The 72,089-nt window shown below is 32.2% G+C and overlaps 2 protein-coding genes across 4 annotated transcripts; one reads left to right on the top strand and one right to left on the bottom strand.

Moving 5' to 3' along the window:
* Positions 1 to 15,397: 15,397 nt before the first annotated feature.
* LOC134727857 (uncharacterized) lies at positions 15,398 to 19,362 on the top strand. Its single transcript, XM_063592286.1, has 2 exons — positions 15,398 to 15,919; positions 16,030 to 19,362. Exons 1-2 carry the CDS (start codon positions 15,398 to 15,400, stop codon positions 19,360 to 19,362), a joined length of 3,855 nt encoding a protein of 1,284 aa, XP_063448356.1.
* A 3,580-nt stretch (positions 19,363 to 22,942) lies between these two features.
* On the bottom strand, positions 22,943 to 65,180 carry LOC134727594 (serine/threonine-protein kinase B-raf-like). 3 transcript variants are annotated; one of them, XM_063591977.1, is made up of 16 exons: positions 65,031 to 65,180; positions 55,011 to 55,112; positions 53,350 to 53,568; positions 52,616 to 52,719; positions 51,601 to 51,721; positions 50,575 to 50,738; positions 49,890 to 50,061; positions 46,796 to 46,835; positions 41,328 to 41,482; positions 40,075 to 40,271; positions 38,778 to 38,954; positions 37,894 to 37,940; positions 35,891 to 36,009; positions 31,880 to 32,011; positions 30,553 to 30,687; positions 22,943 to 29,553 (listed from the first exon to the last, which is right to left on the bottom strand). In XM_063591977.1, the coding sequence occupies exons 1-16, from the start codon at positions 65,133 to 65,135 to the stop codon at positions 29,368 to 29,370; spliced, it is 2,175 nt and encodes a 724-aa protein (XP_063448047.1). In that variant the 5' UTR covers positions 65,136 to 65,180; the 3' UTR covers positions 22,943 to 29,367. The 3 variants fall into 3 exon arrangements, with proteins under 3 accessions (XP_063448047.1, XP_063448055.1, XP_063448062.1); XM_063591985.1 differs by having other exon boundaries at positions 49,890 to 50,016; XM_063591992.1 differs by lacking the exon at positions 49,890 to 50,061 and adding an exon at positions 49,377 to 49,482.
* Between the last annotated feature and the right edge of the window lie 6,909 nt (positions 65,181 to 72,089).

The raw sequence follows: 72,089 nt of genomic DNA, 5'->3' as shown, positions 1-72,089 counted from the left end.
GAAATTCTGAAAAATAGCCCCAAACAACTCACGATTGTCGTACGACTGTCCCACGACCGACTTGCGGCTTACCTACGACAGTACAGTTACAATTCTTTTTTTCTCTGTCGTGGACATGTCGTAGCTGATGTGAACACTCGGTATATTTTTTTGACATTTTGCACGACAGCGCCACGGCAACTATTTAATAGATCTTCCACGACAAAAAAAAATCGTACAATCTGTTGCGATCGGGGCTTTATACACAGCTTGATTATCATTGAATAGAAGGAGTATTTGATAACATAAATAATAATTTGAAGTAAAAGTTAAGAAAAGAGAAGATAGTACTGTAACAAAATCGGCGTTCCTCAATTAAAGTTTGTATGATTTTGCTAATTTTCAGATAGGCGTCAACAGGTGGATATATGAAACACCTTTTAGGAATTTGCAGGTCAACTGCGATTATCGATTCCCTGAAATGGAACTTGTTTTCACTAAAATTGTGTGATGACGTTGTTTTAATCGCGTAGATATATAAAAAAAATTAGATGTAATAAGATTGCCAATGAAACAACTCTCCACAAGAGACCAAAATGACACAGAAATTAACAATTATAGGTCACCGTACGGCCTTCGACAATGAGCAAAGCCCATACCGCAAAGTCAGCTATAAAAGCCCCCAAAATGACAATGTAAAACAATTCAAACGAGAAAACTAACTGTCTTATCTATAAAAAAAAATTAACGAAAAATAAATATGTAACACATAAACAAACGAAAACCACTGAATTACAGGCTCCTGACTCGGGACAGCACATACATACATAATGTTGCAGGATTAAACATGGAAGCGGATTCCCAACCCTCACCTAACCTGGGACAGTGGTATAACAGTACAACATAAGAACAAACTATACGAATCAGTTGAAAATGTCTTAACTCATCAGATGGACAAAAATAAAAGTCGATGTGGTCGGGTACTTGTACATTCCAACAACAATAATATACACTAGGAAGAGATCTGTAAGCAAGTTTTTGAGTGTTTGGATTTTATATATCTTTTAATGTACGAATGCAGTTTGCAATTATTATGTTTTCGTCCGGTCAGTATTTCAAGCATTTGCATAGTTATATATGATGTCATAATCTGTTAAAAGTGTCGGACTCACGGGGTGTCGGACCAATGGGGTGTCGGACTAACGGGGTGTCGGAATATCGGGGCGACCTCCAAAGTTGAAGAGCATAAACAGGATATAAAATCTCTGTCATTTAATAACGTTATATTTACATTTTTATTGCTAGCAATAATTGTAACGGAGCATGGTCTATGTTAGGTTCCAGAGTAGTAGAATTTACAGATACATATACCATTTGTACATATAACCGTACTGGAAATTTCGCTTTATTGATGAACCCTGGAAAAGTTTTTAGTATTTTGAAAAGCGTTGTTTGATTTTTTTACAACCTTTATTGGATTATCGTATTTTTTTCAAATGTTTCGTAAGTAGGATCAGAAAAAAACATCGTGGAAAATTATTTAATTTCACGTTCAGCTGGATAACAAGCTCATTTATTCATCTCATTTATCCAAGTCCTATTATTACCTTTATCAGTTCAGAGTTCTCAACGAAAAACACATCGGCTGCACAGTGTTCTCATCATGCCAATTGAAGAGCTTGAGAACAGAACAGAAGACCGAGAGGAACAATTTCTAATCAATGCAAATGGAAACCCCCAAAATGAGGAAAGTTCAATATGCAACTTCAACCGCGTGACAAGAACTGTATATTATGATTCCGAATACGACGACAGAGGATATTCTCCGTTCGCTGTTCTGAAATAAGTATGTGGCTCTCTGGAAGTCATCTATGGACGAGCTGACTAACAATATGTCATCCTCACTAGTTTTTATTCATTTTTTATTGGTGATTTTAATTATAACATGCTTAACTGTGATAAGAGTGCAATGATAAGAGAAATCTGTGATATTTTTAATTTAAAGAACATTATTAGGAAAGCTACATGTTTTACAAAAATTGCTAAAGCAACCCTTTTAGATTTGATTTTAATGAATCATGACTGTGATTTTAAAAACATATGTAATTTTGCCACTGGAATTAGTGATGTGCACAATAGATATAGGAAGATGTGGTGTGAGTGCCAATGAGACAACTCTCCATCCAAATAACAATTTAAAAATTAAACCATTATAGGTTAAAGTACGGCCTTCAACACGGAGCCTTGGCTCACACCGAACAACAAGCTATAAAGGGCCCCAAAATTACTAGTGTAAAACCATTCAAACGGGAAAACCAACGGTCTAATCTATATAAACAAAACGAGAAACGAGAAACACGTATATATTACATAAACAAACGACAACTACTGTACATCAGATTCCTGACTTAGGACAGGTGCAAACATTTGCAGCACAGGCACTTGTCTCAGAATTTTTTTTTCCATAATAAGGTATATAGGAATTTTTTTTCTGAGACAAGTGCCTGTGATTTGCAGCGGGATTAAACGTTTTAATGGGCCCAAACCTTCTCCCTTTTTCTGAAACAATAGCATAACATCACAACATATAAAAACATACGATAAAATATCAATTAGCAGACTTAACTCAATCAAAAAACGTATGATTACACAAAGAACGAATAAATTTGATCTGCGATATCTGAATACAAATGCACAGTTAATTAAATATTAGAGACAAACAGTCATGACCAAAAGGCTATCAAACAAATCACAACTTTATATCTGTGCAGTTAAATTGTGATTTACCTAAAATTTTACCAAAAAAGAAGATATCAGCATTTTGATATATCTGAATTTGATAATGCAATTAAAATACAGCATATGATAATTTTAGCAAAAGTTTCATTGAGGTAGCTGACAAACATGCACCTTATAAGGAAAGGAAATTTTTTCCTTATCAAGTACTATATACGAAATTCAATGCAGAGCTTAAAATAGTCCGAGATTACTCTGACGTCCGACGGCTGTTTAGCCAGACAAGCTGGGGCCGTGGGACGTCAGAGCTTGTCCCATATCAAAAAGTGGGTATTTGCCCACCCAAAATAGATGCGCTACTTCCTCGCTTTTGGAGCCGACTGAGGGCCTTGGAATTATATAAATCGGGCATCAATCTCTTCAGTTTTCATTTATCTCTTCATTTATGTAAGTTTCACCTACCTGCCAAACCTTTCATTTTCTATATTTTAACATTTTTCACAGAGACCGATGATTTCTCCATGTTGCCTTTCATTTTCAAAGATTATCACGTGACCACGAGAAAACAGTGCAAATGACCATAATGTAACACCTCGTTCATTTACGATGTAAGTTACCTAAATGTCCGAGAGCTACCGATTGTTATTGTGGTTGGAACTAAATGCTAGTTACTGATCTCCTGTAAAAGGAGGTGAAAAAAACGTGGTTGCTTCTAAATGTTATTCATCGATCTCCTATAAAGGAGGTAACAAAATATAAATATTTGCATATTTGAGTCTCGGGGCCACGAAATCTCTCGTAACTTGACATCTATTTCAAAGTGAAAGTCAAAAATGGAGAAATCATGAGTCTCTGTGAAAAATGTTAAAATATCGAAAATGAAAGGTTTGGCAGGTAGGTGAAACTTACATAAATGAAGAGATAAATGAAAACTGAAGAGATTGATGCCCGATTTATATAATTCCAAGGCCCTCAGTCGGCTCCAAAAGCGAGGAAGTAGCGCATCTATTTTGGGTGGGCAAATATCCACTTTTTGATATGGGACAAGCTCTGACGTCCCACGGCCCCAGCTTGTCTGGCTAAACAGCCGTCGGACGTCAGAGTAATCTCGGACTAAGCTTAAAAGTGCCATTTATAAGAAAAAAATGTTGTATAATAAATTTCAAAAAATCAGTGGTAATAAGAACTGGGAGACATATAGGCGGCAACGCAACTATGTTACAAAACTAAAAAATAAATCCATTAACCAATATTTTGTAGAGAGGTGTGCTGGAGGCCCGAAGTCGAAAGATTTCTGGCCAACAGTGAAACCTTTTCTTACAAATAAGGGAAATGTACACCAAAAGGAAACTGTCCTCTCTGAAAATAATGTTTTAATTACAAAACAGGAGGAGGTGTGTGAGATATTTAATGATTATTTGTAAATGTTGCAAAGAATATAGGAAACAGTCAAATAAAGGTTGATGATGATCACCCGAGTATGTTGGCCATTAAAGATAATATTCCTGATCTTGATCAAAACAATTTTACCTTTTCCCCTATTGATCAAGTCTTTGTTGAGAAACGTATACGTAAAATTAATGTTAAAAAAGCCACTGGTATAGATGGCATCTCACCTAAATTACTGCATTTTGCTAAACCAGCTATTGTAAAACCCCTTACTGATATTGTTAAATTGTCATTATCATCATCGACCTTCCCTGACCGTCTGAAGGAAGCTCAAGTTGCACCTATTCACAAAAAGAATAGTGTTTTAGAAAAAGAAAATTATAGATAAAAGAATAGTGTTTTAGAAAAAGGAAATTATAGACCGGTAAGTGTATTACCGGCTATTTCTAAAAATTTTGAAAATGCCATAGAAGTACAATTAGTACAGTTCTTTGATAAAATCTTCAGTCCTTTTTTGGCAGCTTTTAGATCTGGTTTTGGATGTCAGTCAACTTTATTAAGAGTGATTGAAGATTGAAAATTAGCCTTAGATCAAAATAAATACCTTGCAGCTATCCTTATGGACTTGTCAAAAGCATTTGACTGTCTCCACCATGACTTACTGCTACTGAAACTAAAAGCTTATGGTCTATCCAAATCCTCACTTGATATGTTATATAGTTATTTAACAAAAAGAAAACAATGTGTGAAAGTAAACCAAAATTTAAGTGGTATGCTTGACATATTTAAAGGGGTACCACAAGGTTCTATCCTTGGACCCATCCTATTTAATATTTTTATTAACGATTTGTTCTTTTTTGTAAAAAAAAATTGTTCTTTATATAATTATGCTGATGACAATACTCTGTCAAAGTCTGGAAATTCCTTACAAGAGGTAATTTCTGCTCTTGAGGAAGACAGCAATTATTTAATACAGTGGTTTTCTTCCAATAAAATGCAGGCCAACCCAGAGAAATTTCAAGCTATCTCTCTTGGCAAAAAAACACATGATAAAAAGATTGTGTTTGATTTGAATGGTATTTCTATATCATGTGAGGATGAGGTGAAACTACTTGGAGTTACGATTAAACTTTAATTTACACATTTCAAATATTTGTAAAAAGGCTGCAAGGCAATTAAATGTTTGGAAAAGAATTGGGAAACATCTAAACAAACTGAGTAAGCTTACAATTTACTACTCTTTTATTATGTCTAACTTTAGCTACTGCCCTTTGACTTGGCATTTCTGTGGGGAACAAAATACCAGAAAAATTGAAAAAAATACAAGAACGAGCGCTTCGATTTATTTATGAAGACCATCAGAGCTCATACGAAACACTCCTGCAGATTTCGAACCTTCCATCATTAAAAACTCATAGAATGCGCTCAATTGCCTTGGAGACCTTTGAAATAATTAATAAAAAAATGTCCTTTATTTATTTTAGATTTAGTTGTAATAAAGATAAAAGATCCTTCAGATTTGAGGCAGCACAAGTATGGAACTCACTTCCTAATGAGGCTAGACTCATGACTTCTTTTGACCAGTTTAGGAATTATATAAATTCCTAGTGTGGGGGTCAAAAATGCTTCTGCAGTTCATGTCGTTTCCACCCAGTGCTGTCTCAAAGCTGAAATTTCTTTCTTTCTTTTTATAATGGCCTTTTGCTCTGCTTTTTATGCATTTTTTTTAATATATCTGCCATTAATTGCTAGTGCTTATTTTATTTATTTATTGTTTTTATGCTTTTAGTTTGTTATATTTTATGATCTTCAAGTGATTTGCTGATTCCCCTGTTTCAATGCACATAGAGGCGCTTGCCACATGAGCTTTGACTCTGGAGGCTCACAAATCAAATAGAGTTGCTTTCATTATATTGCATGTTTTATCAGTTTTATTTGGTAGTATTTGCATGATGCTGCATGATTTTTTTATGTGATAGTCGGTTAAAGAGCTCACCAGAGCTCATGTTTTCTTAGTTATTATGTATATATATGCCGACTCTAAATAAAAAATTTACTTACTTACTTACTATTAACATTTTGTACTACAATCGACACTAAACTTGTGCATGTGAATGGTCAACATTAATGAGACGTATTTTACTTTGTCTAAAAAGTATTTTATTCCTCTCCTATGTTAGCATACTCATCTGTAGTGTTATATTCCTCTGCTGTAATACTAGTATATAGTTTCCTGTATCTTTATCTAAACACATAAAGTTTAACTCACTTTGATTATGTATTTGCTGTAGAGTAAAATCACCGCAAAATATTTGAGTGAATCTTTCTAAATTAGAAATGCATCCTTTTTTGGTTGAAAATACTTCTTAATATAACTGAAAAGAAATGTCAGGAAAAGTCACTGAGTCAGCTACTCAGTGGCACATTTAATCAAACATATATAAATATATATGAAAATCAACATGTTTTTCAACAATACTAATACAATTTTAAAGAAAAAAGTAAAAACACAAAAATACTGAACTCCGAGGAAAATTCAAAAAGGAAAGTCCAAAATCAAAAGTCCAAACAAATGGATAACAACTGTCATATTCATGACTTGGTACAGGCATTTTCTAATGTAGAAAATGGTGGATTGAACCTGGTTTCAACCTAGATATATAAAACTTATACTGTTACACAATATTAAAAACTTAACATAATTTTATTATTCATTTGTTTTCATTCCTGCCAAAACAGATTTAGTTGGGATATAGATTTAAGAATCTCACCTTAAATAATAAATATTGTGAGTTGCATTGATTTAAACAGACATAGCCAGACATAAGACATCTGCAAACAATACCTAACAATGATGCAATACACTAGTTATAGTTTATTTATTGCTTATAGTTTCTAAGAAACTAACTTAACCAAACTAAGCATTGACCTATGAACCATGAAAATAAGGTCAAGGTCCGACGAACCATACCAGGCAGACACGTACAACTTACAATTCTTCCATACAACAAATGAACAAATAAAGTTGACTTATTGCTTATAGTTTAAGAAAAACAAACCAAAGTCATCACGTAAAAACGATGAATCAAAGAATTCAACTTTATATATAACTAATATAGTACAATTGTGTTGATTAAAAATTACACCACTCCAGGCCCATTTGCTTTACACGTAATTAATATTGCCAATAATTAAGAAGTTCCGGGTCGAGTCCGACACCGATACCAATAGTATATTCAACTGTTACCTATTCCTACATTTTTATTTATATGGATCTTGTCTGTATACCAGCTTGGATTATTTGTAATATCTTCAATTTTTCACTTATTCTTACAACATTTGTATAAACTTCAAGATTATAAAAAAACGATTTTTTCTAAAGTGAACATTGATTGGTTAAATATTTCTCAGTGTGTTTGAATTTGTTTGTTAGCCTTTTGGTCATGAATGTTTGTCTCTAATATTTAATTAACTGTGCATTTGTATTCAGATATCGCAGATCAAATTTATTCGTTCATTGTGTAATCATACGTTTTTTGATTGAGTTAAGTCTGCCAATTGATATTTTATCGTATGTTTTTCTATGTTGTGATGTTATGCTATTGTTTCAGAAAAAGGGAGAAGGTTTGGGCCCATTAAAACGTTTAATCCCGCTGCAAATGTTTGCACCTGTCCTAAGTCAGGAATCTGATGTACAGTAGTTGTCGTTTGTTTATGTAATATATACGTGTTTCTCGTTTCTCGTTTTGTTTATATAGATTAGACCGTTGGTTTTCCCGTTTGAATGGTTTTACACTAGTAATTTTGGGGCCCTTTATAGCTTGTTGTTCGGTGTGAGCCAAGGCTCCGTGTTGAAGGCCGTACTTTAACCTATAATGGTTTAATTTTTAAATTGTTATTTGGATGGAGAGTTGTCTCATTGGCACTCACACCACATCTTCCTATATATATGATCTGTGTATGTTCCGCATTTGACGGGCGCACCACCAAACATTGTATTTAGAATTTTGCTGTATACTGTTGAGTAAAAAGTACTCCATTCCAGGCCTTTTTGTTTTGAAAATTAATAATATTACCAATAATTGATCCAGGTCGACGGGTTCAAACAGAAAGATTTTGAAAGCAGAGAAAACTGTGCACCAAAAAAAACCTCAAAAACTTAACTCTGACCACAGAACCATGAAAATGAAGTCATGGTCAGATGACACCTACCAGCTAGTTATGTACACCTTACAATCATTCCACACACCAAATAAACTAGACCTATTGCAAGCAGTATTAGAAAAAAACAGATCAAAACACAAAAACTTAACTATAACCACTCAACCATGAAAATGAGATCAAGGTCATATGACACCTGCCGGTTGGACATGAACCCCTTAAAGTCCTTCCATACACCAAATATATTAGACCTATTGATTATAGTATTTGAGTTATGGACTTGACCACGAACTCTTAACCTTGTTCAGATCCATGAAATATGTTGAGGTCAGTTAAAAACTGTCTGACGGGTATAACGTACGCACATACCGAATATAGTTATCCAATTACTCCAGGGATCTCCATAGATGGCACTTGAACGATGGAGGAACTTTCACCATCACAAACCGTGTGTACGCCGTACAGTGTTGCGCGATCGAAAGTATAACATCCCTCCACATAAGGAAGGATTGGTGAACATGCTAATTCATTGCTTATTTAAATTATATTTATTTGAATTTCATTGTAAATAGAAATATAAATATTTTCAATAACTGCCGGTTGTAACCTTCAAATGCCAAGCCATCGTGCCCCCTCCTTTTAATGGAACGGACCAAAATGTGTCATGAAGGTCCCTATGTAGTTTTCTTTCTATTTTTTGTAATTGTTATGGGAGTTAAAAATCATGTAGAGATTATTTTTCACGGACACTTATCAAATTCAGAAGTCATGAACCAATTACCGGTATGGCTGATTTGCAGCCACAAGAAAACGATTCGTACGGGTTATGTAAATGGTTAAAGAGATTTGTAAAGCAAACGTTGACAAATGAAAAGGTTTTTAATAATTTTTTATTTGCAAAAATACACCCATATGGGTCAAGCAAACACAAATACAACATTTAATACAGACAGTGAAGAATTACAAATATAAACATAAAAAAAAACATAGTTATAAATGGTAATTAATGTAGCCTTTGATGGACATGGATCTCATTTTCGCAATTCTAATGATTGCTTTATAAAGTCACCAATTTCTGTCAAAAGCTCAGATTTAGGAATTAAAAGTTGTTTTAGCTTTAAAAGTGGTTGATAATTTGTAAAATCAGGATTTAAATTATTAATCTTTAAAAATAAGCAATCTCTTAAAGTTGAGTTTAGTTTGCAGTATAGTAAAAAATGGTATTCATCATCAATTTTATTACAAAGTTTACATAACCGTTGATCTCTGGGTACATTTTTATATCTTCCCATTTCAACTTCTAGGTTATGGTTTAATGACTTTATCTAGAAAATTGATGCTATGCAACATGCATCTTTCGAGTCTGATTAGAAACCGGAAACGCGGATGTATCAATTTGATTGTAATAAAATTAACGGTACCAATTTTCTTGCACATGTCTCTTCAGTGATGCTCGTGGCCAAAATATTTGAAATCCAACGCTTATATAAAAGATGAAGAGCTATACTGAACGACTTTAAAAACGCAACACTAGATTATTTTTTGTTATTTTTGAATGAATGTGTCACCGTCAAAAGCAATAACTGCCTGTAACAAACGCCAAAATGATTGCCAGAAAGTTTGGAACTTGAAGGCTTTAAAGGTTTTCCTTCAGTCGATTTCTTGGCAATTCAGTTGATGGGAAACATTTATGGCATAAATCTGTACGCAATGGCACACGGCAATTTGATTAGCAGTTGACGTTGCTGCCGTAAACACGTCTGGCAAATGAAGTTGCGTAATCAAATTCTGTTGACGTTTCATTGTCACTACACGTTGATCTGTTCATTGATGGCCAGCAACAAATCTTGTCTACTTGAATTGTTGTCGGAAGGACAATAAGACGAGTTTCTGAAGTCATACATTATGGTTGCAGCACGTTTATGTTTTCATGTTTGCAGTATTCGTAAGGGCTAATTCAGTTTTTATTTCTCAGTCTTTGCATTATGGCGATGCAATATTTTTTAACTGGTTTAAGTGAGGCAAAGGATTGAAAGAACTGTTTTACAAAGCAAAACAAACTGAAACAATCATTTATGGGTCCAAAATTTCGCTTTAAGAAATTCGTGCGACTTCAAAAATTCGGTATGTTCAATAACCACAGGTAAGTTAGATTTTTATTTTTTGTAAAGAGAAAGAAGTATGATAAGCATGAAAAGTAGTTGTAAGAGAATCAAACAAGATTTGGTAAAAAAAAAAATCAATAATATGAGTTTTGCGTTTTTAAAGTCGTTCAGTATATAATCCTAAAATCCAAAAAAGTATAGCCAAATTCGTGAAAGGAATCAGAGATTTGCATGAGGGAGATACATTCCTTAATTTATAATAATTTCTAATATTTTGTAACAGCAAATTTTAAAAACACAAAAAATCCGTATTTTCATGCCAGTACCGAAGTCCTGGTTACTGGGCTGGTGATACCCTCGGGGACTAATAGTCCACCAGCAGAGGTATCGACCCAGTGGTAGTAATAAAATTAACGGTACCAATTTTCTTGCACCAGATGCGCATTTCGACAATTCATGTCTCTTCAGTGATGCTCGTGGCCAAAATATTTGAAATCCAAAGCTTATATTGAAGACGAAGAGCTATAATCCAAAAGGTCCAAAAAGTATAGCCCAATTCATGAAAGGAATCATAAGGAAGATACATTCCTCAATTTATAATCATTTTTAATATTTTGTAACAGCAATATTTAATAACACAAAAATCCGTATTTTCATGCCAGTAAACTGGCAAAATTTTAATGGTAAACTACGAAATGAATTCGGAATAACGATACGATATTTCTTTACAGGAAATAAAAGTTTTCACTTTTTAACTTTTAAAGTTATTCTAAATTTTACTCATAATAAAAGAGCAATTAACATTACCAAAAATCTTAACTTTTTTTTCAAGTAGTCACTGAACCATGAAAATGAGGTCAAGGACAATAGACATGTGACAGACGGAAACTTCGTAACATGATGCATCTATATACAAAGTATGAAGCATCCAGGTCTTTCACCTTTTAAAACATAAAGCTTTTAAGAAGTTAGCTAATGCCGCCGCCAGTCGAGATTTCTGCAATAAAAGTCAAAGGCTCGACAAAAAAATAATCATAATAAAACAAGAATGTGTCCAAAGGACACGGATGCCCCACTCGCACTATCCTTTTTCATGTTCCATGGACCGTGAAATTGGGTAATAATCTAATTTGGCATTAAAATTAGAAAGATTATACTACGTGTATAGGGAACATATGAAGTAAGTTTCAAGTTGATTGGACTTCAATTTCATCAAAAACTACCTTGACCAAAAACTTTAACCTGAAACTCCCACTTTCATTTGCTATGTGCAGTGGACCGTGAAATTGAAGTCAAAAGTCTAATTTGGCTTTAAAATTAGAAAGATCATATCATAAACAACAAGTGTACTAAGTTTACAGTTGATTGGACTTCAGCTTCATCAAAAACTACCTTGACCAAAAACTTTAACCTGAACGAACGGACGCACAGACGAACGAACGGAGCCACAGACCAGAAAACATAATGCCACTCTACTATCGTAGGTGGGGCATAAAAACACGAGTGCACACACTGAAATGTCTCGCCTGCTTTAGTGACCATTGATTTTATGTTGAAAGTTGAAGTATCTGCATATAAGATATGAAAGTCCAGGTATCTCTACCTTCTTATATATAAATCTTAAAACAATTAGTTTACACCAACCCTGGATAGTAATACCTATGTATTGCATACTGCTACTTTCATTGCAGTGAGGCAAACAAATCAAAATCAGCTGGCAATCCCCTTCTAAAATCTTAATCTTTATACACTTAACGAAAAGCCTGCAGTGCAACATAAAACTTAAATTTCAGCAAATTCTGGAAAAAGACGAGGTGTAAAAGAGCAATATACTGACAATACTGTGTTCATGGATTAATGGTGTGGATTATATAACTAACTGAGAAATTTATTGTAAATTTAGAATCAAACAAAATGAGAAACTTTAAAATATAAAAACCAGATCCTCCGCAGGGCACAGCTTTATACGACCGCAGAGGTCTAACCCTGAATGGTTGGGGCAAGCATCGATGCTACATTCAAGCTAGATACAGCTCTGAATTTGGATTGTGATTGAATAGTTGGCACAGCATAGGTTACTGACAAAGAATGAATGTGGTCTAATGAACTTAAAATTATTTGTTTGCTTTTGAGCAACTCACTTTGCTGTTGAATATTAATCTTCTCAAAAACAAATTATTTGAAGAAATTTTCTTTTTTATTTCTGAAATCTGAAATGAGAAAAATTCCCCCCCTATTTTTTTCACCTCCCCCTTTCCCTTATTCCAAAAATGATCTCAATTCAAATTTCTAATGGAGTTTGCAACAATATCTACTCAATAAAATATAAAATGTCATACCATCATGGTTATAATTAATATTAATTAATAGTAACTTCTAAAACCAGATGCTCCGCAGGGCGCAGCTTTATACGACCGCAGAGGTTGAACCCTGAACGGTTGGGACAAGTATGGACACAACATTCAAACTGGATTCAGCTCGAATTTGGATTGTGATTAAATAGTTGACTCAGCATAGGTTTCTGACACAGAATGAGTGTGTTCTAATGAACTTAAAATTTTTGTTTTGTCTTTGAGCAATTCACTATGCTGTTGAATATAAATCCTCTTAAAAAATGTTTGAAGAAATTTTCTTATTAAAAACTTTTTTTCACATCCCCCTTTCCCTTATTCCAAAGCTGATCTCAATTCAAATTTCTAATGGAGTTTGCAAAAATAACTACTCATTTAAATACATCATAAAATATTAAGATGTAAAAAAAAAGTGCTTGTTATCACTGAATGGTAAAGATTGTTTCAATTTATCAGTTGGTAGTAAAAGTGAATATACATTGTATATTGTATAAAACAATGATTTAAGTTGATTCAACTACTATTTTGGACAAAGAAAGATAATTCCAATTAAAAAATTTCTTGCTATTGGACAATATTGTGTAATTAGATATTTCTTGCTATTGCGCAATACTGTGCAATTGAAGATTTCTTGCTATTGCGCAATACTGTGCAATGGAAAATTTCTTGCTATTGCACAATACTGTGCAATTGAAGATTTCTTGCTATTGCTGAATACTGTGCAATTGAAAATTTCTTGCTATTGCACAATTCTTTATATAATGATTCTGGATCCTGATTTGGACCAACTTGAAAACTGGGCCCATAATCAAAAATCTAAGTACATGTTTAGATTCAGCATATCAAAGAAGTCCAAGAATTCAATTTTTGTTAAAATCAAACTTAGTTTAATTTTGAACCCTTTGGACTTTAATGTAGACCAATTTGAAAACCGGACCTAAATTAAGAAACTACATACACATTTAGATTTTGCATATCAAAGAACCCCAATCATTTTTTTATGAAATCAAACAAAGTTTAATTTTGGACCCCGATTTGGACCAACTTGAAACTGGGCCAATAATAGAAAATCTAAGTACATTTTTAGATTCAGCATAAGGGACGAAATCAAAAGATTGATGTAGGATAAAAAACTTAAATCAAATAGTTTGGGGTGGAGGGGTTAAAATTCTGCAAGTTTTGTATATCTAAAATCGATTTTTACATATATCCTTATTGGTAAATCAATGTTTCCCCAATTAAGTTAAGAGGGGGGGTGTGGGGGTCAGTGAAAAAAATATGTGAATTAATTTTTTTATCCTACATTGAACTTTTGATGTCGTCCCTAACAAAGAACCCCAAGGATTCAATTTTTGTTAAAATCAAACAAAGTTTAATTTTGGACCCTTTGGACCTTAATGTAGACCAATTTGAAAACGGTACCAAAAAATTAAGTATCTACATACACAGTTAGATTCGGCATATCAGAGAACCCCAATTATTCAATTTTTTATGAAATCAAACAAAGTTTAATGTTGGACCCTTTGGGCCCCTTATTCCTAAACTGTTGGGACCAAAACTCCTCAAATCAATCCCAACCTTCCTTTTTTGGTTATAAACCTTGTGTTAATATTTCATAGATTTCTATTTACTTATACTAAAGTTATGGTGCGAAAACCAAGAAAAATGCTTATTTCGGCCGCCACTTTTTGGCCCCTAATCCATAAACTGTTCGGACCTCAACTCCCAAAATCAATCCCAATCTTCCTTTTGTGGTTATAGATCTTGTGTTTAAATTTCATTGATTTCTATTTACTTATACTAAAATTATTGTTCGAAAACCAAGAATAATGCTTATTTGGGCCCTTTTTTGGCACCTAATTCCTAAACTGTTGGGACCAAAACTCCCAAAATCAATCCCAACCTTCCTTTTGTGGTCATAAACCTTGTGTCAAAATTTCATAGATTTCTATTCACTTTTACTAAAAGTAAAGTGCGAAAACTAAAAGTATTCAGACGACGCAGACGACGACGCCAACGTGATACCAATAAACGAACAATTTTTTTTTAATTTTTGCGGTCGTATAAAAATCAATGGGGAATGTGTCCAAAGGGACACAGATGATGCCCCCTAGCATATAACATATACACATGTCATTAAATTTAGTTAAGACAAATGTGCTGTCCCGGATTTAATTTTTGCTATGGTTAAATGTTTACCAACACCGTTTTTTGGTTATTAGTCATATGACACCGGATACGTTTGATGTTCACATTACGCTTTGTCACAAAACATAGAATTTAGGTGTTGGCCCCTCATGAATTTTGTACCCTCTCCGGGGGTTTGAATAGCAATAAAGCATAGAACATTGCACAGTACAAAATTCATACAAGGAACCAGCTTCACATAGGAACATGTCAGCTTCAGAGTGGACATCTGACAAATCCCTTAGACGTCAAAGGAACCTTACAGAAAGGGCTCAAAAGGCATACCAAGTAATCGTTCAGAAATATTGAACTACACTTACCGAAGTAAAACAGGACATTCATTTGTTGATTCAAGCTATTCGTGAAAGGACCTGCACAGTATCAGATGTTGATGCGCATGCACGCCAAAAACTTGAACTTTATCGTAGAAACTCAGAAGGTTTTCATAGATACTTATCATCAATTCGCACAAGATTTAGTGACATTGAAATGGAAAATAATGATCAGGAACTTAAAAACATTGAAAAAGAAGTTCAGTTTTATCTTAACAGAGTTGATGAACATCAAGGAACCTCAAAACAGAATTCAATGTCAGAACAAAACATTACTGTGATTCAGAAGGAACAAGATTCAGAAGATTTACTAACAGCTGTCCAGCTTAAGTCAGAGCTTAAAAGTGAGCCACCCATGAAAATAACATTAAAGTCAAAAGCCAAAAGCATTCGGTCAAAACTATCTGGAAAGTCTAAAATTTCCGACAAATCAAATGTTAATTCATTATACATTAAACAGAAATTAAAAGTAGAAGAGTTGCGTGTTCGTGTGGAGTATGCACAACAGGAAGCAGAACTTTTAAAACAAAAGGCCAACGTTGAAGCAAGTATTAAAGTTTTGAATACTCAGCGAGAATTTGCAGAAAGCCAAAAAGTGTTTGAAGTATTAGACGACTGTATGGAAAGTAGTGAAGAAGAATTTGAAGATAAACACTTGTCAGAGACTAGAGAAAAAAGAGTAAGACAGTTTGTCCTAGATCAAAATAAAATTTTGGATCCAATATCAAATGGTGATATCCTAGTTCCCAAAACTGATTTTGTTGAAAAACTGATACAAAACCGAAACAGAATATTTATTACGATAACAACAATCAAGAAAATGATTTATCACCAGTGACTCAGATTACTACACAACCAGATCCAAAGGTTGTGCAAACTTTAGATACTAAGTCGTGTACGTTGGACACAAAGGCTGCACCATATTATCCTACAACTATTAATAACTCTAGCGAGGAATTGGCAACATTTATTGTTAAAAAAGATCTTCTGATATCTAGAATACAAAAGTTTGATGATAAGGCAGAATATTTTGGATCGTGGAAAAAATCATTCTGTGACACCGTGAAGGAGCTGAGCCTCTCAGCATCAGAGGAAGTGGATCTGTTGGTTAAGTATCTGGGACCAGAGTCGACAAAGTCTGCTGTTAGTATACGTTCAGCAAACTATTTGGACTTGTCCAAAGCACGTGACCGTATATGGGAACGACTACATGACCGTTATGCTAGACCGGAAATGGTTGAAACTTCAATTAAGCAAAAACTTATGTATTTTCCTAAGATTACATACAAAGATCCAAAACAATTATATGATCTATTAGACATTGTTTCAGAAATTGCAGCCATTAAAACTTATGAGCAGTACCGTCCATTATTTTCATACTTCGACTCGTCTGCAGGAGTTAACCCTATTGTCGCAAAGTTACCCTACCAGTTGCAAGAGAAATGGTCGACAGAAGCAAACAAGTACAAGGAATATCATTCTTCTTCATATCCACCATTTGAAGTGTTTGAAATATTCTTACGAAAAATTGCACGCATGAAAAATGATCCGTCATTTATTTATGAGGATACAGGAATAAACTCAGCTAATGTGCACAACATGACAAAACCAAAACAAAGGCAGCAGCAAAATGTTTCAGTGCTAAAGACTGATTTTCCTGTTACGAAAAATCAACAGTATACACGGAACACTAGTGACACTGTCTGTCCGTTGCATAATACAAATCACACGTTAAACAAATGTCGACAGTTCAGATTAAAGCCGATAAGGGAACATCAGGATTTTTTTAAGAGTAAAGGACTTTGTTTTAGATGTTGTGGTCAAAAGGGTCATCTAGCCAGAGATTGTACGGCAGCCGTGACATGTGAAGTTTGTAAGTCAACTACACACCCAACAGCTTTACATATTGAGAAATTTACACACCAACAGCCAACCACAAAATTTCAAGAACAGAAAACAGAACCAAAGTTGGAACAGGACACTCAAAAGGTGGTAACTGCATGCACACAAATATGCAAGAACCGAGGAACTAGTAAATCATGCTCAAAGACGATATTGGTCCGAGTGTATCCGAATGGACAACCAGAAAACAGTTTACTATTGTACGCCATTATAGATGAACAATCAAACAGATCTTTAGCAAAATCTTCATTCTTTGAACATTTTAATATTCATGGACCTGAGGTACCGTTCACATTATCATCTTGTTCCGGTAGCTTCTCTGAGTATGGAAGACGAGCAAGCGATTTTGCAGTAGAGTCCTTTGATGCTAGTTGTAAATTAAACTTACCTACTCTCATAGAGTGTGATCAGGTTCCTGATATACGTACTGAAATTCCGTCACCGGATGTAGCTCATGCGTACAATCATTTGAGAGACATTGCTGATTTCATTCCTGACATTAATGATAATGCAGATATAATGTTGCTAATAGGTAGAGACTTATTGAAAGCTCATCATGTTATTGACCAACGATTAGGTACAGAGCATTGCCCATTTGCACAAAAACTCTTCTTAGGATGGGCAATAATTGGTGAGAGTTGTTTGTCCGCTACACATGTACAACAGGATTCAGTATCAGTACTGAAAACTTTTACATTGAAGGATGGCCGTACAACTACATTAGAACCATGTAATAATAACTTTAATACCAAAGATGGTTATATATTTCAGACAACTCCTGATGATAATATTCCTGGACTCTCAATTGAGGACAAAGAATTTCTTGCATTGATGGAACATGAAAGTGACAAAGATGAGGAAGGTTGTTGGACAGCTCCACTACCTTTTAGGCGGGACCGAATAAGACTTCCCAACAATAGAGTACAGGCTCTCCGACGAGCAAAGTCACTGGACTATAATCTACAAAAGCACCCGGAAAAACATTCCCATGTTTATGAATTTATGGGTAAATTACTTACAAATGGTCATGCTGAAGTTGCTCCTCAAATCACAGAACAGACTGAGTGTTGGTACTTACCACTTTTCGCTATTTATCATTCAAAGAAACCAGGGAACATAAGGTGCGTTTTTGACTCTTCAGCCAAATTCAATGATATAAGTCTCAATGATGTTCTACTGAGTGGACCGGATCTAGTGAATAGCCTTCTTGGGATACTACTAAGATTTCGACAACGTCCAGTTGTTATCACAGCCGATATTGAACAGATGTTTTATAGGTTTTCAGTCCCACCAGAACAACGAAACTACTTAAGATTCTATTGGCACAAAGACAATGATCCAAAGAATGAAATGATAGAATATCGAATGACTAGACATGTCTTTGGTAACAAGCCATCTCCGGCTGTCGCCACTTTTGGCCTTAGAAACTGTGTTAAAACAGCTGAACAAGATGTGCGTGACTTTGTAGAACGCAACTTTTATGTTGATGATGCATTGTGTTCCTTTGATACTAGTGTTGAAGCAGTTGATTTAATTACTCGAACAAAGAAAATTCTAAAAGAAGAAGGTAACATTCGCTTACACAAAATTTCATCTAATAATTTGGAAGTTATTAAATCCTTTTCACCAGATGATCTTGCAAAAGACTTAAAGAATATAAATTTGGATCTGAATGAGGCCCCACTTCAGATAAGCCTTGGTGTTCAGTGGGACATGTCCAAGGACTGCTTTACTTTTAGAGTTTCGCAACTAAATTCAACATCTAAACCATTCACAAAACGTGGTGTGTTGGCAACAATAAATGGTTTATATGATCCAATGGGTTTTGTTGCACCTGTAACTGTATCCGGAAAGATTATTATGCGTGATATTATGGCCTTACACACTGACTGGGACGACCCATTGCCAGAAACATATTTATCTAAGTGGAGTACATGGAAGAATTCACTTGAACATTTGAACAACGTGACCATACCCAGGTTAGAATTATGTGCTGCTGTGTTAGCAATAAATCTTAAAGACTCAGTAACTAGACACTTAACTTTGGAAATTAACTCTACATTCATGTACACTGTTAGTCAACAGAGACGTTTTTATGTTTATGTTGGAAATCGTATAGATATGATCCGTCAGTCAACCAGTCCAAGTCAATGGTCATACGTACCGTCGGAAGATAATCCAGCTGATACAGCAACCAGATTAATTCTGCTAGAGATATAAGCACTAGTGAATGGCTCTTAGGACCATCATTTCTTATGAAAGGAAGTGAATCTAAATTTGATCATACAGAAAGTTTTTCTATAACTCCAGATGATGACAAAGAAGTAAGGCCTTCGTTAGTTACATGTAAAACTATCTCAAGTGATAAAGAAGTGACATCTGATACAGAATTTGTGAAAATCTTTGAGTCATTTTCTAGTTGGTCCCGATTAGTTAAAACGATTGCAAGACTCCGACATATTGTAAAATCATTCAGTCAACCTAACGGTCAATGCAAAGGATGGCATATGTGTGCACTAAGTAGTGATGATTTACGTGATGCGGAGAAATTCATATTGAAAGAAGCACAACTTGAATACTTTTCTAAAGAAATCAATTCCCTCAAGGAGGGGAAAGATGTCTCTTCTGGAAGCTCAATTATTTCTCTGTCGCCTTTACTTGATGAAAATGGTATTCTTTGCGTAGGAGGACGATTAAATGTAGGCAAAAAATGTACAATTAATTCAGACAAGAATCCAGTGCTTGTTCCGAAGAAAAGCCACATTTCATTATTGCTTATTAGACACTTTCATGAATTGGTTCACCACCAAGGAAGACATATAACTGAAGGGAAGATTCGTTCAGTAGGGTACTGGATCATAGGTTGTAAAAGAATGGTTGGAACTTGTATTCATAATTGTATTACATGCAAGAAACTACGAGGTCTCTTTGGAACTAAAATTTTGTCAGACTTACCTGAAGATAAGATCACACCTAGTCCACCTTTTACTTTTGTAGGTGTCGATACTTTTGGACCCTGGAACGTGATAGCAAGACGGACAAGAGGTGGTCAGGCAAACCACAAGAGATGGGCGATATTATTTACTTGTTTAGTAATTCGTGCCATACATATTGAAGTGGTAGAGGAACTAAGCAGTTCATCTTTCATAAATGCGATGCGAAGATTCATATCTGTTAGAGGACCAGTGCGTCAGTTTAGAAGTGACAGAGGAACTAATTTCATTTGCGCATCTGATGAGTTAAGTATGAATTCTATTTTTATTGAAGACGAAAACATTCGGAATTATTTGAATACCAATCAAGTAACTTGGATTTTCAACCCTCCCCATGCATCCCACTTCGGGGGTGTATGGGAAAGGATGATCGGAGTGACACGGAAAATCTTAGATGCTATGTTATTGCGTGCTAATTTGAAGGAACTAACTCATGAAGTACTAACAACTTTTCTAGCAGAAGTTTGTTCGATAGTGAATTGCAGACCGCTCGTACCAGTCTCGACTGACCCTAATGATTCTTCTATTCTGACACCTAATACGTTACTTACTCAAAAGGAAGGAAGTCTTCCGGAGACATTGCCCGAGTTGGATATAAAACAATTGTACAAATCTCAATGGAAACATGTTGTTGTTCTTTCTCAGGAATTTTGGAAGAAGTGGCGCGAACAATATCTATCAAATTTACAACAGCGACGTAAATGGAATACTTCAAGTGATGATATTAAAGAAGGTGACATAGTTCTTTTGAAAGACCGTGAACTAAATCGTACATGTTGGTCAATGGCTATTGTCGAAAGAACATTTCCGAGCAGTGATGATCATGTCCGAAAGGTACAGATTCGTTATGTGAGACCAATTTGTGAACTCATCCGTTTGCTCTCTGAGTGACTCTGTAGTGATTTGATGTTTATAGACTGTTTAACAATGTTTAAGGATTGTAAGGTTTTATTTTGAAATTAACCTTAAAAGAGTTATTTAGTTAGATACATGTACAAATACATTATTTTTTGGTATATAGTGATTTCAGTTAGAAATCAGGAGGGGAGTGTGCTGCCCCGGATTTAATTTTTGCTATGGTTAAATTTTTACCAACACCGTTTTTTGTTATTAGTCATATGACACCGGATACGTTTGATGTTCACATTACGCTTTGTCACAAAACATAGAATTTAGGTGTTGGCCCCTCATGAAGTAAGTTTATAACTTTTTTATTGGTGATATTTGATTAATTAGTGTATTTTTATAAACATTATAATATCGAGGCGTAGAAATTATCTGTAAAATGGGTGCATTTCAATGAGACGAGGAACGTCCTAAATATTGAACTTTACGGGAAATCTGTAACATTAATTGAAGTTATTTTTGTACGATTGTGCAGGTTTATTTGTATGTAACTTTTTGATATAATTGAAATGAATGTTTAGACAAATTATTACTTGTATTATCAAGACATTTTATGCTAAAATATTTTTACACACATAACATGCATTACAGGATGAATTTTACATGGTACATAATTTACTGATGTTTTATTCTAGAGACATTTTACATTTCAAACAATTTATGGTTTGTTCCACATTGATATTTGAAGTAACATTTCACCTACATGTATTTTCAAGGAAATCTTAAAGATTGGACTGAAACTTTATTATGTAATTTTACACAATCAAAGCACTGTTAGTACTGTTTTGCATTTTGGTTACAATTTTCAGTATGTTTATTATTATGTGAAATATTGGAAAACGTTTTGTTTCTGAATACCTTTTACTTATGATTGTATTTTTTTATGTTGTAGTTTTGTACCCTCTCCGGGGGTTTGAATAGCAATAAAGCATAGAACATTGCACAACAAAGTTAAGAGAACAGAAACTAAAAAAATCATCAATGTTTACACTTGTAAAGGGGCATAACCCTAGAATGGTAATCAAAGTGCTTGTAATCACTGAATGGCAAAGATTGCTTTTATTTATCAGTTAGTAGTAAAGTAAATTTTACATTGTATGTTGTATATAGCATTGATTTAAGTTGATTCAACTACTATGCTGTTAAACGAAAGATAACTCTAATTTTCAAAGATTTCATAAAGCATTGGTTTTAGGTGATTCAACAACCCTTCTGGTCAAAGAAAGATAATTCCAATTTATTGTCTAGAAACTACAAAAATGCTTATAATTGGCCCCTTTTTTGCCCTTTATTCCTAGACTGTTAAAATAACCCTTAAAATATATCCTAACCTTTTACTTATGGTATTAAACATTGTGGAACAATTTCAGAACAATTGAAATACTTTACACAACTTTCAGATGGACTAAGCTGACAACGACATTATACCAATATATGACTGCATTTTTGCGGTCCCATAAAAACACATACTGAAAGACTTTCCTACAAATAATTTTTGCATAAATATATGAAGATATCATGTTCTGTCTGATTGATGATAATCAGAAATGATACCTGTGGAAAGTGAGTCAAATGGAATAAACATCAAACTAGATCTGTGAGTCATTATTATAAACTAATGTACCAATAATGAGCTCCAAATCTTTAAAAATAACCCGACTAAAAACACCCAGTTTGCATGAAATGTTTCTCAATGTTCAATGGCCAAAATTGCACGAAAAAACCTGTCAACTGGAAGAGAAACGTTTAAAATACACAAGAATAATATCTGCAGACATACAGAAAAATCCTTGGCAATTGTTTAATTTTGTGAGGATAGATTTTAATAACACAATATGCAGACACTGGGGCATACGAGTCAAAAGAATTGGGCAATTCTAAAAATAGAAAACAAAATCAAATCAGAAAGGAAATTTTTACTTGCATTTAAATATAACACAATTTAATTTCACACTTTTCAATCATACGTCATTTATACTATAAATAAAACCCTTTAAAAAGCACTGAATAAACATATCAAATGTGCTGTAAGATCAGATAGATATTTGTAATATAAACATCATCTTTTTACTTTGCAATACACTTTCATTATTTGTAAAATATCAGAAATCAGGATCACATAGTATTTTAGTTATAAAGTAATTGAACACAAAATTAAATAATAAAGTACCTCTCCTGGGTCTTGTACTGTCAAAAGTCAAACAGGTTGTTTAACTTTTCTTGATCATGTATAAAACTAAATACTTATTGGAATGCAGATTTGTTTCACAAGACTTCAAAGCATTAGCAAAAAAACGTAAATCAAAACTTTGCAAACATATTTTTTTGTTAAAATTGATCAAAGCAGGCATAAAAAGATAGCTGTTTGGATGTTAAAATACTTTCAACATGTTAAAATACATTTCTCTTTTTATGAATATGTCTTGTAGATTATAATGCAACTGTTATCTTTTTTTAAATTACTAGGAAATAAATTGTTTGACTATGTTTTTTGCCTCTTGTTGCATATGTAAATATGTCTTTCCAAATAAAGTATTGTTGTCAACTTAAAAGCCATGTTTTAATCTTTTAAATGAAAATATTTCCCAGAAAGACAATGATATATAATTTTATTTTGTCATCAAGATTTGATTGAAAACAATTATTTTGTTTGAGTAGAAAAACTAGAGGCTCTAAAGAGCCTGTGTCGCTCACCTTGGTCTATGTGCATATTAAAGATTCATGACAAAATTGTGTTTTAGTGTTGGTGATGTGTTTGTAGATCTTTCTTTATTGAACATTCTTGCTGCTCACAATTATCTTTATCGATAATGAAATTGGCCCAGAAGTGACAATGGAAAATATTTTGTATAAATTTACAAAAATTTACAAAATTAATGAAAATTGTTAAAATTGACTATAAAGGGCAATAACTCCTTAAAGGGTCAATTGACCACTTTGGTCAAGTTGACTTATTTGTAGATCTTACTTTGCTGAACATTATTGCTGTTTGCAGTTTATCTCTATCTATAATAATATTCAAGATAACCCATAACAGCCAAATTTCCTTAAAATTACCAATTAAGGGGCAGCAACCGAACAACAGGTTCTCCTATTCATCTGAAAATTTGAGGACAGATTGATATTGTCCTGATCAAAGATTTTACCTGTTACAGATTTGCTCTAAATGCTTTGGTTTCAGAGATATATACCAAAATCTACATTTTACCACTATGTTCAATTTTAGCGATGGTGGCCATCTTGGTTGGTTGGCTGGGTCACCGCACAAATTTTTAAACCAGATACCACAATAATGATTGTGCCCAAGTTTGGTTTGATTTGGCCCAGTAGTTTCAGAGGAGAAGATTTTTGTAAAAGTAAACGGCGACGGACGACAAGGACGGACGCAAAGTTATGAGGAAAGCTCACTTGGCCCTTTGGGCCAGGTGAGCTGATAAAAGGAATAAATCAATAAATTTATAGATGTATATCAATTATTTTTGCCATTGATTGAGAAATTTTACAAAACAATTTGTCTTGGAAGATCTGAAATTTCCAAATGAATGAATTTCACTTTCAACCTTTTTAATCGTATATCAAGAAATGCAAAAAGGATGAGACTGCATGCCAAGCTGTTTTATTCAAAAAATATAAAAGAAAGTTTTAGTTTCTTTTACATGTAAACCTTTGTATAAATTCACAGTATATCAAAATAAACAGAAAATGGAAATTAAATTTTATGTAGCATAAGCAATATTTTCCTCAAAGATCTGCTATAGAAATGTGAGTATTGACAGGTTCCTGTCATGGAAAAGTTGACAAAAAGTAAAATTAAAAATGTTGATAGACAAGTCACAACTTAGTGTGGTAAAAATGCAGTAAAATATTTTGAAATTATTTTGCAATAATAATACAAGAAGGCCCGTCATACAGTAAAATTTCATATAATATGAAATTTTTCTAATCCATATCTAATTTTGAACAAAACTTGTTATATTTTAAACTAAAATCAAAATTATTCAATAAAAACAGACTGCATGGAGAGGTGCTTTATATAACACACAGGAGCCAAGCATTCATACCCTATCTTCTTCAAACATACAAAATCACGACACCATCAAATTGGTGACACATATAATATACATGATGCTTGTGTAGAAGTATTGTACATTGCACGTTCCCTTCAAAAACAGAAAAAAACAAACCATGTGAGCACAATTCCATGACCATTAAAACTGGAATATTTTTTATATACAAATAAATAGTTCATCTCTATTTCACCCTGCCAAACACAGCTAAAACAAACATTTACTGGAAGTTCTGTTAAAAATATTCATACACAAGGAGGAATCTTAATGCATCTCATTTTCTCACATAATATTAAAACTACTATTCATCAACCTCAATCTCACCATATATCATTTACAACACATGAACACACATACAACCTCACATATACTAACTCATGTATGTTCATTCTCATACTATGTATAAATATATAAGTACACTGGCAACTTAGAGTTCATAATGAAAGACCAGAATTTATTTTGATACATTATGTCTGCGTTAATAATAATTCCCTTATTATGGTTCTTTTTTTTTTTAGGCTAAACACATTCTAAATCTTCTGATATTGAGATAAAGGAGTAAGTTCGGAAAGGGCCATATTTGGCCCCAATTATAAAGTTCATAGTTCCATGACAATAAATGTTTTAAGTTGCCTTAAAGACAAGTTAGAAAGTTAAACAGAACTGTTTTTGTCAAAGTTTTATTCTAACAGGTTGATTTTTACATCACAAAAAGGTCAAGATAAGGGATTTTGGTGAAATTTGACAAAATCAGCTAGATTTCAACCAAATGAAGGACCAGGAAACATAGAGCGCAGGCGTCGACAAGCTTAAGATTCAAATAAGACATGTGAAATGTCTTCACAAACATTATTTTAAAATATCTTTGTTGTCGACGTATGCGCTCTATGTTTCCTGTCCAATAATCTATGGAAATTCACTCGTTTTCATTGATTTTTTCGTGAAAAATCAATATGAGTACAACTTGTGATATCATAATGAAACGCAGAAACGTAAAATTTTCAACAAAATTGTTTATATCCTAGATAGTCAATGTATTAAATATTATTTATCGTGATATTGGTCGATAAATCTGAATTTGAAATTTTCAATTAAAAAGGCGGCCATTTATCGAACATACTCCTTTTAACACTGACCCTTAAAATCTGTTTCAGTTTCGAAAATTCTTTATTTAGTGAAAAAAAAACAAAAAAACAGACACATTCTTTTTCTGTATGGGGTTAGATACTTGTCATTATCTTTTACTTAAATATTCCAACACTTTAATTGTGAAGAAAATGAAATATATCACATCAAATGAAACATGTGAATAGTTTTTGCTATACTTATAAATTTTGTCTTTGTGAACTTCAATTTAGACATTTTTACAAATAGACATGTCTTGATTTTACACTCATTTTTACACACATCAACAGCTCTAATCTTTTCACAGAAATTGTAATTGTAAGATTAAGATTCTTGCAGTCATGAACACTTTAATATGTCTTAAATTCTGAATTGTAGAACTTTTTAATGAAAAGAGTCACTGAGTAGTTTCGACTTACAAGGATGTGGTAGTCAATTGCTTGAAACAAACTAATAATTATATTATTTCTTTAAGAACTAACATAGTTTGAACCACAATTTTTTCCGTGTTCATCAAGCCAGACATCTATCTAAAGTAAATAGTACAATGTTATTAAAACTATATAGTGCTATGTTATCTAATAGGTTTGGTTTACCTTCATCTTATAAGTTTATTGTATCATCATAATGAGACAGTTGTCAAACTATATATTAACCATCTGCTGAATAGTGTGAAGTTCGTCAATAACTGTTTCTAATCAACTATATTACTTACAACATAATTCATAAAATGGAAATCTTTTATATCAAAAGGGTATTTTTTTTTTAAAAGCCGAACTGAAATGCAACCCTTTCGAACTCCACCTTTTGTTATACTTTACTAATGAAAACAAATACCCTTACATAAATTCACAATCTCTCCCTCTTTCAGACTTTCACAATCATCAACACAACACTTCCATAAAGCTTATCTCAAACAAAAATTAAATCACCAATTTACATCCTCTAAAATCTTCATATATATATATTTTAAACAAATTATGCATACACACACAAAAATCGTAAAATATACACAAACACTAAGACTATTTACACAGACTTAATTGTACACAAAATCACAGTAAAGTCATATAATGTATTATAATGCCATGGCAACTGAGATGAGAGGAATATTGACCTTGAGAAGGTCAACAGGTGATTAAGAATCTTACATAATTTTCTAAGTATATTTCAGCTTAGTACACAAATGAAATAAATGTATCGCCCTATCTATATGAATTTGGTCTGCCACTGTCAGTTCAAAAACTGTTTCGTCTTTTATTAAAGCCATAAATGAGATCTACTGAATATTTAATTAATGAAAATATTCATTTCAGATTAAACAGTTACATTCTTTAATTTCTAGGATTAAATTATTTATTTTTTGCATTTTCTATAAAATCTGAAATTCTCATCAAAATTTCATGATTTTTTTGGTCAGAATTGAATGTAATTTATACTCAACAATTCTAATAAAAAAAAAAGAAATTTCATTGTTACTATGCCACTCATAAAAATAACTTTATTTTCTCACAATAATAGAAAGAAAAAAAAATCCACCAAATTGAACAAAGAAATCAAAATGTCTAAAATTGAGATGTTTATAATTTTCATATTTCTATAATAAAAACACAAGTTTCTTTGAAGAGATGGGACGAGCTTTAATATTTCTGGTATTACCTTTAAAACATACTCAATCAAAGTCGTTTTGTTGCCATTTTTGATAAACATTTTAAGGAAATTAAATACTTGTTTTATGTATTCAATAAATATCCTCACTATATAGAATGTGTTTTTCCAATAAAACATATAATATCACAAATGTTTTAAAGCTGCATAATCCAGCACTATTACATGACCAAACAAATCCATGTTTTATGGAATCTGTTTGATTAAATGGACCATTGAAAAAAATAAACACACTGTAACATCAAATTATACCTTGTTATAACAAAACCAGCTGTAATGCTGGCGACCTCATTTCTTGTCAATGTCACATGGTAACTATATACAATAAAATAAATAAATAGTTTAACAATATTAACAGTTCTCTCTAACATAAGATTATGTGCATTTAAATTGGGAAAGATTTGTCAGATGAACTTAAAACAGCTCATTGTTTTGTACATCTGCAATTAGGAAATAATGAAATGTATAGTGACTAACTTTTTCACAAACAGGAAGATTGAGTACACTGTCAAGAGTTGAGCAAACTTTGAGATACAACTATGCTTTTAAGGTGGTACCTAACACAACAGGGAGATAACTCTGTAAAGTCAGCTAAACGTTTTAATTACGTTGTGTTGTAAAGGGAATAATATGCTTCTCAAAGATGAAAATTGGTGTTTGTCAAAACTGCTATATAACCAGTGTAATTTTTCTGAATTTTTTTTTGAAATTTTGAAATTTTGGTAAAATTTTATGAAAATTAAACAAGCCAAGTTAATTTTAGTGAAAGTGTTGGGTTCCACCTTAACAAGCTATTTATATATCAAGATGGTCACTTATTCCTCCTCTATTACCAATGCTTACCTATTCATAGTATGAAGTCTTCATAATAGTAAGAAGACCACAAATAAGGAAAATCTAAAATACTAATGAATCCAAAATCGCTTTTTTGAAAGCAGGTGCACTGTTGGAGGCTGCCATTTTGCAAAGCTTACACAAAAAGTATCACTGTGTGACAAATGCTCATTGTAGAATAAATGGGATATTTTTTCAATGTTATTGATTGACTAAATATAAAATCAACACTTCCTATACTGAACAAGAAATATTAATGTTGAAATTTATCTTTAATGCTGCAACTTTCTATATAACAAGAAAAAATGTACAGTATAATTTTTTGCATTGCTGCTTAATTTGTTTCTAATTAAGTAAGGTTAAAAAAAAATATGAAGAATTTGCCAAAAAAAAGTGCATACATATTTAAGCATTTATTATATCATGATTAAACATCCTTCACTTTCAACTTCTTTATACATTTCAGACAGCTATCAAGTGAAAGACATAAAAACACAATCTATTATACACAATAAGTAGCCGACACATGTCTTTCCCACTAAAAGTGCACATGACCTTATGACATAAAGAGCAGTACAATTTATCAATAACATAAAAAGAAAGACCTGGTAGTGTAGAGATAATTGTTTACATTAATAAGCAGGCGTAGGTGAAGAAAAGATGAACTGAGAGTACTGGCTATTTATAGGAGTTTTTGGGGACGCACACATGTACATTAAATCATAGTCTTCAGTGTGTGATTGATTTAAAGTAGGTTCAGATGAACTCCGATGAACTTTAGGTAACGACCTTTCTAATGTCTCCAGTACTGATAATATCTGAAATAGAAAAAAATGTATCATTAAATTTGTATTTCAGGGTTACTGATGAGCAGCAGTAATTATGTGTACAAGTCTTCTTTTTTCAGACTTATTCCATTTCTACAATTTTAGACTAAAGGAGTAGGTGTGGTAAGGGTTGTATTTGGCCCCTTATATCATGTTCATCAAGGTGAGTTTATGTAAACCGATGTGAGAAAATGAACGAGTATGTATTTTGTAAACCTTTCTTATAAACATTACCGGTTACCTTTCCAAATATGCCCAAAAAATCAGATTTTCGTGAAAGTGAGCAAAATTTTCTCATCAAAGACTCTTGAACCAAAAAGTAAAAAGGCCAAATCTAAAAAAATTAACATTTATGACTTGAGTCATTTAGAAAGTGAATAAGACTTTGACTTGAGAGTCATAATTTAAACTACTGTAAATTCAGAAATTATTGCGAGGTTTTTATTATTGCGATTAATGGGACTGTGTTGTAAACGCAATAATTAAAACTCTCATTTTGTAATATTTACTTTTCTCAAAATCGTAAAAATGAAAATTGCATTCAAGTGTAAAATGACAAAATCGCAATAACAAATGCATGCAATAATTTCTGAATTTACAGTACCACTTCCTTATTGGAAATTTTAATTTGAAATTTATTTTGCCTTGATCAAAACTGGTATTTTGTTGTTGCAAATTAGTGGGTAGTTCATCTTCAAAAAGATAGCCAACCTCTGTATATTACTGTCAGGAGACAGTAGCTTTTTATCTATTTTGCTTTTTGTTTTACATATACATTTGACCTTTGGTCTTCTATTTTGTCATTTTGAGAACTCCGATAGCTTGCTATGTCATATTTGTTTGCTCATTGTTGAAAACATACTTTTACTAATAATGAACTATTATTGACTTATATAATCTAATTATCATACATTAAATTAGAATGGTCAAATAGAATCTATCATGAGTTTTAGAGCAAGTACTTTAAGACTCTATCTAAATTATTCTTACCTGTGGAAATAAAGGCCTCTGTTCTCGTTCAAATTTACAGCAGTCTTGAAATAAAATCTTTAATCTTTTAGGGCTATCTGTCCTTATTTTACTATAGTCTGGTCGCAGATATCCCTTACCAACCATGAATAATATCTACATTTAGAAAGGAAATACCTCATTACTTACTATCAACAACTTAAATATTGTCAAGAGGCTGACATGGTGACAGCAAATCAGGTTTTATTACATCTACTTAGTGTCATTGTTAAAACATTGAAGGGCCATAACTTCTGAACAGCAAACATGGCAAATGTAAATAATCATTAGTAAAATTTCCCAATTAAGGATCAACAAACAATAAACATTTTTTTCCCTTAATTTTCTCAATTCCCTATTAAATGTTTTGGCGGTTACTGACATGGTTGTAGTTAATCAATAGAATAGAGGTATCTTAGATAACTGCCACAGGTGTACACACCTTAGTGTATTTATTAGGTTGTAAAATTATAAACAGAAACTTACAATAAATAAGATAATTTGACACTAATAAATAAGGGTAAAATGCATGAAATAACAAGTATATGAGATGTATCTATGGATAGATGTGTTCTTAAAATGTATATCTGTATTGTACATTATATGTCTTATATATATGAAACTGAATATTAAGTATCTACATCTGTTTAAAAAGCTCTTAGCTTATTTTCTTCTGTCTAACTAAAGCTTTTGGTTTGATTTATTATACAATTGAAAATTGGTCCTTGATAGCCCATTGTTCAGGCAGAGAAAGCCACAACAAAGCCCATACCTCAACACAAAAGTTAACAGCTTTCTTGGTATGACAGTTAAAACAATAGGAAAATAATACACGGATGCCCCACCTTCACTATCATTTTCCATGTTCAATGGACCATGAAATTGGGTAAAAAAAATAATTTGGCATTAAAATTTGAAAGATCATATCAAAGGGAACATGTGTACTAAGTTTCAAGTTGATTGGACTTCAACTTCATCAAAAACTACCTTGACCAAAAACTTTAACCTGAAACTCCCACTATCATTTTCTATGTTCAGTGGACAATGAAATTGGGGTCAAAAGTCTAATTTGGCTTTAAAATTAGAAAGATCATATCATAAGCAAAAATTGTACTAAGTTTCAAGTTGATTGGACTTCAGCTTCATCAAAAACTACCTTGACCAAAAACTTTAACCTGAAGTGGGACGAACGGACAGACGAATGAACAGACTGATGGACGCACAAACCAGAAAACATAATGCCCCTCTACTATCATAGGTGGGGCAAAAAAACAACACTGTATTCAACCTTCTCTACATGTATATATACCTGATCTTTATTACTGATATTGCCATATGGAAGTTGGCCTGTCATCAGTTCATACAATACAATACCAAAGGAATATACATCTGATTGGTTAGTATAGGGATTATCCTCCTGCATACGTATCACTTCTGGGGCCTACAAAAATATAGTAATGAGAATGAGGCTTTGTAACACAAATATCATCTGGTTTCCAAAGTGATATAGTTTTAAACTATAGGCTTTAGAGCCAAAATTGCTCACATTGCAAAAATAATATTAAATTGTAAAACCCAATAGTAACAAATTTTTATTCAAATATATATAGTTTTTCTCATTCACATAAAATCAAGACCATTCAATTATTTCAACTTCTGTGCCAGAATTTCATATAATTTACAATATGGAAAATTATGCGTCACAATACGCTTAACAATTTAGCTATCTACATTTAGGCTTTCAAGAAAATAATTAATGAAAGAAGAATGTGTCTGAGGACGCCATAATCAAGCTCTGCAAAGTTAAAAAGGGGAATTACTCGCATATGGTAAATGACTAACTGCTCATATTGGAATTTTATCATAAAATTTAGATGAGGTGAACTTTATTTATAGTGTGGAAACAACAACAGGACATAAAAACTAAAATTGCATATTAATCACAATCAAAAGGCAATAATGATTAATCTAATTGACTGACTTTGTACTACTAATTTTTGCATTTAAAATCATTATTTATTAATTTCTTTACAATGGAAAGTGATGTATAATCCATCAGCTTATCTAGTTTCAAGTATCAAGCACTGTTAAAACATGATAATTAGTTTTCTGGTCTGTCAAACGTTTACAGAAATATATGAATAATACATAAAAAAGATGTGGTATGATTGCCAATGAGACAACTATCCACAAAAGACCAAAATGACACAAACATTAACAATTATAGGTCACCGTACAGCCTTCAACAATGAGCAAAGCCCATACCGCATATACTCAGCTATAAAAGGCCCCGATAAGACAATGTAAAACAATTAAATACAACTGTAACAGATAGCCAAACTTAACATACCATCCATAATATTGAGAATAATACAACTGTAACAGATACCCAAACATTACATACCATCCATAATATTGAGAATAATACAACTGTAACAGATAGCCAAACTTAACATACCATCCATAATATTGAGAATAATACAACTGTAACAGATACCCAAACATTACATACCATCCATAATATTGAGAATAATACAACTGTAACAGATAGCCAAACTGAACATACCATCCATAATATTGAGAATAATACAACTGTAACAGATACCCAAACTTAACATACCATCCATAATATTGAGAATAATACAACTGTAACAGATAGCCAAACTTAACATACCATCCATAATATTGAGAATAATACAACTGTAACAGATACCCAAACTTAACATACCATCCATAATATTGAGAACAATACAACTGTAACATATACCCAAACATTACATACCATCCATAATATTGAGAATAATACAACTGTAACAGATAGCCAAACTTAACATACCATCCATAATATTGAGAACAATACAACTGTAACAGATACCCAAACATTACATACCATCCATAATATTGAGAATAATACAACTGTAACAGATACCCAAACATTACATACCATCCATAATATTGAGAATAATACAACTGTAACAGATAGCCAAACTTAACATACCATCCATAATATTGAGAATTATACAACTGTAACAGATACCCAAACTTAACATACCATCCATAATATTGAGAATTATACAACTGTAACAGATACCCAAACATTACATACCATCCATAATATTGAGAATTATACAACTGTAACAGATACCCAAACATTACATACCATCCATAATATTGAGAATAATACAACTGTAACAGATACCCAAACTTAACATACCATCCATAATATTGAGAATAATACAACTGTAACAGATACCCAAACATTACATACCATCCATAATATTGAGAATAATACAACTGTAACAGATAGCCAAACTTAACATACCATCCATAATATTGAGAATAATACAACTGTAACAGATAGCCAAACTTAACATACCATCCATAATATTGAGAACAATACAACTGTAACAGATACCCAAACATTACATACCATCCATAATATTGAGAACAATACAACTGTAACAGATACCCAAACATTACATACCATCCATAATATTGAGAATAATACAACTGTAACAGATAGCCAAACTTAACATACCATCCATACTATTGAGAATTATACAACTGTAACAGATACCCAAACTTAACATACCATCCATAATATTGAGAATTATACAACTGTAACAGATACCCAAACATTACATACCATCCATAATATTGAGAATAATACAACTGTAACAGATACCCAAACTTAACATACCATCCATAATATTGAGAATAATACAACTGTAACATATACCCAAACATTACATACCATCCATAATATTGAGAATAATACAACTGTAACAGATAGCCAAACTTAACATACCATCCATAATATTGAGAATTATACAACTGTAACAGATACCCAAACATTACATACCATCCATAATATTGAGAACAATACAACTGTAACAGATACCCAAACATTACATACCATCCATAATATTGAGAATAATACAACTGTAACAGATAGCCAAACTTAACATACCATCCATACTATTGAGAATTATACAACTGTAACAGATACCCAAACTTAACATACCATCCATAATATTGAGAATTATACAACTGTAACAGATACCCAAACATTACATACCATCCATAATATTGAGAATTATACAACTGTAACAGATACCCAAACATTACATACCATCCATAATATTGAGAATTATACAACTGTAACAGATAGCCAAACTTAACATACCATCCATACTATTGAGAATTATACAACTGTAACAGATACCCAAACTTAACATACCATCCATAATATTGAGAATTATACAACTGTAACAGATACCCAAACATTACATACCATCCATAATATTGAGAATTATACAACTGTAACAGATACCCAAACATTACATACCATCCATAATATTGAGAATAATACAACTGTAACAGATACCCAAACTTAACATACCATCCATAATATTGAGAATAATACAACTGTAACAGATACCCAAACATTACATACCATCCATAATATTGAGAATAATACAACTGTAACAGATACCCAAACTTAACATACCATCCATAATATTGAGAATTATACAACTGTAACAGATACCCAAACATTACATACCATCCATAATATTGAGAATAATACAACTGTAACAGATAGCCAAACTTAACATACCATCCATAATATTGAGAATAATACAACTGTAACAGATACCCATACTTAACTTACCATCCATAATATTGAGAATAATACAACTGTAACAGATACCCAAACTTAACATACCATCCATAATATTGAGAATAATACAACTGTAACAGATACCCAAACATTACATACCATCCATAATATTGAGAATAATACAACTGTTACAGATAGCCAAACTTAACATACCATCCATAATATTGAGAATAATACAACTGTAACAGATAGCCAAACATTACATACCATCCATAATATTGAGAATAATACAACTGTAACAGATAGCCAAACTTAACATACCATCCATAATATTGAGAATTATACAACTGTAACAGATACCCAAACATTACATACCATCCATAATATTGAGAATAATACAACTGTAACAGATAGCCAAACTTAACATACCATCCATAATATTGAGAATTATACAACTGTAACAGATACCCAAACATTACATACCATCCATAATATTGAGAATAATACAACTGTAACAGATAGCCAAACTTAACATACCATCCATAATATTGAGAATAATACAACTGTAACAGATACCCATACTTAACATACCATCCATAATATTGAGAATAATACAACTGTAACAGATACCCAAACTTAACATACCATCCATAATATTGAGAATAATACAACTGTAACAGATAGCCAAACTTAACATACCATCCATAATATTGAGCCTGTTGGTTGTTGGAACTGATGTGACCCACTCCATCGGGTTTTCACAGTTGCCAGACCAAAATCACCAATTTTGACAGTTAAAATATCTGTTAAAAATATGTCTGAGAAATGAGTTAAGAAAAAGTACATCTAATACAGTAAGAATGTTACATTCATAGGTCTTATTGCACACAGTCATTTATGTTGATTTAAATAGTGTCCTAAGGAGAACAAAATTAAACACAACTGGTCAAACAGACAAATTTCTGTCAAGTCGTGATTCTAAATCTATAAAAAGATTTCTTCTGGTGGGTGTTGCAGTCTGGGATTAAAGAAGTCTTCATGAAACTTGAATATGAGATTTGGAAGATAAAGATACTGCATTCAGGATACCTTAGTGAACAACAAAATATGTGTCTGTAAAGAATTTTTCAAATATTTTTACCAATTTTCAGATAAAAGATACATATTCAAGGACAGCTTAATAAATGTTTTTTAAAAATCTTAATCAGAAGATCTGTATAAAATAAATTATAATATTGCAAACTTTTTTTTTATTTCAGCTAATTTACAGGACCTAAAAACACCCCTCGAAATGTACCTTGCCCTTGACCATGTTGACCTAGACATATGGTATCAACAATTTGCATGTTTAACTATAAATATCTATTCTTTTGAATTGTTTTATTTTTGTTTTGGGATGCTGTCTCGTATACATGTGCTAGTACTTGTATTATTTTTTCATACCAAAATAAGGAACATTTAATAATAGCCCATATTATGCATAGTTATTCCTTTATAGGAACTGTTCAGCAATATAAAAATAAGGAGATGCAGTATCATTACCAGTGAGACAGTTATACACAAAAGTTCAAATGAAGTGGATGTAAGCAATCATAGGTACAGCTTTCAAAGGTGGGAAAACCCATACTGTATAGGCTATGCATAGGTGGTTACTACAAGATTCTAATATGACGTTCTTCTTTATCTTTGGGTACAAAGCCATGTTATAATTCGAATAGAACATGGGCTGCACTTGATTGACGTCACAATTGAAATTGCAACGTCAGATGAATTTTTAACAACACCAGAGATCAAAATGGACATTTTTGTTGGTGTTGTTCGCTAGGAAATTAAATAAAAACATTCTTAAAGTAAGTTTAAATGTTTCTGTTCTTTTTTTATAGACAAACTGTTGAATTTTTTAAAACGTTTTTGTTCATCAAATCAAAATGGCGACATTTCGAGCATCTACTATAGGTCTGCTTCGAAGTACAAAAGTTCAAAATATTCCTATTAGAATCGATATAATTCTATCATGCTATGCTCTATGCTCATTTTAACATGGGTAGGCATTATATTTGTAAACATTTAATACCTCGCTAGCGCTCGGTATTAAGATATTAACAAATATAATGCCTACCCATGTTAAAATGAGCATAGAGCATGGCATGAAAGAATTATTTCTTAATTTCAACATGTTTTTCATAGGCAGATATGTATCTTGTGTTATGAAATATGACTTCTCTAATTTTCATGCTATTTTCACATTTCCTGACCAGTGTGAAAAAAATATTTCTAATCTCTAGTGAAAAATTTGTTCTCAGCAAATGATTGGTCGAAATTTTATTGTGACGTTCAATTTTCATTGTTTCTTCTGAATTTTCCTATTGTGACGTCATGAAAAAAGGCGACCATGCCTGATGACGTCACATAAAAGGTACACAACTTTCTTCAAATCTTTGAAAAAGAAGAATAAAAATCATTAGAGAAACAGAATCCACAACTGTAACTTGTGTATTATGATATTTCTCCACTCTCGACAGTTAAATTTTAACTATTTAAAAAAAACTCAGCAAAGCCTCAATCTTTAAATATTAAAATTTAACTGTCTCGAGAGGAGAAATATCGTAACAAACTTGTTGCAGTTGTGGAATCTATACATATTTTGTCATACAATGGTGCAGCTGTCAGATGATTCTTATTAATTCAATTCAAAAGGATACTGTTAGACTTGAGATCTCTATGAATTATTGACTTCGCATGTAAATAGCTGGAAAAGAAAAAAAGAGCATGAATCTGTTATTCAATTGTTGTTGTTTGTTGCTGTGTAAAATATATTTGTTTTTTGGTCAATATTTCGAAAATAAATGAAGACACAAGATTTTTATTATTTGAATTGTTTATCATTTGTCATTTGGGGATTTTCATAGCTAACCATACAGATTTGGTTTTCTAATTACTGAAGGCCGTACAGTGAATTATAGTTGTTAATTTCTGTGCTATTTAGTCTCTTGTCTCGAGTTGTCTCATTAGCAATCATACCACATTTTCTTGTTTATTTATAAAGCTTTTCACATTGTTGGCAGTGGCATCTGATCAGGGCTTTTTTTATATTATTTTGTATTGCATTTAACTGTACATTTATTAGCTAACAATAGAAGTTGTAGTTTACTAAGTGCTGTCTTCAATGAAGCAGTATTAATTTTTTTTTTATCCAACAACCATGCATACCATCTGGTATCCACTTAAGGGAACTCTATCAGCACAAAATTTGGAAAGCGTTATTCAGCATTTTTTCATCAACCATTACATTAAACAGTAACAAATATCTTGGTTATCTGGTTATTTTTTTTGTCAAGTGTACCCTGATACATTGTACAGTTTACTGTGGATGCGTTTTTATTCTTGAGAAACCATTTTTATTAATTTCACGAGTATTGGTTAATCAGGAATTTAAATGTACAACAAAGTACAAATTTTCTACAAATTTGAATGCAGACTTAGTTAAAAAAAAAAGTCAGTATCAAATATCCAAGAAAATACATGTATTTCCCAATCTACAAATATTGGTATCAACAAACATAAATAAATCCACATATAAACTTACTCCATGCCTTGAGCTGTCTGTCTGGATATTTCCATTAATGTTATCATTTCAAATTTATGTTCTTGAACATGGAGATGTTTATATAAACTAGAGCCTTCACACCACTGGGTTATTATGGCTAACCATGGCTTTGACGTCCAACCCATAAATAATAATACATTTGTATGCCTTGTTTTCCTGAAAAAAAAAAAAATGTCCTTTTAAACATATAAAAGTGTATGGGGACAAGAATGCCCTGCTCAAGCTTTGCAATATTTCAAGTTAAAAAGAGCTATAACTCTAGAACAGTAAATGATTCACAACTTGAATTTTAAATATGTCTAACAGCTGTGGCATTGTGTATTAGTTTCATAAAATTTGAATGACACAAACTAAAGTTTGAATGTGGAAACAAAAATGGACAGATGGAAAGAAAAACAAATCTATGGAACAAAATTAAACTCATCTTTATGCAAATAAAATTCTAAACTCATGTGTTGTCATCATATCATAAAAGAAGGTGCAAACCAAGAGTTCCAAATGGTGAAGTTGAAATCATCCCTTCATAAATTTTACGGACGCCATCACGAGTTGGTTGACCGTTATGGAATAACCGTTTCACAAATGATATCGAATATTTTCCTTACTTCGTAACTACAATCCCCTTCCCTTTCATGAATGTGACCTACCGAAATTAGACTATTTACCGGATTTGTAATCACATAAGCAACACAACGGGTGCCACATGTGGAGCAGGATCTACTTACCCTTCCGGAGCACCTGAGATTACCCCTAGTTTTAGGTGGGGTTCGTGTTGTTTATTCTTTAGTTTTCTATGTTATGCCATGTGTACTATTGTTTTTCTGTTTGTCTTTTTCATTTTTAGCCATGGCGTTGTCAGTTTGTTTTAGATTTATGAGTTTGAATGTCCCTTTGGTATCTTTCGTCCCTCTTTTATTCTTAACACTGTCACATTTTTACCCCTGTCCCAAATCAGTAGCCTCTGGCCCTTGTTTGTCTTGTATAATTTTTCATTTGAGTTCATTTATATGTTTTGGAGTTAATATTTTTGTAGTATGACATCCATTTTCACTGAAGTAGTACATATTTTTATTAGAGGCCAGCTGAGGCACACCTCAGGGTGAGGGATTTTCTTGCTGTGTTGAAAACACATTGGTGGCTTTTGGCTGTTATCTTCTCTTTGGCCTGGTTGTAGTCTCTTTAACATAGTTTGTTAAGTAATAGCAGGATGAACATCAGAATAAAAATTGTAATGAACTTGTGACCTTATAAATAAGAACTGTTGTACAAAATATACCTTAAAACTGCCACCTCATTTTTAAAAGCCTTTAATTGTTGAGGTGTTGGATCCGTAACATTCAATCGTTTGATAGCTACAAAACCATGGTAATGACCTCTGTATACGGTTCCAAATGAGCCTGAACCTATCTTGGAATACACTTGTATCTGATCACCAGCTATTTCCCAGTCTTCATTAGAATCACGTCTCTGTCTCTGTGTAAAGAATAGTATATGAATACACAATGGGTATAAAGTTTTATGGCATTGTAAAATAATTCTTTTACCTATAAATGAAGAAATAAACTTAGCAACAAAGGTCATTTCTATTTTAAATCATTACATTTTTGGTTACTTGAAAAATATGTAAATATGAATTTGTGGGATTCAAAACTGAGAATGTAATTTTTATAATTTTTTATTAGTTTATTTTCTGTCCTTTTATTTTGTGCACAAAACTACATTAATATGCATTGCAAAAGATCATAATTTCAAAGTACATTTAAGGAATAACAGTACTGTAGTTGAAGAGTTGCCACTGTCAATTTAGATTTGACAGTCGCAAATCTACCTTTTACTGTCTCCGTCGCCCATTAAACTGCATCAACAATTAGCGGTGGCAACTCTTCATGCAACTACAGTACTGTTATTCTGATTCTAATGCATTACAAAAAGAAAAAATACGATAAAACTTGAAAAAATGTCAAAATTTGTAAAATAAAAAAGTCCACAAAACTTCATGAATGATTTTGGCACAATGACGTCATTCAAATGAACACTTACAAACTGGAGGTTATGACGTTACCTGTAAGCTTCAAATTCCGATAAATTACATTTAAATGGCGAATTCGAGGTAGGTGTTGTTTTATTTTCGTTTATATAGTAGTAATCAACATTTGTTGATTCATCAATTCAAAATGGCGGGTCCCTTCTTAGTTACGCCTGGTCAACTGTGGATTTGACAGCAACTTTTAGCCAATGAAAAAAATTGATACATCCAAATTGCATTAGAAAAAAATATATGTTCAGTTTAAACCTATTTGGAAATAAAGCAGCTGATATATGTAATCCAAGAACATATGATTTCATTGCATAAAAGACAATCTAATCAAAGAAAAGATCCTCTCACATAGCAATTCTTGCCTTCATAGAAATATGTGCCATAATTTTGAAATATATAGCATATAAACAAGTCATTGTGTCAAACTTCAATTTTATACACAAGTTCTTAGAAATAATATCAAGGGAATGACTAAATCTATAATAGCTTACACAACGGATTTTGCCAGGGTCTGCCTCTTCAGAACTTGCCCTCTGTCGCTTTTCACCTGCTGTTGGTGAATGCTGAGAACTACCCGTCGGACTACTTCCTGGGCTGTGACCATGGTTTGAACTTGGTATTGGTAATGTATGAACTCCTGCATGACCTGAAATTAACAAATTTATAAAAAATAAACAATCAAAATTAAACTTTTGTATTGTTATTTTATACAACATTTCTTTGAAATTTTACCACAATTGACTCTGAATAGGGATTTGTACAGGCCAGCCAGAGGTGTTAAGGATTTGGAATTCAGCTGTTCTAAAAATTTCTTTAGTCATTCAGTTATGAGCACATATAGCACAAATATGACTATAAAATATGAGGGAATGAAAAAGTAAAAAGAGTTTTGATTTAGAATAAATCATTTTTTTTAATGGAAGTGTACCATACATGGAAATTGATAGAAATTTGTTAATAGAAGATTACTTCATTTAATTTTTATTTTTGATATTAATGGAAAAATCAGATTTCAGCAAAGAAAATTAATAATATTTTTTTTTATAAAATAAATAAAAATTTAAAAACAGTCAGAATTTAAAATTATTCAAATCATTCATTGGATTTCCATGTGTTAAGATATTTAACTTCCCTGGAAGGTAGTTTTATGCATTTTCCTATAAATCTTGTACAACAATTAAACAGAGTAAACTGTGGTCTTAGTGAAGTTTTTTAAAAAAGTTTCATTCTACGAAAAGTTGCTGTTGTGAATGTCAATGAAAGGTTACCTTTATTGCATGTTTTTTTCATCCTATCAAAAACAAATGAGGGTAGTCTATAGAAGCATCAATACGTTTTTATGTATCAGGTAAGTGGGTGTCACAAAAAAAGATGAATACTGTGAAAAAGTTACTAAGTAAAGGTAATAAACTCAAATGGCCCTTATAAGTGCCATGTAGATGCACATTTATACAACATTTTTGTGACAGGAACACAGAGATTTCAACTCTGACAATTTGTTAATATATATCTAGCAAAATCTAAACACAATGTACTATGGGATTGGCAAAATCACTAAACTTGCAATAAAAAAATGAAAATGAAACTGATGACTGATTATGAATGTATGTAAAATTTCGTTTTCCCCTGTTATTTGAAAGTGAATACTGTGAAAGTACTTTAATTTGTGGGTATCAATTTTCGTGGTTTGAGCAATATTTACATGTTCATGTGTTTTTATATTTGTGGATTTTAGTTTCCTAAAAGAATATTGAAAAAGTGAAGCTATTCAAATTGAAGGATACAAAATGTCTGGATTGAAGGAAATTGCAAAGTAAACATTGACCTGTGTGAATCGTAGTGATCAGACTAATCCACCCGAGATAAAGTGATCAAGACCAGATGCTCCGCAGGGCACAACTTTATACGACCTGAACGGTTCAGAGTTAGCAAAATCTTTTTCCCCCTGGTGGTCCTTGCAGAAAATCTACTGGTCCTCACTATTATTTTTATTGAAAAATACTAAAATAATGGCAGTCCTACGCAAAAATTTTGTAAAATCGTGAGGACAGACACTTTTAGCCAACTCTGATGGTTTGGGCTAGAATAGACACAACATTCAAGCTGGATACAGCTCTGAATTAGGATTGTGATTAAATAGTTGGCACAGCATAGGTTTCTGGCACAGAATGAATGTGGTCTAATGAACGCAAAAAAAATATTTTGCTTTTGATCTATGCTGTTGAATTTTAATCCTCTCAAATAAAAAAAAAATTGAAGAAATTTTCTTTTTAATTTCTGAAATCTGAAATGAGAAAAATTGAACTGTAAAAGTGAAGCTGCCAAAAATTGAACTTAAACTGAGTTTAGAGGTAATAAGCATTATATACACATTTTCTTAATTGAGACAAACTTAAGTTCAATATTTCGATTTGTAAAGGGGTGCAACCCTATAATGGTAATCAAAGTGCTTGTAATCACTGAATGGTAAAGACTACTTTAATTTATCAGTTCGTAGTAAATTGAATATTGCATTGTATATTGTATGTAGCATTGATTGATATTGATTTAACTACTATTCTGGACAAAGAAAGATAACTCCAATTTTCCAAGATTTCATAAAGCATTGGTTTTAGGTAATTCAACAATAATTCTGGACAAAGAAAGATAGCTCCAATTTATTGTCTTGAAACTACAAAAATGCTTGTTTTTTGCCCCTATTCGGCCCTGTATTCCTAGACTGTTTGCCAAATAACCCACAAAAAATATCCCAACCTTCTACTTATGGTATTAAACATTGTGATACAATTTCAGAACAATTGAAATACTTATACACAACTTTTTATACTGACACTGGTCTAGATAATGCTTGTTTTGAGCCCCTTTGGGCCCCTATTTCCTAAACCTTAGGGTGCATAACCCCCAAAATCAATCCCAAGCTTCCTTTTGAGGTTATAAACATTGTAATAACCCTTACCATGCTGAGTTGTTTTCAGAAATTGTCTAAATTTCGAGTATTTGAAAAAAAACATGCAAATGATATACAAATGAGCTGTACCTTGATGCTGATGCATACTGATTGCAATAAATCTTAGATAGGGGATCACGGGGTGGGGTGGTAGGAGTGAGGACGCAGGGAAGGGTGGGCAGGAACTTGCCCCAAAGTTGGTCATCAGGTGCAAAAAGCAACCTCAAGTGGTCATTTCCTTGGCGTATTTTGATAATAAACACAATCAGTCGTTATGTGCCTTTAGTTTAACAGTATTTGCCAAAGTTTCAGTCCTCTCAACTCCTTGTTTCAGACCTTGAAGGTAAGCCCACCCCTCAAAAAAAACAATTTTGTTCGATATCAAATTTTGAAGTTTGTATTTCAGCTCAAAATGAATATTAAAAGTGAGAAACATGACAATCAATAGTGTCAGATTGAGGAAACATGCATACCTTACGAATTTAATGGCATTACGATGATCTCTAAATATGTAAATGTATGGAACGCCATTGATGCCTAAATAACAGTGGTCTGGGTACAGCCTTAATATTACGGCCCCCGCACAACAAGGGTTAAAATTTTATTGACTTCTATTTACTTATACTAAAGTTATTATCCGGAAAACATCCATCCTCGGACGACACTGATGACAACAACGACATACCAATATATGACCGCAAAATTTTGTATACATACGAGAATTATGAGGATATGAAATGAACACTTTTTCATAGCATATCAATAATGCAAATCTGACTTTCATCAATCAAAAATATTTTTTTAATGAGAATTATAAAATCAAAAGTTGTACAGTTAAGGTTTTAAAAATGGAATGGGTATATTCCTGCTTGCAGTATTAGTTCATGGTGCGTTTGTCCTGTGACTACTTTTATAGTAATCTCAGATTTAGCGATATTCAACCAGTAGTCAACCTACATAGGGACCTTTCCCTGTCATGATTTGGACAAAGGTTGTTTTATTTTGTTGGGGCTTGAATTCTTGGATAAATACATCCACGAAAACCATGAAAATTTGTTCCCCACAAATAAAAGTACTTTCACAGTATATCATGTATTTATTATTTATTGACAGCATATTTGTTAAATTTGGTGGATGCTTTCTTCAACTGATAACTGGCATTACCATTGAAACCTGCTCTGCTCTTCTTCTTAACCAATCAAAGACCAGACCTCAATAAACTTTATAACTGGTACATAAGTGCCTTTTATTTGCATTGTACATTTCAATTTTACTTTTTGATCCAAATGACTACCATTGCTGCACAATGCTTTGCAGTAGCAATTTAACAGGATTCTAGGAGTATAGCTTTTTGTGATTTTATGAGTTCTGTCTTAACAAAATTATTTCAAATCAGTATATATGATTTATAAACATATAAAAACAAAGGAATTTCTATAAATGGCCTTGAGAATGATGCATGCTGGGATTTACAGTTAAAAAGGGAGGTCACTCTGTTAATATTTCACACTCAATAATCAGTTGTCTAGCTATGATTACCTGCCGGTTTGCCACCATCACTCTGATGACGTTTAGCTTTATATACATTATAGCCTGAAATATGTGTTGTTATCATTACTTCCCAAACTAATTTAAATATTACTGTAGAAACACGTATATAATATCATTGGGTAGGAGATAGAAAGATCTATAAAATCAAAATGAAACAGACCTAACCTCATTAAGATAATTTGAAATGGCCATGACACTACGGGAGAATCCGGTTGGGGGTACTTTCTATATTTTTAGTGGTATGTGTGTGTCACAAAACAGTGTCGCTTTTACATGCCTTGCTGGGTAGAACAGGGTCTTTTATAATAAAAAGTATTCTTCTAGAACAGGATCGCTTGTTTTACTGTTTAAGATACAGTTTGAAACCTGGGTTTAGAACAGCATCTTTTTTTATGGTCTAGAACAGGATCATTCCTGGTCAGCTATCTAGAACAGGGTATGCTTTTCAATATTTCTTTTTAGCACAGGGTATGTTTTTTTCATTTTTTTCTGGTTAGAACAGGGTATGATTTGGCAAGTGCAGTCTACACAGTTATACCCGAAAGGATAGTCAGTAACCCACCAGGGGGAGAATGCTTATAGAGTCATTTCATTCAACATGAGAAGCTGCGGCACAAATTCTGGCAAATATAAATAAAGTAACAAATTAACAAGAATGGGTACACAGTTAGACCCAATCATTTGCTAATAGGAATAGTGACTATCAGTTAAAAACATATCCACCAAATGTAACAAAAAATTCCAAGAAAAATTGAGCATCCTGATGTCATATTAAGAGTACTTGTTCAAACCGCTTTTATTTTTTTTACAAAATATGAAAACATGACACTTTTTTTATTTTCAAAATCTTAATTGTTTTATTTAGACCCATCATTTTACGTTTAGAATTAAGAATACTAGTTTAAAGAGTAGAGGTCAAATATTGTTTTATATTTATCATGTTTATACCCTCACAAGTCATGATCAGCAGTTCCTTAATAGTTTACCTCTGATAAAATAGAGGTGAATAATTTAAAAAGAGGTTAAAATGAGCTTTTGATAAAAATTTAGCTGACACAACAATATTACATTGTTCATTATAAGGACACTCATGTAATTTAGGTTTCCTTTAAGGTAAAGAAAGGTTTAGTTTTCCATCTTCTGATAAATTTCCATAGGAATATAAACCAGACCTATAATTAATAAGGTTTTCTCATTTTCAAGTGTTGCGGGAGTACTTGTTTGATTTATAAATAGATCCTGATTTCTGTGGGGACACCAATAAATGTTTCATGGAGGTTGTACCTTTATTTTGATCAGTAAAGATAGACAAGAGCACGAGTGTTCAGTTTTTTTTTGTTTTTGTTTTTTATCAAACTTTGATTTGTATCAACAATTTCCCACAAACACAGGCAAATGAGGTGCAAATATGAAAGCAGTGTTTGTAAATATTAATTAATGCCATCAAATAAATAAACTCACCTCCATCTTTCATTGTGGCTTCTTGTAATACTTTACTATCCTGGAATCATATTAATCATACCATATAATTATCAATACACAAATACACACTTCCCATTGCAAGGAAAACTTTATCTACAAATGGAATTTTGAGGTATCCCTTTTCTCTCTTAAATTGTGATTACCTTTTTTGATTAACTAATTCATTGAAATATGGGTTTGACATTCTCATTGTTAAAAAAACATTTCTTAGCCATTTGGAGAGTATAGCAATGCTGCCTGCACATGTTTAAAAAGATCATTTATATTATTCTTTAATTATTATTTTTTTATTAGCCTAATAACTATGCACTTAATATTGAATTCAAAATATCTTATTATCTATGATAACAAGGCAAAAACAAAACTTGTTCTCCATTTTTTTTTTAAATATTTTAATTGTATATCAATTACAATTCAGTTTGTTTACCAAAAAGCTTTATGAAATGAAATCTGCTATAACCATATTCAAGTTTATAATACAAATTTAAAATGAGTGAACTAGTATTAATTTTCAGCAAACAAGAATAGTGTCAAAGTTCAAGTCAGTGTTAAAAAAAAATTAAGAAGATGTGGCATGATTGACAATAAGACAACTTTCCACCATAGACCATTTGATGTATAAATTATTCTAAGCATTAAGATAATTGCACTATAGTCATACAAACTGTTTCAATAGAAATTAGAAAAAATCTTTATTCAAGACTAGAGTTAAAAGCGTGCCTTTATTGTCATGCAGTGCATTTCATAAATTATTGTTTTGCATTCAATTATATTCTGCATTTAATTTTAATCTATTTTGTATCAACTTTGGGAAGGTTTTTTTTAAATTGTCGTCCTGGTGACACAGATGATATTAACAGTTTTTATAGCTGCAGAACTGTAGCTCTTTGGTCCTTATATGTGATAAATTTTTACTATATAGCTTTAGATAAGTGGGATTTCTACTTTTATAATCAAACAGATTTATAAAACGAGTGATGGCAGTCAATTGATTTCACAATTTCCAGTTGATTGTAGATTTTGAGATAAATCTGGACAGCTCCCTAACAACATTTAACAATATAAAAATGGCTGACCAGCATTCTTCTTCATCTATTGCAGAGCCATAACCACTTTAGTTTCGTATAAAAAAAAAATGATATATACAATATATAACTAATACTGATACATCTAAAGCAAATGGGAATAACTTAGAATAATGCATACAGCAATTAAAAATAAAAATTGACAATAAAATCACCACTATCAAATGATAATTGTCGTACATTATTGGAAGGTTATGCTGACAATTATATCATGCTAGGAGATTCTATATAAGGGAGACACTAATTGCAAGCAATAATATCAATTATAATATGCACTATCTGCACTTATTATCCAAAAATAAAAATAAATACATGGCTATACTGCTCCAACATACATAAAAATAAAGTAAACAAAAGATCGACACATAATATTATTAAAAAATATAATTTATAAAAAAATATTATTTAGATTAATTCTAAAATAAATCAAATGATATTTCAAATTTTCTGAGAAAAAAATCAAATATTATGGAACCTTCCTCAGGGAAGCAGCTAGATTTTATGAGGCCAGAAAATCATTTAAAACTAGACACACAAATTTATTAAAAACATTTTCCATCCCATTAAAATAACATCCTGCACCTATGTCTTATGTGTCAAAAGAAGGCATTTGTGTATGTCATGCATGTCACCTTAAATAAATAAATATTTTATCTAATTATTTTTTTTATTATTTATTTCATTTTAACATTTATCAAATAGTTGCATTCCTATACTTCTAGGAAAAATTACATATTTAACTATTGTTATCATAGACATGATAGAAGCACAAATAGGCTTATTTTTTACTCAATCCACCTAACTATAATTTTTCATATTAAACTCATCTAAACTTGGGAGAATTGCATTCAATAATTGTTTTGTGAAATGAATAAGCTTTTACTTTTGTTTGAAAAATGTTTGCACTTAATAATAAATACAAATTGTATTTTTTTTTTCCAAACAGTGATCCTTCAAGGGTATGTTTCCAATAAATTGTTTTTTTTCAAGAAATGTTTATTGAAAGTACAGTTTTAATTTTAAAGCAATACTTGTTAAATAAGAGATTTACTAAGCCATGATATCAAACTTCTGTCTTGGGATTTAGTGCAATGTAATTTATGTTTATTTATTCTAATATAAAGATTTACACTCTTACAAAAAAAAATTAATACGTTAATGTGCTGAAAGAAACAGGTTTATTTTCTTAAGGAATTCAATTTTATATTTTATATTCCTCTTTTAATTATCAATTTATTTGAATAATCTCAACTGCTTCGGGCTTTAAATAAAAAGAGTCAGAATTTTTTTTCTTTCTTTAATTTAACCAAAAAAAACCAGTAATTTGTATTCAAAGAGATGTATTTATGTTTTAGTTGTTAGGATTTAATCCCTACAAGTTATCATCATTAAATGCCCTACTAATATAAGTATTGAAAGTGAATGCCTTCTTAAGACTGAGACAAGTACAGGAATCCCATCTTCGTGTAACCTACCTCATCACTTTGGACTAGAGAAAAAACATTTGGTACAGATTCAGATCGAGATACATGTCGTAACGGGGTAACCAATGGCTTATGTGTCGGTTGAGACGGCGGCAATCTACGACAAATCAAAAATAAAAACATTAGTTTCTAATAACTAAACAAGGCACTGCAAGAAAACAAGCAATACGTCAGACAGCAATTTCTGTGCATTTGCGAGAAGTCTTAGGCTGAATAAATGTAGCTTGGTCATTTGACCTAAATTTTAAAATTTCAAAATGTTCAAATAATTCTCTCCAATAAACGCTGCTACAGATTTATTCAGCCTCACGAAAAGCTTTGATAGTAAAGTTTTGTTGGATTAGTACATTAGAGTACATACATATCATGAATGCTTGAAAACATTCAGTTAAGCAGTACAGTGCATTGTTTTAAATACCAGTAAAAATTGCTGTCTGGCAGGTACTAAAAAATAAATGAAGGGACACCACAAGATTACAGCAAATATTGAGAGGGCAACCTTACCTCATGAGAGATCTCACCCGGATTAATTAGGCACACATTAGGGGCTGAGGAGGATCGATCCCTCTGCCCCAGGGCAGGTTTGCTGCGCTGAGGTGTATTTGGTGAGACAGGAATTGACTGATTTCGGCTGTTAAAGGGAAAATATGATGTGAATGTATCCGCTGGAAGTTTACTGAAAATCAAACATGTTATTTGCTAATGAACAACACTGATAACTTATCACCTTGTCTAAGGTTAAAGTTCAGAAATACATGTACATGTTTAAGCTTTTTTTTATAAATAATTTCAGCGCTTTGACATTTTGTGAAGTTTCGTCTCATACGGCTTCATCGTAATTTATTAATTCTTCTATTTGTAAGAATTACAAAAGGGAAAATTTTCATCATTGCAGATGATGCGTATACTAAAAGAAAAGCCAAGAAAACTTTTTTGAATCAAGTACGAAAAAAATACATCTTTTAAAATTGCAAGTGAATTTATAGTTGAATCAAGTTGACATGTGTGTTTTGTTTGTTGTTTGAGATTTCATTCTGATGAAGAAAAAAAAATCGAATATTTTTATCGTATCAACTGTAACACATGAAAAACCTTTTCTAAAGGAGCAATAATTTGGAGGCAATCACACAGAATGTCTATATTAAACCTGATGTCCAGAAAAGTATTCAAGTTTTTCCATATGACATACTTATGCCTTGCCCATTCTTTCATACTGTCCCAAGAACAGACTGGGTTGACTTTATCTATACATCGCTGATGGAATCTTATACCACATGTCTGACAGCGTAGACTCTGGAATAACGATCGGCCACACCCATCACAGAATGTTAAAAGCAAAAATGTTTTACGAACCTGAAATATTTAATTATAATTAAAACGTAATTTACATATTCTTAAGGCTATCTGTAGATTTGTGCATTAGTTTCAATCACATATATCAGGGTAGTGTAAAAGACTTGTAGTGGATGTTTAAAAAAACAAAAAAATTAAATAAAATTCTAATGCATTTCTTTGGGAAAAAATGAGAATAACAGATACCACAAATAAGTAAGGAAAAGTTAATAAACTGCTGTACCAAGACACCCTTATTGTGCATATTGAAATTGTAAAAAAATAATTAAATAGGATTTTAAAAAGTCATTTATTCATAAGCAAATTAAATGAAAAAACATGCACAAAAAATTCTGTTTTAAATCTAATTCTTTATTGTGTTAGCTATTCCAACAATTTTGTAAAGTTTCTTTCAATAAATCCAAGCAAACTATAGTAATGGTACAATGTATGAAAAAAATGTTGACAATTGAAGTCATATTTCTCTAGAGTTACAAATCAGAAAAAACAAAAAAATTAAAAAAGAGAGCTTCCTTTCGTTAATCCTCACAATAATTATGATATGTAAAGGTAAAGTTTGGAGAAAATCAATTCAGGAGAACAGTGACCTTTTTTTGTAAGGCACACCCATAAACATTGCAGAATTGAAACATTGTATTTTTAAAAAGCAGCAGATATTTTGCATAAAAAAACATCATTGAAGTTCAGCAGATCTGTACTTACGTGTAAACATTGCTTGAGTTTTTAAAAATAGTCAATTGTCAATTAACTACTACAATATGCATGTAACATGCTCATATTGATTAAAGATTATTACCAAAAATAACACTGATATTTATTTTTTTATCCTAAATTGTTTAAGGTCTAGGATACATCAACTTACTATATTATGTGTAAACATCGGTAATGTGGTTCCTGACACTGAAGGTCTATGAGATTTTGACTGAACTTTTAATTCTTTGTTAGCTAAACTTCCAATATCTATATCCCAGGAAATAGGCATTCTGCAAAATAAGAAATACTTTTAAACATGTTACAGCTAACAATGTGTGGGTAAACAAAACAATTCTTTTTTGTAATAGAAAAACTTGTTTTTTTTCATTTGAGTTTGGATATTCCAGCGAAATATGTAAATGTGTTGTGAGGATGGCACTTTGTATTATTGTCTCTTAAATCTTCATGGATTGCAGGTTTGAATAAAATAATGTCTTAAACCCTCAGACCATTGTTATAGTAAAGTCTATGAATGAGGATAACACATGGTCAAGATAATTACTACAAATAATCTTTCTAAGCTGAGTATTGATGTATTTACGTATTTACACTTTTGGTATTTAGCTGTATCTTACCTCCAAATGACCTAAGATCGACTCTGAATCACCTTTTGACATCAAGCAACAATTACTTTTAAATTGTGACGTCAAATATTTTAAATTATGATGTCAAAGTTTACGGGAACCTGCGTGATTTTATGTAATGGGGAACAAATTTGCATACAAACTTAAATATCTCTATTTTAGATAGTCAAAGACTATTACCATATACCCTGAGGCGTCCAGGGTATAAAAATGCAATCTGACATGATGAAATTTCAAAGTCTTTTTCATCATAAGCAGATAACACCCTTTTCATTTATCTATCAGTTTGCAAATCTTAATTTTAAAAATATAACATAACAAAAGTTTTTCAATTCAAACAATTTCTAGCAAATCTTAATTTTAAAAATATAACATAACAAAAGTTTTTTCAAATCATACAATTTCTATGTCTGTCTTCTAGTTTTAACAAGATCAAAATCTAACAAGAATGGTAAGGTTAAACTGTAGTATATATACTAAAAGGGAAAATGTCAAATCTTCATTGTATTAACTGCTAGATATAAAAGGTAAAGGACTTACTTTGTTCTCACATCATAGACCTCACAACTTTCTGCTTCTATTTCTCGTCGACTCATTGCCTTCTTCAAAGCATCTTTTAATGTTTTACCTGCTTCTATTCTTACCTGAAAAAGACAGACATAGTGATAAGATCACACAGACAATAGTGATAAAATCACACATTTGATAGTAAATAAATTGAATAATTTGAATTTCCCCTATTACATGTATTACAATGTGTGAAGTTATCTGATTTTGTAAAGGGAAATTGATGTGAAATATAATTAACAACCAAATTTTAATCAAAATATTTTTTACAAGTATTCTGAGAGTATTGCATGGCAATACATAGTACCCTACCAATCACTATCTTCAAGCAGGAAGAAAAATATGTGGAAAATGATTAAGTTGGTGAATTTTCCAATACCAAGATCCATAATCATGATAACTCTGCAAGAAATTATCTAACCAAAACGAAATTTGAACTTGATCTGTAACTGGTCATGATAAAATTATAAACATATATCAAATCAATATTTTCAAGCATGTGGAAAAAAATTAAGTAAAACTGATGTGTGGAATTTATAGGTTGACTGACAAATGGAATGACAAACAGAGTAAAACCGCAAGTCCTCTTTGACTTCGTTGGTATGTATGACTAATTATCTCCAATCTGGAACTAACCCATGTAAACAACTGTTGAAAATTTCAATGTTATTTCTATGTATTTTGAACAAAACTGTATTTGAACCTACCGAAGACACCTGGTCATTTGGAAAGTTAACTCGAAGTATGGGTCTTGATGGGGTTGGACTAGGTTGTGGTACAATTGGAAGGATTGGCCCTGGGGCTTGGGGAGGTGGTTCCGTCTCTTCAGGAGGCGAAGGTTCACAGCTGTGTTGTTCATAGTCTGTCAGTAACTGGGACTCTTTCTCCTGAAGTTCATGGATTTTGTTGGCTAAAGCTTCATATTCCTACAAATACAAAACTACAAGTTATTATTCATACTTAAATATATTCATTTCAGTAAATAAAATATCATGAACAAAATATGAAAATAGGATCATGCAGTATTAATATTATAGCTAATGAGACAATGTACCACGACTGGGAGACAAAATATTTAAAATTTAAAAGAGGGCCAATTTCTTTTTAATATTTTCGTGATTAATAGGGAAAATGTTATCTGTTATTTTTTTTAAAGTTATTGGTCACCATCACAAATTGGTTGACTTATTGATGTTTTAGTATTGGACAAATTAATTTCAATAAGTCATTGTAAGCTTTGAACTACATGTAGCATTTAGTAACTGTGAGAACTCTCAGATCTATACTTTGTGTCTCAAGTTGTTTGATTTTTTTTGTGCATTGTGTGAATTGGATGAGATAAGATCTTTTCAACTGGCCTTCATAGTTCATTGTTATGTTGTGCTGTTAAACCACTGTCCTAAGTTAGAAAAGGTTTGGGAGACATATTTAACCCTGCCATATTTTTTAATGTGTCTTTCCCAAGTCAGGAGCCTGTAATTTAGTGGTTGTAGTTTGTTGTTGTAAACATGCTGTTTTTCAATATTGTTTTGTACATAAATCATGTAAATGAAATACATGTAGTTAGTTTTCTCTTTTGATTGTTTCATATTTGTTATTCAGGGTATTTTATATTCTGCTTTGCTGTATGGATTTGTTCATTGTTGAAGGCCGTCAGTGACCTATTTAATACTGTGGATTAAATTTTTGTTTGGTACTAATTTTTCAAGGACTTCTTGAGTATAGACAAACCACAAGTACAATGTTAAACAAAGTATAAGTTCCCTTTACATGTTATACATGTGTTGTAGGCTAGTATGTAAATTTGAGCATTTCACAAAATCAAGTACTAGAACTTGACACTGTTTAAAATCTTTGTTCAGAAATTATTTCATGCATTTATTATTGCAATTTTGTCATTTTAGACTAAAATGCAATTTTTATTTTTGCAATATTGAGGAAAATCCTGTTTATTTCATATAAATAATTTAAAGTTAAACTTATTGTGTGACAATAACCTTGATGCATTTTTCGCAATAATAAAAACATTGCAATAATTTCTGAATTTACAGTATTTCAAGGTAGTCGGCCTAAGCCAAACTTTGTGAATTTATCTGTTAATGTATATTTGTTTTCTTGGGCACTTCCTAAAAAGTTACTCATCACATCATTTCAAGACAGTTTTCATGATTTTTTTTAACTTATGACTAAATTTTGCCTGTGCATGAAAATCATTATATTCATAACAGTGTTTGTAATACATTACCAAAGTTTACTCTAGAGTAAGGATTGATAGTATATCGATCTCAGGTGTATATTGTTTATCACAAAAATCAAACTATCTTATTATTGCATAATAAGTCAGACACGTTGTTATTGATATCATTACCTGTAAATACATAGGATCTGGTTGTTGTTTACTTCCAAACTTAGCATTTAAAGCTTCTAAATTTTCTTTTGTTAATCTCAACAAGTTCTGTATATTTCTTATCTGAAATGACAAAATATAAAGCAATGTTACTTTATTATTACAATTGATTATGTAGAGAACAGTTGCATGGTACATAAACAATGGATATATTAACAAAACTAAAGGACATAAAAAATAAAGCCAAAAACAAATAATAATTTAAAAGAAAATTACAATGAATATGATGAAAGTTTATGTTAATAGATATAAACAATTCACCAAAGTTACATTATACTGCTGAAAGTATATTACAGTTACATGTATTGTCCAACCAGATGCTCCGCAGGGTGTAGCTTTATACGACCGCAGAGGTTGAACCCTGAACGGTTGGGGCAAGTATGGACACAACATTCAAGCTGGATTCAGCTCTAAATTTGGATTGTGATTTAATAGTTGACACAGCATAGGTTTCTGACACAGAATAAATGTGTTCTAATGAACTTAAAATTTTTGTTTTCTCTTAAGAGCAATTCACTATGCTGTTGAATATTAATCCTCTCAAAAAAATGTTTGAAGAAATTTTCTTTTTATTTATGAAATTTCAAATGAGAAAAATTGAACCCAATTTTTTTAATCACATCCCCCTTTCCCTTATTCCAAAACTAATCTCAATTAAAATATTCTAATGGAGTTTGCAACAATAACTACTCATTTAAATACATCATAAAATATTAAGATGTAAAAAAAGCTGCTTGTTATCACTGAATGGTAAAGATTATTTAAATTTATCAGTTGGTAGTAAAAAGTGAATATACATTGTATATTGTATATAACAAAGATTTAAGTTGATTCTGGACAAAGAAAGATAACTCCAATTAAAAAAAAATCTTGCAATAAGATATTTCTTGCTTACTATTCTGGACAAAGAAAGATAACTCTAATTAAAAAAAAATTTGCTATTTCACAATATTGTGAAATTAGATATTTCTTGCCATTGCACAATACTGTGCAATTGAAAAGACTTGCTATTGCACAATACTTAATATAATAATTTTAGATCCTGATTTGGACCAACTTGAAAACTGGGCCCATAATCAAAAATCTAAGTACATGTTTAGATTCAGCATATAAAAGAGGCTTAAGAATTTAATTTTTGTTAATATCAAACTTAGTTTAATTTTGGACCCTTTGGACCTTAATGTAGGCCAATTTGAAAACGGGACCAAAAATGAAGAATCTACATACAGTCAGGGGTACTACTTATACAAGTGTATTTTATTTACTTGAAGAAGTAAAAAAAAATATACACATATAAGTAAATTTGTAGGATACTTATACAAGTGAATTTTATTGACTTGTATAGGTAAAAAAAAATTGACTGAGTTATGTCCCTTCGGCATTCAGATTTTTTTACTTGTATAGGTAAAAAAATCAACCTACCTTCTTTTCTTGAATTTTGAATATTTCTTTGCTCTAATAGAATTTGAAATTGTGTACCCTTTGCAGATGTCTTTACTAATCATTTAAGTGTAATTTCATGGACAATGAAAGTCCCATTTGTCTGTTATCTTCTTAACACTGCTCATTTACAAGCCCCAAAGGAGCAATTTTTGAAGGCCTTGCGCAAATATACAAGATCTTTGCTCAATCAGTTTCTTTGATGAATTAATGAGATGAAACATTGAACTTCAATGAAAAAATTTGAGCAAAGCTGGGAAAAATCATTAAAGGCATGATTTTACATCTCAAAACTTGAGGATTTTTGTTGGATTGTAAGAAAAACTTACTTATACAAGTAAATTTTTCAGAAAATTAAGGGGAGATTATTCAAACATTATTTATTTACCTATATGTGTATATTTTTTTTCACTTCTTCAAGTAAATAAAATACACTTGTACAAGTAGTACCCCTGACTGACATACACAGTCATGACAGTTAGATTTGGCATATCAAAGAACCCCATTTATTCAATTTTTGATAAAATCAAATAAAGTTTAATTTTGGACCCAGATTTGGACCAACTTGAAAACTGGGCCAATAATCAAGAATCTAAGTACATTTTTAGATTCAACATATCAAAGAACCCAACCGATTCATTTTTTGTCAAAATCAAACTAAGTTTAATTTTGGACCCTTTGGACCTTAATGTAGACCAATTTGAAAACATGACCAAAAGTTAAGAATCTACATACACAGTTAGATTCGGCATATCAAAGAACCCCAATTATTCAATTTTGATGAAATCAAACAAAGTTTATTTTTGGACCCTTTGGGCCCCTTTTTCTTAACTGTTGGGACCAAAACTTCCAAAATCAATACAAACCTTTCTTTTGTGGTCATAAACATTGTGTTTAAATTTCATTGATTTCTATTTACTTAAACTAAAGTTATTGTGCAAAAACCAAGAATAATGCTTATTTGTGCCCTTTTTTGGCCCCTAATTCCTAAACTGTTGAAACCAAAACTCCCAAAATCAATCCCAACCTTTCTTTTGTGGTCATAAACATTGTGTTTAAATTTCATTGATTTCTATTTACTTAAACTAAAGTTATTGTGCAAAAACCAAGAATAATGCTTATTTGTGCCCTTTTTTGGCCCCTAATTCCTAAACTGTTGAAACCAAAACTCCCAAAATCAATCCCAACCTTTTTTTTGTGGTCATAAACCTTGTGTCAAAATTTCATAGATTTCTATTAACTTAAACTAAAGTTATAGTGCAAAAACCAAGAAAATGCTTAATTGGGCCCTTTTTGGCCCCTAATTCCTAAAATGTTGGGACCAAAACTCCGAAAATCAATACCAACCTTCCTTTTATGGTCATAAACCTTGTGTTAAAATTTCATAGATTTCTATTCACTTTTACTAAAGTTAGAGTGCGAAAACTAAAAGTATTCGGACGACGACGACGACGACGCCAACGTGATAGCAATATACGACGATTTTTTTTTCAAAATTTTCGGTCGTATAAAAACTGGAAAATACCTCTTTTTAATGACTGAAACCCCAAAACTCAAAAAACTAAAATCTAAAATTTATTAAAATTGAAAGGGAGCTCATGTCAATAGATATAAACAATTTACCACAGTTCCAAATTCTTGCAAATTAGTAAAAGCATTTTTGAATTATTGTTTGAAATCTGGAAATCCCCCCTTTTTTATGAACAAGAGTGCACACACTGAAATGTCTCGCCTTCTTTGCTAATCCTTGATACTATCTTGATAGACCTAAATATAAAGCTTTATTACAACTGTCACATAAACTCAACATTAACCAAGAAAATGAAACATTGATCAATGAACCATGAAAATGAGGTCAAGGTCAGATGAACCATGCCAGGCAGACATGTACAGCTAACAATTCTTCAATACAACAATTATAGTTGACTTATTGCTTATAAATAAAGAAAAACAGACCAAAAAACAAACACTTAAAACTTAGCAATGGACTCTGAAAATGAGGTCAAGGTCAAATAAAACCTGCCTAACCGACATATATACACATGGAAAAAAGTATTGCAACACCTTGATTTTTTAAAACTTGAAAAATCAACCTCTTTTTTGGATGAAATATAGTAAAATATTTGTATAATATTGTTGAAACATAGTTTATGATAACATTGGCATTTAAACAAACAAAAAATGATTTATATAACCACAATTTTGATACCAAAATGAAGTGTTTTTTGTACAAAAAAATGCATTTTACAACTATCACTGTAGTCGAACATTACAATGTCAGACATTTCAAAATTAATCTTCCGATGACTGTTCACATCATGAGTGATCGTTATAAGCCAAAGAATTAGTACTTTGAGCGCAGCCTCCATTCAAACGGATAACCGCATCAAAACGTCTTCTGATTCCTGCCATAAATCGACTAATTTGTTTCTAAGGTAGCCATGGTAGCAGCAACTATTTCTGATGAAGGGCATTGTTTATTTTATGATGTGTTTGAACTGGTGTCCTTTTGCGCACTTTACGCCCAATAATGTCCCATATATGCTCCATATGGTTCAACTCTGGGCTACGATCGGGCCAAGAAAGATGAACCGAATTCTATAGAACAATGGATCTTCCTCCACGATGCTAATTTTCAACTTTGGTGTGCTCTGCACTACATTGGATATGGAAAACTGTGTGTCTGTTCGTAAGCAAAGGTATCTGAAATGGTCTTATCACACGATAACCAATAGCGATGAGTCGATCTCAAACAGTTCTTGTTAAAAGGCTCCTGTATACCCACCACTCTCTTTTTAGGATTGTATTGTATGCAAAGGGTTTCCTTCTGACCAAACTTCATTATGCCTAAATTTCCCTAACTAATGGTATAGGGGGTCTTCTTTATCTCGGAAGGTCTTTAACATCGTTTATTGCCTGATTTTTATTCTCAAAACGACTTATAGTGGAATGGTGATGACCAACAATACATGCAATTCTTACAGCGACATCCCTGATTAGCTCATGCTGATAATCTGCCATCTTGCTACAGTAAAGAGTTGTCGAGGACCCATTACAAGGTGTCAATCACATAACTTCAAAAAATTGGTTATTAAAAGTGTTGAAAAAAATGAGGATTAAAACACCTGTTTTGCTGTTTACGGGTACACTAGCTGCATGTGCAGATAATAACTTATCGAGTCGATATTTATTGATTAAACTCAGGTGATACTTAAATAATGTTTAACTAATTCTATTTTACCAAATTATATCACAAGAAAATAAAAAGTGTTTTTTTAATTTGAATTTCAATTTGGTGTTGCAATACTTTTTTCCAGGTGTATAGATCATAAAATATTTCCATACACCAAATAAAGTTGACCTAATGCATAAAGTATTAGAAAAATAGACCAAAACTAAAAAACTTAACTTTGACCACTGAAACATGAAAATGAGGTCAAGGTCAGATGACACCTGTCAGCTAGACATGTACACCTTACAATCATTCCATACACCTATTGCATAAAGTATAAGAAAAACAGACCAAAACTAAAAATCTGAACTTTGACCACTGAACCATGAAAATGAGGTCAAGGTCAGATGACACCTGCCAGTTGGACATGAACACCTTACAGTCCTTCCATACACCGAATATACTAGTCCTATTGCTTATAGTATCTGAAATATGGACTTGACCACCAAAACTTAACCTTGTTCACTGATCCAAGAAATGAGGTCGAGGTCAAATGAAAACTGTCTGATGGGCAGGAGGACCTTACAAGGTACGCACATACCAAATATAGTTATCCAATTACTTATAATAAGAGAGAATTTAACATTACAAAAAATCTTAACTTTTTTTTTCAAGTAGTCACTGAACCATGAAAATGAGGTCAAGGATATTGGACATGTGACTGACAGAAAGTTCGTAACATGAGGCATCTATATACAAAGTATGAAGCATCCAGGTCTTCTACCTTCTAAAATATAAAGCTTTTAAGAAATGAGCTAGCCGCCAGATCACTATCCCTATGTTGAGCTTTCTGCAACAAAAGTTGCAGGCTCGACAATAAAACCCCATAACCATGATAAAATAAAAGGGAGCTCACATCGACAGATATTAACAATTCACCAAAGTTCCATGCAAATTGGTAGGGGTGTTTTTGAGTTAATGTCCCACATGTTGACAACAGACAGACAGACAAGAGAGCCGTGGTGTAGAGGTTAGTGCATCAGACTACTAACACAAAGGTTCCTGGTTCGATTCCCGTTCGGGATGAAAATGTCAGGAATTCAATTTTCGGCTCTCCCTTGACGCCATTTGTGAGTATGGTCTTAAGGAAACGATAATAGTTTGTCGGAAGGGGACCATAAATGGCTGACCCGTGTTAAGAGAGAGCCATATCTCTTGCACGTTAAAGACATCACTGCAGATTTCAAAAAAGAGAAGGCTAATGCCGCTACAAGGCAGCACTCGCACCCGCAAAGTGGAAAGGGATTAATATAAGTTGCAAAACTTGTTTCCCAATCCACACTTAATAAATATGTTTAAATTAACAGACAGACACCAGTATACCATATTTATAATCTCTCCTGTTAACAGGGGTATAAAAACAGGAATTGTAGTATGATGCCAATGAGACAACTCCCCACTACAGACCAAATGACAAAAAAATTAACAACTAGTCTATAGGTCACTGTACCACTTATCAAATTTAAAAAAAAAAGTCCAAAAGAAATGATAAATTAAACATTTAAACATTACATTAAATCTTTATAATCATGATAATGTATTTATTAGCCTTTGGTGTCTATTCTAGACTAAATGCCATCTTATTGACCATAGAGATGACCTATGAATAAAAATTAATAAGGAAACAAGGAATGTGTCAAAAAGAGAACAACCGACCAATGAGCAGAAAGATGCCTGAGACCACAAAGATGTGTACTATTTTAGAAGACTGTCGATGATCTCAGACACGATTTAATTATAAATATGAAACAACAAGACAGACAAGAACATGCCAATGGTGTAATGATGTTTTGTCTAGGATTAAGTCTGTTTGATTTCATAATATGAATTAAACTAAAGCAAATCATTGTATCAATCTTTGTGTGACTCACTGTCTATGAAATTTCGATAAATAATTGTGGGCAAAATAGTTTTTACTGGTTGAGTCCATCATGTGTCCATGTTTCTTTTTTCTTTACATGTAAAATGACTGTTAAATGAACATGGTTACATAATTTAGCACATGTGAAACCCAGAATCAAATCAAAATTTGCATCAAATTAACTCTGATTCAAATGAGGTGCAATTTTTGGTTTGTAGGCTTATTAATATACATTTGTGCTGTTATTAGCTTATTTTGACAAGAGTGGAACAAGCCTGACGGCTTATACTATAGCGAATTTAAATTATTACATCATAGAACATCATCAACGATATCACAGAAGCATGGGTTCGAATCCCGGCGAGGGAAGAACCAAAAATTTGCGAAAGCAAATTTACAGATCTAACATTGTTGGGTTGATGTTTAGACGAGTTGTATATATATATATATATATATAAAAGTCTATAAAAAGGACCAACCAGCAAATTTACTATGTACCGGATCGTCTAGAATAGGCGATACTATGCAGATAAGGAAAAAATTATATCAGTCTAAAGATTTGCACAACGGTACTGATATAAGGTGTTATTAAACGAAAATGTTGTTATAAAATCGTGTTGACAAATATTTCGGCTCAACAAATGGCCTTCTTCTTGTGTCACAAGTTTTAACAATACTGATACATAATGTATAAGGTGTGAAAATAGATCAGTGATAATACAGGTAAGTTTTGGTCGATTGATTTTAATCCTGAATATCATAATTTAAACAAAACAATAAAAATCAATATACGTGACTGTGTATATTAACAATAAAAATAAGTGAAAAACAAAACTGTTAGTATTTCTTATTGATGCCGTTTGGGTGATGTACATTAAGAATTTTCATGCGGTTAAAGTCAGCAAGTTTGTGATCCGACTGTCTGAAGTGCTGAGAGACTGGAAGAAGTGGCTTCTTAGAGATATCACTCCTATGGCCATTGAGGCGTAGTATGAATGTTATTTACATACTAGAATGTTCGGTTTGTGGCCTTCAATATGTTGGTGAGTCAAAGCAGCCTTTCCACTAACGCCTCAATGGCCATAGGAGTGATATCTCTAAGAAGCCACTTCTTCCAGTCTCTCAGCACTTCAGACAGTCGGATCACAAACTTGCTGACTTTAACCGCATGAAAATTCTAGTGATTGAACAGAACATTCACTGGAGTGATGCACAGCGACAGGTTCAGGAAAGCTTTTGGATAAAGGAACTTAATGTACATCACCCAAACGGCATCAATAAGCATGATAAGAAATACTAACAGTTTTGTTTTTCACTTATTTTTATTGTTAATATACACAGTCACGTATATTGATTTTTATTGTTTTGTTTAAATTATGATATTCAGGATTAAAATCAATCGACCAAAACTTACCTGTATTATCACTGATCTATTTTCACACCTTATACATTATGTATCAGTATTGTTAAAACTTGTGACACAAGAAGAAGGCCATTTGTTGAGCCGAAATATTTGTCAACACGATTTTATAACAACATTTTCGTTTAATAACACCTTATATCAGTACCGTTGTGCAAATCTTTAGACTGATATATATATATATATATATATATAAGTAGATGTGGTATGAGTGCCAATGAAACAATTTTGATGGAGAGTTGTCTCATTGGCACTTGAACCCAACAAGCAAATGACTAGATGTGAGCTGCTCATCCTATTCAATATATTATGCGATCTCAATATTCAACATTTATCTTTCGATTCTGCTTCAAACCCAGGATACTGGATGTATTAGAATAATTGTAAACTACGGAATGAATTTCCGAATTACAATAAGAAATTTCTTCAGAGATTATCAAGTTGCAGTCAATATTCATGTACATGTATTTACTTTAAAACTTTAAAGATATTTATAGATTATCGTTGATCATCTCAACGAAATGGATTTTCTAGCATGAGCTGGGAAGGCGAAAGCGAGAAATGCAATACTTAATGTACTTAGTTTCTAGCGATAATTTTCCATCTCAAGCGTGTAGCATGATATGAAAAATTACCACAAAAAAAAGATCCAAGGAAAATGCACAAAATAGCGATAACAAATATTATGAATAATTGCAGTACATGGCATGAATAATATTCATTTTATCGTCTTATTTTGTACTCTTTTTAAAAGGGGGATGCTGATTGTGTAAGTTGTCAATATAAACATGTGTTAGACTTTTATCCATTACCGTGATTACTGGATTAATCATTTATTTTTTTAATCTAAATTTCAATTTCCTTTAACATAATCAAATAGTATAATCAGTTGTGTGTCTTGGTCTCCTGGTGTGTTGATATATATGTAGTGATGTACAAATGTACCTGAACAAGTGACTAGTGATCTAAAGCCTGTAATACCTTAGCATGCTTAGGGCTTGAAAACTGTAATGAGGAGTACCCTTTGATTATATAATACAATATAACATACGGGTTAATTGATTATAATTGCCAACATAAATGGCAGCAGCTAGAAAAACGAAAACAAACTTTGACAATGGAGGTTAACATTTGAAAAGGGGGGGTTCTTTTTAAGGTGGCAGGGATCTTTTTACGGTGGCAGAGATATTTTAACACAGTCATCATAAAACCAGTCATGGAGATCTCTGACTCTGATGTCCTTCATACTAATATTTATTTGATAAAAGTAAAGTAGGGAGGACAAACTCACAAGAACAGACTCTATGGGAGAACAAATTCAGGGTGAACAGACCTGTAACAGTCAGGTAGCACCTGCCTTACATGCAACTAATTTATGATCAACAAATTCAAATCAGACATTGAGACAAGACAGTTGATTTGGTCTTTAAAGAACAAAGACACCTAAATTACAGGTGCCGCTAATTCATGTAAGTAAAAAATGTCATCTCAAATGAACAAGATTGATAATTAAAATATATTATCAAAAAATCCCTTGACCAATTTTAGTAGACAGCGACTTTACACATGATACAGACAACGCTTCCTTTGAGTTATGTTCTGTACATCAGCATTTGCGTAGCTGGTAATAAGCGGCGTAGAACATTATATTTTATCTGAATGAACTTTTAACAGTTAAACTAGGTGTTATTAGGTACAATCATTATGATTTGACAGCCTTTAATGTTAAAAAAAATATTGGCTAGGTTGACAGACATGACTGAAAAAGCAGCAATGGCATATCTGGGTATGTATCGCAGATTTAAGTTGCATGCCTAGTGTATTTCAAGTCTTGTAAATGTACCTCTGACCACATTTCCTTCTTTCAAATACGTCTCATTCACATTAGCAAATGAAAAAATGTTTTTACTTGTCAACAAATGGAAACCAAATTATGGCTGATGTCGGGAGAAAATTACATAAATTCAACTTTCATGTCATGTATATTTCAATATTTGTGTGGACAATGGGTTTATTTGTTATTTCTACCTGGTCTAATAAATTAGCTATGTCATATGCGTCATGTCTAGGCGGTGTATTTGGTAGATCTTGGATATCCCCATTCGGCATTGTCACTGGTTGAACGACCGCCATTTTGCCTCTTTAAGAGGCTCTCACGTGACCTATCTTACATTATCGTATATTCACGCGATAATTTGACGAGGAATTTCTAGACAGTACAAGTCAGTCGATATTTTTACGCATATGATTAGTCAGACAGTTGTGTAATATTTATCAATAGACCTTACTGTTTTAGGATTTTTCGTCACATTTTTCCTTGTGTGTTTTTCTAACGCCCTCAAAAATAGTAGTTAAACTTATATTTGTATACCGCGCTATTTAAAGTATCCTTGTTATCTCGAGTTTTAGGAAAAACCTTCTGAAAATTACGGCGACTCAGTTAGCAGATAATTTTTTTGTTTATCTATGTTTTTCATATTTTTTTTAGTTATTCTTGTCTATTATGTATTACATTATGCAAGTTTTATACGCCCGTTTACGGCACGTATTATGGCCAGTATTCCGTTGTCCGTCCGTCCGTCGATCGTTGACCTACACATTTAAAAACTCACAAACGCTTTATCTCATTTACATAAAACTTTGGTGAATAGTTTATATCTATTAACGTGGGCTCCCTTTAGTACTTTTAAAGTTTAAATTTCACGTTTCCGAGTTATGGGTTTTATTCATAAAAAAAAGGGGGGGGGTTCCAGTTTTCGGACAATAACTCGAGAATGCTTTCATCAACTTGCAAGAAATTTTGGTTAATTGATTATATCTATTGACTTATAAATTTTAGATTTAACTTTTCCGACTTATAGGGTTTTATTCATTAAAAGGGTGATTTTCCAGCCTTTCGGGCAATTAATAACTTAAAAATGCTTTCAGCAGTTCTCATGAAACTTTGGTGAATTGTTGATATTTATTGATGTAAGCTCCCTTTTAAGATTTTCATAAATTTGAGATTTTACTTTTCCGAGTTATGGGGTTTTATTCATTAAAAAGGGAGGGATTTTTCCAGTTTTCGGACAAAAACTCAGAAACGCTTTCAGCAATTTTCATGAAACTTTGCCGAATTGTTCATATCTATTGATGTAAGCTCCCTTTAGATTTTTATGAATTTCAACTATGACTTTGAGAAGTAATTGAACTTTATTCTTTGAAAATGTGATGGGCGTATCACGCGCTCATGGCGCAGCTGTTTATTAACGTTTGCATCAATATTTCTTCGTTTTTAGCAATGTGCAGTTTACTCTCCATATCCATATACTGAACATGATTTTTCAGTATACGGATATGGATATTTTTCTACTTCTACCATATATAGTGACCGCCGTCAACAAATTCAAGATTATGTCACAGAAAGACATATCAGGAGCCTGTAATTCAATGATTGTCGTTTGTTTATGTGTTACATATTTGTTTTTCATTCATTTTTTTTTATATAAATAAGGCCGTTAGTTTTCTCGTTTGAATTGTTTTATATTGTCATTTCGGGGCTGACTATGCGGTATGGGTTTTGCTCATTGTTGAAGGCCGTACGGTGACCTATAGTTGTTAATTTCTGTGTCATTTTGGTCTCTTGTGGACAGTTGTATCATTGGCAATCATACTACATCTTCTGTTTTATACATATATTTATCTATACAGGATTTGAAAGAGTCTACTAATATGTAATTACGGTTGGCAATGTTTTCTCGGGGTAACAATCTGCTCTATCACCCTCTCAGCTATGAGTTATTTATATTTACTTTTCGCCGCCGTTCGGGGTGGTGAATCTATACATTCACGTCAAAATTGCCCGAAGTACAATAAAAGAGTTATTGCTTGTGTAATGTATTTTTATGATTTAAGCTGATGTGAGAGCTAATACATAGAAAAATAGCAGCAATATAGCGTGCATACATTCATAGCCAATTTGGCATACGGTCGTTTGAGGTCAGCCTAACAGCGCTAAAAAACGAAAAGATTGCCTGAAAGCCGTCATATAAACCCAAAGGACTAAATTTGCCGGTTCTGCTATATAGAATCCTACAGACCTACATCCTGATATCAGTTGCTGCATTTTATTGGAGGTTTGTATACATACAGCAACTTAACAAACCTTGCAGGAATTATGAAACGACTGTGCACGGATTAAAACAGTACACAATTTATAAATGGAGAAAATAATAATAATTATAATGTATTTTATTTGAGTGTCAAACATTGATTGTTACAGTCCATATATGCTAATAAATGTCTGTAATATCTTTAAAATGCAATGCCCAGCCAAAAATTTGACTTATGAGACACTTTATAAAAACATACATGTTCATTATATATATACAATACACTACATATGTTTGAAATCTGTTAAATATTTCGATATTTACCCCCAAAATACCACACGCAGCAGTATGAACCATTTTAATACATCTTAAAAGCTGTAGCAAATGATTTGAACGACAATTCCCAAAGTTGTTAACTTCAGAAAACAAATATATATTGCATTAAAAAGCTGAACCCAAAGTACCACTTTTTATGAAATTCCTTAAGGCGGAATCATGCTTCCATATAATAAATTTAATACTCTATATTTTGGTGCCTGCTCTATGGTCGGGTTTTTTGTCTCCTTTGATACATTCCCTATTTCCATTCTCAATTTTACATATATATTTGTATTTAATTTAAAATTTTAATTAGTGAAAGTTTCGACCAACCACGCATATATTTTCATCATTTAAAACATTTTTAGTAACGGAAATATTACGTTCATTTACATATAGGAAGATAGTTTAAGCCGGAACACATCTGCAGCATAATGAAACACGGAAAAAGAAATTTAAAGATTGCAACAGATATTATTGCTCATAAATTATTAAACATGACAATTACGCATTGATAACATTGCATGGTAGTTGATTAAACATAGAAATTTTCAAAAAAGTTAAAACTTTTGAAACTTTTGAAACTTTTTATTTCACTAAAGGCCTCACATGAGGCATAATAGTACAATAAATTTAACAAACAATGGTAAGTGTCGTTTTTCGACAAGTTTTGATTAAAATTGGATTATCTCCCGTTTGACAGAAATATGTTCAAGATAATAAGTCAAGTATAAATTATGTTACTTGTGCAGACGTCTATCAAATAAAAGTGGTATTCTTGAAGAATTCGATTGGATTAAGTTGTTATTGTTTTACCAATTTCAAGTCTTCGTAGACCAATGCGAAAAAATATGATTTCAATTGAAATAGTCGTATCTATTCTACATCATATCTGCTAATCTACAAATAAAATTGAAGAAGATGTTGCGATTAAAAATGAGACAACAATCCGCCAGAAACAAAATGATGTAGATGATCTTCGAAATTAGCTACTCCATATCGTTTACTCATATAAACTTGGGACAGGCACATACAGAATGTGTCGGTGTCAAACATGTTAGCAAGAGCTTAAACCACTAACCTGGGACACTGACCTAAAAGCACAAGACAAGACAAACCATAAATTCAGTTACAAAACTGTTCGATTCATCAGATCGAAACAAATCACAAACACAACTGAGAAAAAGCCTAAAAGCACAAAGTATAATGAACTCACATTAAAGTTAGTTCAAAGTCAATTACAACAACGAATACATGTTACATATGTACCCACACTTAAATCAACCATAAAATTGGGAATGGAAATGGGGAATGTGCCCAAATGACAAAAAACGACCATAGAGTAGAAAACAAGACAAGACAACCAATTGGTATTCAACACAGCAAGACACCCATGTATCCGGAGGCAGGCTTCCGCTGTCCTCTAACCAAAAGTGTACTAGTTCAGAAAATGGATGTCACACTTAACTTAACAGGCCCAAACATACATAGTTAAACATGTTTTGTGAGATCTCAACCCTATCGTTACCTCTATATAGCTAATGTAGATTCATGTTGTAGGAAACGTGCACACAAATTCATTCATAAACGAAATAAAACTTAGTTAAACTTTCCTGTCTACTGAAATTAATTTTTTACTCGAACATTTAATTTTTTTAAACCTTGTGTAGGGTAAAAAATGATTCTAATTAGAAAGGGTTCGTCCGACGTTGCTGCCCTTCTAGATGATGCTGTAAGCATATCAAAGATTGAATTAGAGTGGATATAACTTGTTCTGGAATAAAAGAAAACATATAAATGAAAAAGAATTGAACGAATTGGGTACCATTATTTTTTTTCTTGAAACCAAAATTACATTTACATCAAAATGCAGAACAATAATTTTACCAGTCTGTAGAGTTGTCTTATTTGTAACATTTAACTGTCGGTTCACATGTAACTTCTAACGTTCTATGTATTTAAAACTATTTATACATTCCTGGATTTCAAATGATTTTAGTTTTAAGTATTCCTGATGAAGGAAGTTAGGAATAAGAAAATATGGTATGAGTTCCAATTCAGAAAAAAGCACTTCGGTTTATACATGAGATTTATATTATATAGTGTTATTTTCATTTAAAAGAAAAATTATCTCGACCCTGTTAATGACAAAAAACATCAGAAACACTTTGTACCAAATAGGATATATACATGTATTCTAACTTTTCAGTAACTTCACAGATCTGTTCTGTGTCTTGTGTGCTTTTGTATCGATCTGATGAGTTGCATCTTTATAAACTGATTTTCATAGTTTGTTCTGATGTTGTTCAGTTACACCACTATCTCTGGTTATGAAGATGCTTTGAGCCTTCGGCAACAAAAACTGTTTAACTACGCCATAATCTGTATGTTCGTGTCCCAGATCAGAAGCCTGGCGATTGTCGCATTTGTTGCTGAAAATCATATTTGTTTTTGGTTTATTGATTTGTATATACATATTGTCATATTTTTTCTTGTTTGAATTTTTCATTTCGGTGTTTTTATAGCATACTATGCTGAATAGGCTTTGCTTATTTTTTCAGGCCGTTGGAGGACCTATAGTTGCCAATATGCAAGCCGTTCTCGTTTCAAATCTTTTTTTTTTTATTCCATTTCGAAAAATTACAAACTGAGATTTCCTTTGTAAATAAGATTAAAGGTTAGATTTGGCAAGAAGATACTTCAGATGAACAGGAGAAAACTCAATCAGTCGAGGACAAAAAACAATACCATGGCAAAAAAAAAACCCGACAAAAATCATACAACGGTTACCAAAACATCTCACAGAAAAATAGACAGAGCAACATGGACTAAACACGGAACAAACCAACACCTGAGCCCATCTCAAGCGCTACGGAAGGATGATTGAGCAACGCGAACCTGCAACATACTAGTATCCGTGTCATCTATGAAACAGTAAAACAAATTATGATGGGGTCCGTAAAATTCTCAAGAGATTACTTCGTTTTTACTATCACGATCTATTGGTACAATAAGTTTCTTATTACTTTAAACTCTCTATCAAGGAAATTATGAAAGAATACTTAAACTACTAGACTAAATAATCGTTTCAACAAGGACGAATAAGAAGGCGCTGCCTGAATATTACTACATAGCAATGTAAAGGACAAGTTACGATAAGGCCTGATTTTGGCCCCCCTATTTTCTCATTTTTCAAATTCTGTTTTGAAAAGTTACTTATTATGTTAAAACATTCCCTGATGTTTGAAGTTTGTTTGGATAAACTTTAAAACCACTTATGAGGTGAGGGGGTTAACTTTCTGTTTTTTTCTTCAAATATTGTAATTATTCTTGCAATGAATTGTTTTTTTAGTGCCTGCGCCAACGTGATTTTTTTTATTCCAATGTCATAAGAACTGTTTTTACTGTCTAAATCGCCATAATATTTTCCCGGTCACGTAGGCGCACACTATTAAATCTTAAGAAACAATGACAAAAAATCGTTATTTTTCCTTCTTTTTGGCGTTTACAATGCCCTTTTACCCCCCCCCCCCCCCTAAACTCACCCATTTTCTGAAATTAATGGTTTTGAAGTTCATTAAAACAAGCTTCAAACCTATTAAGAGAATATTTTAACGTGATAAAATAAGGTTGCCAAAAACGGGCCTTATCGTACCTTGTCCTTTAAACATAGATAAACTTATTGTAAAAGTAAATTTCCACATGGTCTCGACGCTCTTCCCGAAATTAATAAATATTGTAAGAGTAGGTCCGGTAAGGACCGAGTGTGGCCTCAAAGTTCAGGTTCATCTGGTGAAAGATTATGGACACTTTTTAAACACTGAAGTGTCTAAAGACTCTCAACTTCAAGCGTAAATCTAAAAAATCCATCAAATATGCCATAATATGTCACTTTTCAGATGATTTTTGTCAAAAACGAAAGTGGCCGCATCCGTGATCATTCTCAACCTTTATATATGTTATGTTTTATCATCAAATACAACTTAGTACATTTAAATATTAAGAATGAACGCAAATGCGGCCACTTCCAATTCAGACAGAAAACCTATAAAAATTAACCAAAATGCTAAAATTTCGAAGATTTCTGTATTGTCAAAACAGCCCATATTTATTTTACAGAAGTATTCACCTTTGCAATACATAGTTAATTGTTTACATTTTAACAATATTGTAACACTGCTATCATTTGGGGCCAAAAAGGGGTTTTACCGGACCTACTCTTTTGCAAATGTGTATTTCTTTGTGTTTTGGGAATAATCGAATTCAATGGTTGTCCAACTATTTAGAAGGTGTGTCCATCGTAATACGTAATACATTTAATGCAGGTTTACGAATCATGCTTGCATGCATATTTCTTGATTAAAAAAATCGTAATATACTATTATGTTGTTACCTAAAACCTTATGGTTTATCATTTCACATAAATCTAGTCATACATTTTGTGTGTGTGAAACCGACTCCAAGTAGCATTTTAAATAGTAGAGATATAACCGATCTGGATACTTTTAAGCTGCTTGAGAAGGTTTTCACCGTTTGGAAACCCGGATTCGCCTAAGCCACAAAAAATTGTTACATGTCATGTATAGGCACCATGTTTAACCCTGACGTATTTTTACGCCTGTCCCAAGTAAGCAGCCTCCGGTTTTTGTTAGTCTTATATTTTGCTTTTTTTTTAGTT

Source organism: Mytilus trossulus, chromosome 1 (genome assembly GCF_036588685.1).
Source record: "Mytilus trossulus isolate FHL-02 chromosome 1, PNRI_Mtr1.1.1.hap1, whole genome shotgun sequence".
Classification (NCBI taxonomy): domain Eukaryota; kingdom Metazoa; phylum Mollusca; class Bivalvia; order Mytilida; family Mytilidae; genus Mytilus; species Mytilus trossulus.
This window is presented reverse-complemented; position numbering and strand designations above follow the sequence as displayed.

Excerpts from the sequence above, each read along its gene's own strand:
- LOC134727594 (XM_063591977.1), bottom strand. The coding sequence starts at position 65,135 with ATGGCGGTCGTTCAACCAGTGACAATGCCGAATGGGGATATCCAAGAT. Across the intron at positions 50,739-51,600 it reads CGATGTTTACACATAATATA|GTTCGTAAAACATTTTTGCT; the intron begins GTAAGTTGATGT and ends TAAATATTTCAG. Across the intron at positions 29,554-30,552 it reads AGAGGCCTTTATTTCCACAG|ATATTATCAGTACTGGAGAC; the intron begins GTAAGAATAATT and ends TTTCTATTTCAG.
- LOC134727857 (XM_063592286.1), top strand. The coding sequence starts at position 15,398 with ATGGAAAATAATGATCAGGAACTTAAAAACATTGAAAAAGAAGTTCAG. Across the intron at positions 15,920-16,029 it reads CAGAGACTAGAGAAAAAAGA|AATATTTATTACGATAACAA; the intron begins GTAAGACAGTTT and ends AAACCGAAACAG.